Raw genomic sequence first — 72089 nt, forward strand, 5'->3', positions numbered from 1 at the left:
ATAAGCTAACTTATGAAAACGGAATCACACAGATACAGCCTATCCTGAGAGGAGGCTCTGGAGTCAGACTTTCTGGTTTCAGATTCTAGTCCCGCAGCCCAGAATTTGTGACCGTAGACAAGTGACTTAGCCTCTCTTACCCTGTTCTTTTTCTCATAAAGCAAGCGACTGCACCTACCTCCTGGTGCTGCTGTGAAGACATCGTCGTTGCACAGCCCTCGGCCCAGCTCCGCCGACGCCAGCTGTCACGAGACAGCGTCGTCGGTGCCTTACGGAGTTCCTCCCTTCTCCACAAATCATAATCTAATCCTCACCTCACAAAAGGAAACGTTTGGCGGGGGGGCAGGAAGAGATGGCAGAAACATTCACTTTAATTCACATTTTCTACTACATGGTGGGTACGATAGCACATTATTTGCAATTCTATTCGAAATCAAAGGTGCACCTGTAGCTACTGCTTAAAACAGAGCACACAGATGTGTGTCTGTTGTTTTATCAACTCCCAGCCTGCACCCGGCCTGCACGCGGCCTGCACGCGGCCTGCACCCAACCTGCACGCGGCCTGCACGCGGCCTGCACCCGGCCTGCACGCGGCCTGCACGCGGCCTGCACCCGGCCTGCACGCGGCCTGCACCCAACCTGCACGCGGCCTGCACGCGGCCTGCACGCGGCCTGCACCCGGCCTGCATGCGGCCTGCACCCGGCCTGCACCCGGCCTGTGTTTCAGTGAACTCAGTGAACGGCCACGGGGTCCGCAGGCGCCTCGGGCTGCAGGCTGCTGAGAGGCTCACGGTGAACGGCGGCCCCGCTGCCGGCCGAAGGCGGTGCTGCTGAAGATCAAGACGGCGTCCCCTCTCAGACACAGTGGCACCCAGGTAGCGCTGGAAAATTCACACTGGACTTACTGAGTATCAAAACTGAAAACTGTTACTAGTCTGTCCAATCCCCCTCACAACCTAAGAATCCACACAGGAGAAACACGCGGGCTTTACCGCCTTTAACGCACAGCCTTCTCGCTCACACAGATGCCACAGGAAACAGCGCGTGGCCGAAGGGGCCTTTCCGTCGCCTTCGTCTGCGTCACTTCGTCGGCTGGTGCCGTCGCTTGCCAGTTACATCACCTAGGGCTGGATTTTTTAAGCACGTGATGTGACACCTCACACCGAGAGGTCTGACCAGCCACGCATTGTCACAAGGCAACCCCAGCGTCGCTTCACAACAAAAACTACGTGAACTGGAGCAACGGCTTCTGTCGTGACCAGACTCACAAAGCAAAGGTTCCTGCGGCGTACACGGCCGTGTAAGAAACACACACACGCAAATGCAGGCTGCGACCTGCAATCTAATTTACGGTAAAATGAAGTTAAATTTTAGCTTAAGAATACTTCATTTGTTTATTTCCTTGGTAGTGAAAAACTCTGTTAAAACTTTGAAAAAAACTTTTAATCCTAACTGGACCTTTTAATTTTCTGGAACTCATTCTAACATTTTTTCCTAAGCTTAAAACAAATCACAGTAAAGATAAAAAAGCAATAAATGGAAATGGCCAAGGATTTTCTCCAGTAAATGGTTTAAATAATAGCCTTTATCTTTAACTGAGAGAACAGTGAAGTAACACTATGAGAAAGATTTTTAAACATAATAAAAATAGACAAAGTGCAATATTTTCATATTTTCTTCAACTCTAAATGAACACTAAGAAAAATTATTAATTTACCAGCAACATCACTTACTCACTTTTTAGACAAGTTGACCCTGAGCTTCCCCCTCCCACCATATAAAATTTGAAACCCTAAAAATGAAGCGGTGGAGGAGGGACGCTCGGGCCGGCCCGCCCGTCGCATTCAACAAAAACCACCACCACCTAAAAAACCAGCGACAATGAAAACCCGGTCTATAAAGGTTAGAAATTGGGTAAGAAAATAAGTAACCAGTGAGACCTCATTCCCTCCACCCACATCCCTCTCTCCCAGGGTGACTAATCGTTTTTAAAAGAGGGGTAAGCCAACTAAATAGGATTCAAAACACGGCACCGAGGCATCAGCGAGCACATTTCGGGCCTTGGCGGGAGAGGGCACGGGTTTAAGAGCACTTATTTACTTCGTGAAGGACTGAAGGGTCTAAGGAAAAACTAAGTTTTGGACCCACGTCACTTCTACACGGATGCAACCTTCCAAATTAACCACATTACACATATTAACACCTTTTTAGAGAATCAATATTTTAACTATTATGGATATGTAAGTCCCGGGTTTAGAAAATAGCCGTGTAGGACTGCGGCGTCTGTTGGTACAAGTCACACATTTATGCACCATGAACTAGAATGAGCGGGCAGGCCGAGGGTGACTTACAAGAGGCGTGAGCGAACCTGCCCGCTTCGACGGCCCGCCAGAGCGAACGAGAGGATGGCAGATATGGTATTCTAAAATAAAACCCTTTAAAAATGCTCGCTTTAATTTAAAATAGTAAATTTGGTGAATATGTTTTACATTGGCATTATAAATCCATAAAATCCTATTCAAATTTTATCAAGATGGAAACAAATATTTATGCATTTATTTTTTTAAGTAAATGAACATTTCTAAAATTGGAGTAGGAACAAAGAAACACAAAATCAAAGAAACCGCTTTTAGGCTCTAAGTAAAGAATGCTCTCGAGCCAGGCCCCCCACACACCCAGGCGACGAGGCCAGTGGCAGAGGGGTCAGGACTCGCTCGCTTTACCAAAGCAGGTCTTTTAGACCAAAACAAGACAGCAAAAACAACTAAAAACTTAAGTAAAAACAAATGAAGTCCTGGGGATTTAAGTAACTTCTGAAACTATACACTGAAAGGGCCATTCGTCACGCCCGCACTTCCGTATTCCAGAAGGTGACGTGCAGAGCTGGGCGAGGCTAAACCTAAATTATCGATAACTGTGCCACTGATACCAGCCCTAAGCGCCATCTGCCCTGTGCCCCGCAGACTGGCGACAGTGTTACCAGGGTGGAGACCGTCATCTAAGCTGGATGAGTGGAAGCAAAGCACAACTGAGTAAGAACAAAACCAATTCTAAACTGAATAGAATATTCGACAGATGGAAACATGAAATTAAACACAGAATTAGTATAACTTACAGGTTTTAAAAGCACATACTTCATTTATAAATACCTCTAATTGACAGTCCATTAAGAATCATAAATATTCAAGTGAACATTTGAATTTTCTCTTTAAGAGTTCAGAATTCTTGAAGTCTTTGAAGGTTAGTCTCCTTTTGCTGAATGTCCGAGAGTAAGTCTTCACACAATCACACTTTATGTCTCTAATCAGACATCTAAAAGCCTTTATTACCTACTGTGTTGTAATAAGACTTTAAAATTCTGTAATTCTCTTATGCTTGTAGAAAGCCTGTAAGAGAAAAAAAGCATATTAGTATATAGCTAATATGATGTATAGCAGTTTCAAATAATTGATGTTACATGGGCTATAATTTGAAAGCAAAATCCACACTAAGAGAATGTACATAACTCTGAACATTACTGAAGCTTCTAGGTTTAAATAAGTATCTGTAATTACTTATTAAAGATTAATAAAACACGGAGCTATGATTCTTTAGTCTTGCTTCACAAGGGACAAAGGAAGCCAGTTACTACTTCTTATAAGTAGATTCCAGACTAATGATGGGAACAGTGACATGAACACTTCATTGCTATAAAGAATCTCAATATGACGCCTAGTCTGCAAATCCATTTTGCGCATTCTTCTCTGGAGGTTCGCTGCATGCTGCTCCCCAAACATGAGTTTGTTTTGCACGGTCAACTCCTCAATCTGTTTATTTGCCTGCTGCCGAATCCCTGCGCCCTACGCCCATCAGTGTTTATGGCATTAAATAAAGAAAGAATGAATAAATACAATGCTTCTGGGTCCGAGTCCAGCAGTAAAACTCTGGAATAGAAATCTCCAAAAAATAATCCTACAAGCTAAATGATCCTCAATGATTCAGGGTGGATACAATAAAAATCCAACATTTTCTTTCTATAACTTAGGACAATATAGGATGCATTATTCAGGTTTCTTTACTTAATAAATAACTTTTCTTATACCAAGAGCTTAGGATGTGTCAGGCAATGTTCTGAGCACACACACACATAACCTAATTGCAAAAAAAAAAATCTACAAGGTAGATAAAATTAACCCTGATTTTACATTTTTGGAAAACTGAGGCTCAAATAGAGCAAGTAATTCTCCCAGGGCACCCAGCTAGTAGGTGCATTCTAACCAGTTAATCGGACCCCAAGACCACGTCACTGCTCAAAAAATCTACGCTCTCTATGGTCTCAAAACCATTTTCTTTACACTCTGACAAGTTGTGGGAGTCAGAAAATGAATTCTTACTCTTATCCTTGGAATATTAAAGGGTTGAAACAGTTTTTAATTATTAGGAAAAATAGGGTTATTAAACAAATGTGTAAAATCATACGCTATACTTCAAAGTAGCTGTTAAAAAAAAACAAAACTACCAGAATATATATGAAGATGCGGTAAAGAGACCAAGGCTGAACTAACTCAAGAAAAGAGCTTAGTACATAGCAGATGTGGTCAGGATGGGAACCCACACCCCTGTTGGACGTGGACACAAACGGAGAGGGTCAGGGAACGCAAAGGCACTGGTGACCGCTAACTCGGGTGTGTCCCCTTCCCGGGGCCCCAGCAGACCAGCGCCGCGTAGACCTGGAGTCCGTGGAGATGCAGCCCAGACCGCACGGTCTATCACCCAGGAGATGCTTCCCACGTTGTCAGCACCCCAGGTTGACACAGGAAGGCACACGGCAGACCTGTGGCTACCTACTGCTCTACCCTTTTAGAGGGGCACGAAAATACAATCTCCAACAGGTTTATTAATGCCATGTCATTGTTCCCTGGAAAATAAACCATTTGATGTAAATGTTGAAACTATCGAAAACTGGCTGTTAGTGTAGGAAAGATCCTGCAGAGTATTCAAGATAACGAAACCACATTTTCCACATTCCCAAAGTCAATGCTCATCGTACATCTCTGCCCACGAGCGTCACATGGCAAAGCAACGGCAGAACTGCGCTGAAGGGACGGTCAGCCAGGAAGCGGCCCATTCGCTTAAGAAAGGCTAATGCATAAGCTCCCCGAAGCGTGATGCAATCGTTTTGGGTGTTAGTGCGTCCACAATCATTTACTAGTTAAATGGCTGATAATCAGGTGGAACGTATAATGAAATGAACAGATTTCATTATATTTAAGAAAAACAATAATATTCTTTAAAGGAGAAATGTACAGAATTACATGAAGGAAACAAACTCAACTGAATGTAAAAACAGAAAGGCTAAATTGTGACATATTGGCAGGTACTAAAATGACGCCTACGCGGCCCCTCTCAGCGCTTCGCTCTGCCTCTCTGTCGCTCTCACCCACGGCCCCTGGGAGGAAACCACACTCTGGGGAGCGTTACCCCCTTTCTAATAAACCTTCCTTTTGATTCAAAAAATAATGCCTGTGAAAAAAATGATACTGGAAAATGATTATGATTCCAAGTAAAACTGAAGTATACAAAAAGTATGCTTTCAACTCTGTAAACACATATATACACATATAGTATATATTTATTTTTCTTATAAGCACTGGGGATATACACATTAAAAATAAATAAAATGTTGAAATAGTCCTGGGTGGTAGAGATATGAGTAATTTAAAATTTATTTTAAAATTATATTTTCATATGTTTTTCCAAGTTTTCTATAATGACCATGACTTTTATAATTGGGGGGGGGGGAGGATGAATTTTTTAAGGACATTTAAAATAGACACACATAAACTGCTATCTGTTTTCCCTTGGGGAGGAAAAAGGAAATTAGGCTGCACCTTATTTATGCCACTATCCCACCCTGAGTGTCATTGCCCTTAACAAAAGAAAGGTTTCTCACATCTAGTTTATTCAGAAAAAAAAAATTTTTTTCTAAAAACTAAGAGCAGTAAGCACGTCGCCTTCGCCACCGTGAGTCAGGCAGCATCTTGTGGCTTAAGCAGCGCGGTCACGTAGTCTCGTTTTATCTTCACAGTGACTCTGAGAAGGGCTCGTCTTACAGAGCAGGGGGACCGGCTGGCAGAGGGAAGGGACTGGCCAGAGCTGACACCGAGTAACCGGCCGGGCCCCACAGCCGGGCGCCTGGCCCCTGAGCCCAGCCGGCCTGAGCACGGGCAGGGTGATGATCCCAGGTTCTGGACACCGGCCAAGGCAGGAAGGTCGCAGTTAGGGGTATTCTCTGTGAGACTCCGAGAAAGTCTGAGGAAGTCAGCATCTGCCTCTTTCTCAATTTAATTTTATTCTAATTTAAAATGTTTGCTTAAAATCTTCACTTAAATTTCATCTTAATTAATTTAAATTTACTTGTTTCCTGTTTTATCTTACTATCGGCCTCATAAGAGGGTGCACTGGATTTTTCATAAAATACTAATCACCGATGGACGTTCTACCTCTATCCTGTTTGAAACCTTGGCCTACACAGTCATCTTCAAAAACGGGGAGCGACAGGTGAAATCTATGGTGTCAGGAAGGGGGAAGGGACGATTTACTTCATATTTAATTGCCTCTTTTTACCTTAAAAACGCATGTTAAGAAAACGTAAGAAATAATCTCTGTATCATTTGGTTCCCTATTTTAAAAAAAAATCCTCCCTTTTTTCCCTTTCCCCGCACAGTATTATCTTCGATGACTCTGTCCCTTCTGTCCCCTGTTCCTCGCTGGTACTGCACGTGTCCCTACAGGCGAATACACGTTATTTTTGAAACCACCTATGGTATAAATAAAAAGCAAAGTATACGTCTGTATACAGGAGAAACGGGGCAAGACTAAATGAAAGAGCAAGGCCTCCGGGGTTGAAGAAAGGAGGGCAGCTGAACGGCTCCATGTTTCTCTCAGCGCCTCTCGGCCAAGCTCCTCACCCCTGCTGCTGCTCTTGAACAAGCGACAGCAGCTAACGAGGATAATATTACGGGGAGAATATTCTCCCCACACAACTGAGAAGGCAAACAGAAATACGGACAAGCAGAAATACTGGGAGCTGCAGAGAAACTGACTTGTGAGCACAGGCATGACCACGTATGAGGAGAATTCTTCCTCTGTCGACAGAACAAAGCAAGACAAACTGCTCGGGCCGAGGCGAGCTGCGGCGCTGGCGGCACCGTGCGGGAGAATCCGTCCTCACCTTCCAAACGCGTTCAAAAGAGCAACTATTTCCTGTCGAGTGAGCTGGAAGCCTTTCGATGGGCTGTTTTCTGGAAGCTTCTGGATTTCTTTTTCAGAGAATAATATCTTCAGGGCAGTTCCTAAACCCTGGGTCTAGTGGAAATAGTGATAAACTTACAATTATATTCATATCGTAACTACCATAAAGGCTTGAAGGAACAGTCACTGTGAGGAGAGGGACGCACATAAACTCGACTTCGGCACACGCCAAACTACGCAAGCTACGGTTTCTACTTCCGCACATGAGTTTACCTAAGCTGTTAGAGAAACCTCAATAGTTTAAGAGTTTAAAACTTGTTGATGCACATGATATTCTGAATTACTAAAATGCCTCTTTTAACCTAGAAAATGTCACATTAGGATTACGATATCCAATACGTAACCTTAAAAGCCCCTAGCAACTCAAAACTTAGAAATTATCAGTGACACCTACATTTAATAATTTCTCAATTATTAACATTAGAAGAAAACTGATTTCAGTGTAGCTTCCATTAAAATAATGTCTCTTGATTTTCTATGACATTGTCATATTTGTAAAAAAAAAAAAAAAAAGAATGAAATATCAATCCTTTTTACATGAATATATAGAGAAACAGGCCTGGGTGGCAGAACTTTGCTATTTTGTGACTAGGTGGCCTTCTTTTGATCACTGAAACAAGTTCGGGAACCAAAATTTCATAATTAAGTCCTTTTATATAATTATATTTCATCTTTTATACAGCTATATACTAATATACTCTATAACCAACTTCAGAAATGAATCCGATTGTATCAATAGAAACATACAATAAAACCCAATCATTAACACAGAATAGGGAAAACATCCTTACATATACACATTAACGTAGAGCTTAATATTAATTTTTTTCATCGATAATACAAAAAAAAAAACACCCTTAGAATCTAGAATTCAATGAACAATGAGGACATCTTAATGAAAACTTTCAACTCTTCAGTGGAAAAATTTAAGGTTAGTACTGATTTCAAAATATAAGACAACACACACAAACCTGTAATTTCCCCCACAATCTGCACTTGTCACATCCAACGCAGTCCATTATACGGGAGATATTCTTGAAATGTAACCGGAACTCCTCCTAGCATGCAGAAGACATGCGCATTCTAATTAGATGTTTAAAATGAACCTGCACCCATTTGAATTATAAGAAATAAAAGTTCTGAAGTTTATTGACTAAATTGTGTTTTTCAACAGTGAAGAACATGATTTGAATTTGTACAGCATGCCACTGCACATAAAACAACTAACATTAATGGAAATTTATAAAATTCATTCCACACACTAAGTCAACAAACTTTTTACTGAGGGACAACTCTGTGCAAAGCACCAAAGTATACACTGTGAGGGACACGAAAACAAGTAATACATGGTATTTACTTCTAAGGAACTTAATGTCTGCCTCCATTTGATGTCTAGATACACCCTGTGGTAAACAAAGCTATACAGTGAGTTTCATTTATTTCTGCCGGATTGCTCTGTGAGTCTGAATGGGAAAGCTCAGCTCAGGATGGGGACAGTCCCCGCCCCTGTCCTCAGCACGGCGCTGTCTGTAATGGGCACCCCCAGCATGATGGAGCGGGGCTGTGTGAGGGGCCGGTCTTACGGCCCCACATCGCCGGTGTGGCTCCTATGGGCGCCGCCACCTGGACCCTGCGTTTCGCGAGCGCCATTTGCACAGGGAGACGCTGGCCTGTGCGCATGGGCCTCACCTTCCTCATCTACAGAAAGATGCACAATCACAGTTGTCCTACCTATCACGCAAGGGCGTTGGGAAGATCACGCTATATCTGTATACATACATAGAAAATAGGAAGCATTACGAAAATAAATTCACATTATATTAAACACTGTAACAGCAATATACCTCTAAAACAACTATAAAACAAAATAACCTTCCAAAACTAAAATATAGCTGTAGTTTAATCACTTCAGAATACCAAGCAACTCTTATTGATGGAGAACCACTTGATGCTAACTTTTTAGTTCTTGTAGTGTGTGCACATCTAAAACATCACGGGTCGAATGTGTTTCAGAATTCAGAACTTTTCAGATTTTAGAAACGCAGTACATACACCATTATGGAACACCCCACCAGAGTGTGTGGCGACACCTGTCATCAAATACGCTGTTCCTGCAGCAACATGTCAGAATAGTAGCAGCAGAATTTTTTTAAAAAACACTATAAATATTCTTATATTTCGTTCAGGTCAGGTTTTGCTAACAAATTAATTTGCACCCAACATAACAAAATGTTTCAGTTTTCAGATTTTGGAATTGCATGTACAAGATTGTGGAGCTGTGCTAGAAGACTATTTGCCAGCCAATTTCAAATACTTTTATAATGTTTTAAGGGTACAATGTACTTTGTGTAATGTACTTACTGTAACATAATAGTTTCATAAACTGTAACACTGTATCAAATAAACTTTAGAAAAATATACTACTTATCACCTTCAAAGTGAGTACAGGCTAATGATTTTTTGAAAGACACACTTGATACACACTGTGATTTTAAAGTGAGAAAACACTGTCAGAATAAAACCCTTTAAAAAGACATGTACGAACGTGCCACACACACTGGTCACAGTAATGACTGAGGACTCACTGAGCAGCTGGTCAAAAGGAAAAGGAGAAAGGCCTAGAGAAGGAAGTCGGGAGAAGAGGCTTTTTGTGTCACTCATAATAAAATCCAATCAACCAACTTCAACAAGAGGAACAACTGGGAAGAAAGGGTTTAGCGGGAAAGGTCTGAGATGCAGCCAGTGCCCTGCCCCCCGCCCCGTCCCCCAATCAAGAACTCTGTACCTTTAACGATTTGGCCCCCTTTTTGTCACCTGCGAACATGGATTTCTCATCGAAGTGCATGGGAAAGGACCTGATAAAACAACGATATTGTTAAGTTACGGACAAAAAACATCAAGTGCTATGTATTAGAGCTCTGATAGAACTTTCTATCCTTGATATTTAACATTCATAATTTACACATGCTTAAGGCTTAGTAACATAGGAAGGTGGCAAACAGTTCACCTTTAAACTATTCAGTAAAAGACTAAAGATAACGATGGCTTCGGAATGTATAAGCTAATGTTCCAAACAAATTACATAACAAAAATAATCTAAAAAATTAACTAAACATAATCTATGTGAAAAATGTGCAACACAACATTTTAAAGTATCATTTAAAATTTAATGCATAATTTACTTTAAACACTTCTTAATCCAACATTCCTCCATGCTCATTTTACAACCAGTAAATTCAAGTTTTATAGACTCAGCATTTTTTAGTAAGACAGTTATATTCTGGAAAGGCTGATGTTCCCTTCGCTGTCTATGCTAACATCCAATATCGTCTGAATTTAATTAGTAACTGAAAGAATACAATGTTGGTAGAAAGAATATGAAAGTCACATTAAATTTTGATACCACACAAAATTTAAAGTCATATTTTAAAATAGAGCCTGTTTGCGAATGTGAAAGTCTGCAACGATGCTTTATAGATGATTTTCAGTTAACATTTTTAGAAACAATTTTAAATACTGCTGTTCTATTAACCATTTCCTTCTCAGTCCTAATTCCCTTTTCCTAATTCTTAGCAGCCAGTTTCTGTTGTATTTCAAGTGCTACCTCTTTCAAATATGGAGCAGAGCATTTTAGAGCAATAATGATGTATGATTCTTACTTTGTATCTTGGAAAATATTCAGCAGAAGAGTTTTTGTGTCAGCATCATCCTCTACATTTCCAGTGTAAAGATCGACAATTGAGCGCTCAAAATACGGGGCCACCTTTGACAAAGCTCGAAGCTCAATCAAGTATAAAAAGTACAGGTTCTTCAGCCTCCTCGGCCCTTCTCCCTTGGTTTCCACGGGGTCAAAGCGGCGTTTAAACTCTTTGATATTAGGTCCCCAGCTAGGTTTACCCCAGGTTTCTAAAGAGAGAGAGAAATACATGGCATGCTTCTGACAGAATTTTTTTCTTTACAGAGAATATATGTTTCCCCTCAATTTGAACACGAAGAAGGAAAAATTTCTATGTAAAATTCTGATTACCTTCCAGAAGATAATTCGCGCACAGATGTAAATTGATACTAGCATGAAGTCCTGATATGAGCTTATAGAAGACTCTTTTCTCCAGACATAAACCTGCTCAGAAAAATAATGAAAAAGAAATCACATCCATTTAGATAAGAGGAATACTGAAGATTCAGTGCATAGGCTTATTTTTAAAGTTAAGATTCAAGGACATTAAAAATAAATCAAGAAATAATGTGAAATAATGAGATCAGGAGTTTCTCAGTAGAAGAGAAAATAAGATTGTGACTTCAGAATGAAGTGAACTGAATATATAACTTAACACAGAACGAGACAGGGGATGTTGGGCTACTGGAGGTCCCAACACTGTGGAGGCAGGTTCCCACATTACCCAGAAGGCAACGGTGTAGATTTTTCACGGTTTGGGCTACACTAAGGCAAAGGTGATCGTAAAGTCACTGCTTCGGCTTAATAATAGTTGTCTGTCCTTTTCCCGTTCCTGCAGAAGTCCTTTCTTTGGACCCACGTGGTGATCAAGGAAGGAGAGGCTGGGCCCCGCTCCTCTCCTGCCCCCGGCTCCCTTCGTGTGTCCGCTGACTCCTCCGCCCTGGAATTCTCCGATTCTGCTTTGCTACGTGTCCCTCTTGTAAGGAGCCCAAACTTGGAAAGCCACTTACTATGTGAGCAGAATCATGTCAGGTGGAGTTCAGGAATATGATGGAAAATTATTTTATGGAAGCTTCTTAAGTCACATAGGCTTTTGCTCAAAACAGAGGTCAAGAAAGTTCCACCATCCTATCCTACCCTTACCTCCATTTTAAAAGATGTTCTCTTATTATAAGAGTGATACGCATTGTGAATGTATGAAACTTAAAATGGTTAAGATGGTAAATTTGAAGTTATAGTTTACAAAAAGAAGTTTTTGAAAACATTCTTTATAATTTTTAAAATAAAAATGCAAAAAAGTAAGCTTTCAGGACCCACTGGATGCAAAGCAGTGGCCTCTTCCCTCCTTTACCACCCAGCGGGTTTTTCTGTTTTTGTCATATTTGCTTGTTTTTCACACGCCCTCAGTGGGGGGAAAATGGGCTTCAACAGTGAAAACGAAAAAGTAACCTCATTATATGCCGAGGGGTTTTTAAAACGTCAGACTATGCAAGTGGCTTGCTTTTTATGTTTTCAAGATCTTTTAGGTCCTCAATTATTCTCTATGTTCTACCATAGATGGCTCTGAGTAAGTAGCTTCTAACAGGAAAAAAGAATTCTGGATTCAAATTTACCTTCCCTCAATTTCATACATAAAAAAGTATTTCCTTCCAAAAAAAAAAAAAAGTCTCTACTTTAAAAAAAACAGGTTTCCATAATGGTTATTAGAAGAGTCGCTGAGATGAGCATCACATACAGAAGAAACTAAGACCTGGGAGCCGGTGAGGAAAGCCTGAGGAAGGGTCTGCCCTGCACGTTTCCGGGACGCGAGTGTCTGACTGACCGGCAGCCTCGGAAGTTTTAAAAAAACCGCATCCCAAGATATAATAACCTAAAACATGTTATTTTCTTTCAAATACTGTCAAAATTGTCAAGTTAATGAATCCTAGAACTTACAAAAATATATTGAATAAATACATTTTCTATAAGAATCCAAAAAAAGTTAAAAGGCCAACAGTTTACCTTCTAGCCATGTGTAGAATGATTCTCCTAAAAAAAACACACACACAGAGAACTGGGTTTAAAAACACAGTCATTTATATATTAGGATGAATTAAGTCTATATAATATTTTTGTGACAAATTAAGAAAGTTCTAGAAATGTCCACTGTTTCATGTAAAGTAGAGAAATAGGCATCTGGTTCTAGAAAATAAAATTCTAATTTAAGTATTGGGAGAATGTTCTTATGATTTTTTGGCTAAAAATTTTGAGGACACATTTCAGTCAAAACATTATGTAAATCTTATTCACTAGGAAGCTTAAACATCCATAAGTATGTGAGGAGAGTTTAATAGTCTTAAATTTGCTTTTGATGATTACAATAGCACTCTTAAAAATTCTAGAAAGAATAGTGAATATTTAAAAATCTCTTAATTTTCAAGATAATTCTTCAGAAAAATTAGTGACTAGCACACGGAGGGGCCTGACTTATCTGTGTGCTAATGCTAAAAGCGCTATTTCTAGACCAAATCGTTGTTTTGACTGAAAACAAAAATGGCAGTCAATAAAAATCAAAATAGTTAATGCGCTTCCTAAATTACATGTTCTTATTTTATTTTGAGACAAGCAAAGCATGATAAGAAAACTCAACCCACAGATGAGCTGAGCATGGAGTCTAGGGGATAAATCTGGTGGGGGTGGGAATTACTTGGCCTCCTGAGAGTCTACACACTTTGCAAAACGAGACAAACATCCTCCTACAGATTCATTCGTTCAGCATCCTCTAAGGATCACTTATCATTATCCCACTTGTTTATTCAACCCCAACTGCTAAGAGGAAAGTCTAGCTCCCCTATATAAATAAAATCTTTCCTACCTTACAGGGTCTCCCCAAACATGCTTCATTTTTCCTTTCTTAACTCCTTGGTCCATACTATTTCCTCCAAACAGCACATACTTTCCAATTCTACTGGCCTGAATCTGCTCCATTATTCATCTCAAATGCCACCTCCTCCAGCAAGCTTTCCCAGATTGCTCCAGTGAAACAGGATTTATTACACCTTTAAAGAGCCCTGGCACCTGTCTGTACTTTGCCATCACCTGCAAAGAGTGCTCACCATTCTTCCTACACACTGGCAGCTCCTAAAGGGAAGGCTTCATGTTTTATGTATCTTTCTATCCTGCATGCCGCAGTGCCCTTGAACACAGATATCCATTTGAAAAAATTATTTTGGCTGTTTTGGGGCACCTTATGAACAATATTCATTCAGTAACCTAGAATAACTACTTGTTGATAATTACTATTATTCACAAGATTAAGTATTTTAATGATAACTGAGGTTACAAATTTCAAAGTCAATAAGAAAAAAAAGAAGTCACAAGACAAGTTACCTGGTCAAACTACACTAACTTCTTTTCTTCGGAACATATTCAAGTAGAGTATAATAACCAGAAAATGGGGAAGTTGGTATGTAATCATGGTTGCTATACTAAACATTAAAAAAAAACAGTCTTTATACTTTTTTAATATAGGATATCTACATATTATTAAATATTCATTTTGTTCACCATTCACTGGTAGCCATTTTATGAAAAAATAAGATAAATTCTTTTGAATTAGAGGAAAGAACAAAGTTTGATCATTAAAAACATTTTCTCTATATTTGAAATAAATACAAACACGAGAGTTTTAACTCACCGTCATCTTCTCCTGAAAGAGAAATAGAAAAGATTTCAGAAAATGTTTAACATAGTTCAGATTCTAATCCTCTTTATTTTAATATGGGATTAAAACTTACTGTGTATTAAACTATTAAAAATACCATGAACTTTTTTCAGAGTGAGGTCATCCAGCAAATGAGCCTTAATATCAGCCAAAAAGTACAAGATTACTTCTAGTTGCTTTCTGATATTTATTGTATAAAAGACGTGCTAATCACAAAGACCATTAGTTTCAATAATTAAGAAACACACAAAGGCCTCCTTTAACCCTCACGGGACGAGCCACCCCAAACACCACACGGCCGTGCTGGAACACTTTTCTCCTAAATTGCTGCTCGGCGTGTACACGCACGCACACACACGCTCAACAAAAGTACTTCTCGAACTGAAGTCACAGAAACTTCCGCTGCATTTCATTTTTGGAAAAAGGTTCTATTTTTCCGAAGCTGCTGGCAAGCGGCTGTGGCAGCGCAGTGCTTGGCTTGGGACAGCGCGAGTCCGCCGGGCGGCGCTGCGGCTGCGCGGGAGCCGGCATCGCACCGACCCCCAGCACGAGCCGCCCCGCTGCCCGCCCCGCTGCCCGCCTGCCCCCCGCCCCCGCCGCCCGCGGGACTCCGCCTGCCCCTCCCGCAGCCGTCCGTCTCCCTCCTTTCCTCCTCTTCCCTCCGTCCGTCTTCACATAGCACACTCCTCCCCACCTGTCTCTCCAGCAGTCTCGCGGCTCTAGTTTGTCATAATATGGAATCGAGTGTTTCTTAGGACTTGATGGTTTTGTTAAGTGAACAATTATACTTCCTGCTTTAAAAGTGATACTATTATTCAGCTATAAAGAGTGAAATCTTGCTACTTGTGACAACATGGATGGACCGTGAGGGCATCATGCTTAGTGGAGTAAGTCAGACAGAGAAAGATACATACCATATAGTGGAATCTAAAAACAAAGCAAAAGAAAGCCAAAAAAACCAAACGCACAGATACGGAGAACAGATGGGTGGTTGCCAGAGGCAGGGGATGGGGAGGTGAGGGGCGGGGGGCGGAGAGGTGAAACAGGGGAAGGTGGTCAAAAGGTAAAAACTTCCAGTCATAAAATAAATCTGGGGATGTAATGTACTCATGGCCACTATAGTTAATAATACTTGACAGTTGCTAAGAGAGATCTTAAAAGTTCTCATCACAATAAAAACAAATTTATAACTATGTTTGATGATGGATGTTAACTACTTCACAATACATACATGCATCAAATCGTTATGTTGTATACCTGACATATAGTTATATCTATTATACCTCGATTAAAAATTTTTTTAATTCCAATCCTTAAAAAAAAGAAAGAGGAAGTAATCATAGGGAAGAACACCTTCCAAACTCCGGCCCGGGGAACAGAACGTGGAGGCAGGATGTGGGTGGGGGATCTTTTCTTGTTTCTGTAACCTCTGTATTGTTTCAATTTTTATAAAATCTTGTGTAACGAAAACATTTAAGTTGGAAATGAAAAGTTATAAAGTAAAGAGACAAAGGGTAAGAAGCAGGCACACCTTTCCCATGATCCAATGCCCTTCTCCAGGCAGTGTGAGAATGAATTTGGGGAAGAATATTTGTCATACTGTGAAAGAGTGAGCATCTAAGAGCAGTCCATTCATCCCACCTTTCTAAATCTCTCTGGTTCTCAGAAATGCATAAAGATGCAAACCTTGACCAGGACATTTAAGTTCTTATATCAGTCCTGGTCTAAAGAAAACATGGGAATGGCAAGTCAATTACAGGGTTGCCCCAGGGATCGGCTCCTCACTGAGATGGGTCCACGATGCACCTGATAGCTTTATACAATAATCTCCAACTGTCTACAGCAATGCTGCCCCTCAGAAATATAATGCCAGCCACACATGTAGTTTAAATTTTCCAGTACAAAATTCTAAGTATTTTCTAATATCCACATTTTAAGGTATATATGCACCACAATACATGTTACAGTCATCCTAACAAAACAATAAAATTCTGCTTAATGGTGAAAAAAAGTTTATGCTGCTTCCGTTTTTAAATTTAAATGAACTGAATTAAGTAAAATGTAACGTCTGGTTTTGCGCTAGCCACTTTTCAATGGCTCAGTGGCCTGATGTGGCAAGTGGCTGCGATCTTGCACAGTGAGGTTTGGAGCGGTCTGCAGGCACTTAACCTCCTAAAAGCACTCTATACCCTTGCGACTCAGAATGTGGGACACGGGTCAGCACCTGGGGCCCCACCTGGGGCCTGAGAAGAATCCTGGGCCTCACCCAGATCTACGGAATCGGACCTGCATTTTAACAAGGCGTGGTTTGTACGCACACCGAGTTTGAGAAGCACGCCCTGAACCATTCTCAAACTTGGCCTCGTACCGGAATCATCTTAGAGAGTTTAAAAACACTAACACCTGGGTGTAATCTCAGAGGTTCTGACTTAAATGGTATGGGATAAGGCCTGGGCATCCAGATTTTTAAGAGTTCCCCAGAAAACCTCTGATATAAATATATGGACTACTTATATATTCTAATTAATTTTACATAAAACTCTCTAGTTTAGGCTCTGGCATGTATCAGGCACTCAACAAACACGTAGAAATCACGAGATTTGACTATAATCTAATCTTATACTTTTGGTCATTCGAATAAAGCAAAATATAAAATAGTTGAAAATTTTCTCAAATTTAGTTACGACATTTTGTAAACAATCTCTAAAAGCATAAAAATGTATGAAAAACCCACCTCGGCTGGGTGCCAAAGGATTTAAAGGACGATAAACAGATCGAGGCCTGAAAAAAATAAAGCATGAAACTCAAATATAACATGGTTTGAGTTTGTTATGTAATGTTTTTTCCAACAGAAACAAATGGTCTCCTCCCTCCGCCCTCCAGTCACCCCCCACCCAGCCCCCGCCCCCAGTTACTTGAAACAGTTTTCTTCGTAGATGCTGTTCCACACTCTCCATGCGGAAGGCCCTTTGTAGCCAGTGTAACGCTCTGGGTTCAGCAACAGGTCTACGTACTGGGCAGCTGGAGACCTCTCATCTGCACAAGAAAACCCATAAAACCATCCCTGAGTCACCATTTACCCAGGGTTTAGCATTACGAAGCAGAGGACTACCGAAAGGTTACAGAAATGCTATGCTTTTCAAGTACTCTCCAACTGCAGTGGCGGAGTGGTGAGCACACTTGTGACTGTACTTGACCCGGGACTTGTACGAACTTGGACTTGATGGAAGAAAACCTTCCCCTCCCTGTCCTCTGGACACCCGGTGCTCTGAGGTCAGGCTACAGTTCTCACCTTATTAGAGGCATCCATTGTTTCTTCAGTCTTTCTGCCAGGACTAAAAAGACCTGACAGAATCACCACCTGTCTTAACATTTGATTTGTTCTCTTCCCATATATGGACCTAAACACATGCTTGGAAACGCTCGTTTTGTTAGCATGTCTTGTATTAAAAATAGACATTTTCCTGCTACTCTCTACTTTTGACTTATGAAGTAAATGGCTCAATGACTTTGATTCCAAATTGGTCATAGACTTACATAATGGTCTAGTTTAAAAAAGTTATTAATTTATTTTTACCTATGTTCACATACTAAAGTGCTAAGTGCTTTTTTCCCCTCTCCAATCAATACAGTAGGCGCATTTCAAGAACTTAAGACATTTAAAGTTAAATAACCACTTTCCACGTTGAAACCTACATGAGCATGTACTAGATCTCCACTCTCTGGATGACGTTTTAATAGCGAGCTCTACGGGACACGAAAGATAAAGAAAAATGGTCTGCGTCACTGAGGTGTGCATCCCACGTAGGAAGGGAAACACGTCACACCGAGGAAGATCACAGCGCCCGTGCCCACCAAGGCGCGGGCATGATGCATCTTAGCTGAAGGGCTACGTACGTCGGCACAGATGTGTCCTTTACTTATTCGCTTCCTGCCTTTTGGTGTCATGAGATTAAGTCAATAGGATACAGGCACCTGGCTTAAAATAGTGGCTAAATACGGCCCCTCTTCTTCTCATTACCTGATAGTATATCTTCCTGTCAGCCAACAATAGTCACTGGCCACGCAACGACCACAGCCTAGGACTACCCGTGATGTTAACGGGACGCGGCACGCTGACCCGTGCCTGCCATGTACTTGTACTTCTGTGACGCAGGCAGAGCGTGAGGGTCGTTACGACTCAGCATTACTAAATGAGCCGCGTCCATCACAGACAACGGGAACGTGAGTGTGGAAAACGCTGGCTCTATTTCTAGCATTCATGGAATATAGATACTCCACTCTACAAAAGTTAAATCACATAAAGCAGTTTATTCACAAATGCATAAATGGAAACTGTCCAATAGATTAATTTAAGACTTAAAAACAATTGTTTTTAAAATATTAATTTGAAAATAAAGATTCAAATTATTGAGTTCATGAAAGTATGGCTTTTATAGTAAAATTCCAACAAAAGTTCTACAATTCACTGGTTTCTTTTATATATTTTTAATTTCTTTGAGCTGTTCTTGATTAAATTCATTTGCCAAATTGGTTAAATTATGTATGTAAGCTTTACAAATATTAAGCACCCAAACATATATTTACTGACACCTACAGGTACACACGTATGAGAACGTGCGTGTGCATGTCAGCCTACACATCTGTAGGGTCGTCTATGAACACGCCAATTCGACTACTATCATCCTCTTCACCCAACAAAAGCAACTAAACCAATAAAGAAAAACAACTGGATTCAGATATTGAAGTATTCTGATTTAAAATATATTTTGAGGGAGTAGAAAATCACAGGAGTGAAATCAATTAAATCAATTTTTAATCACTTTCTTAAGTGAAACTTACATTCTCAATGTTCTCAATGCATAGTCCCTTAATTCATTCAAAAGTTGTTTAATAATTTTTAAATATTTTTTCAAATCCTGAAAAAGGCGGGCGCTGTTGACCTACAGACGGCGTCGGCTGCGGCCCGTGGGCCGGGCTGCGAGCGTTTCTGTGAGGAACGTGCTCACGCGCTGCTCTCGCATGGTCACCGCAGCTGCAGCAGTGACGACGTGGTTCATAAAGCCTCCAACGGGCACTACCTGTGCATCTACAGAGGGACAAGGGTTTCATCACACCCGGAGTGAGGAACGGTGTGGGGGAAAGCCACCTATGCGCACGCCAGGCTGGCGCCCGGCCTCACCTCTGGGGACACCTGTGACGTGATTCTAGCTGGTGTGTTCCTAGACTCTAACTCGCTTCCGGCAGTACAGCGACAGCATTCGTCCGGCACGTTCTCCTTGGATCCCCACTGCGTCCCCCTCGCAAAGCTTTCTCTCCCCCCCTACGAAGCTGCTGCGGAGCTGATCTTTCTGCTCGACCGTGCCAGCCATCACCCAGGGATTCAAGGAATGTGCACCGAATCGAAACACCTACCTCTGGGAATTCTCCAAACCTTGTCACGCATACCTTTTCCCCCCCACTGAGTTTTCTCGCCAGCCTCCTCACTTAGGATGGACGTCATGAGGCTGCATGGCATCTCATTTTCCAGGACGCCAGACGCTCCCTCCCGCCTCCTAACCCAAATCTCTTACATGGGAGCGCAGGCCGGCTTAGCGTGCGGGCTTTTTGCTTATGGACACAGGGACACAGATCAAAAGTACTGGGATACGGACTCAGGAGTGAGCCCACAACCCTCCACCACCAACTCTGTCCCCAGCTGCCACAGCCCGCTGTCAGAACACAAATCACTCGGTAGAGGAGCCCCCACCTGTAGGTTAGAACGCTCCCGCACAGCCTGAAGCACGGCTGGATTTAGAAACTACAGAGGTTGATTATGAACCAATGACTTCATTCGGCAATGATCTATGGTGCATGCACCACGTCCAGGCACTGTTGTAGGCGCTGGGGACACAGAAGGGAGCCAAAAGGACAAGGCCCTTGCCCTCAAGTGGCTCAGTCTAGTAGGGGGTGACAGATGACAACCGTAAAACGCAATCACACACGGGCGATGGCAGGGCGGCCCCGGGGCTCTGGGAGAGCAGGGTGCAGCGCAGAGCCATGCGGTCACTATTTTATACAGGGAGTGACAGCGAGCTTTGGTGAGGTGACATCTGAGCAGAAAGCTGAAGCAAAGGAAGAAGCCAGCCATGCATAAAGACAATAACAACAAAAAGCGAGAGGGGTAGCGAGGGCAGCCTACCTCAAACAGCTGTTATTTAAAAACTTACTAATTGAGCTTTAGGGATCTATAGGGATCCCCGGGCTGGATTAACAGCACAAATCTATAGGGATCATCTCCCTTTCAAATAACGACAGAACCAACAGCGAAACGGCAGAGAGCAGGCGTATGTAGCTAGATCCCAAGAAACTGGGGCATTCTTATAGGACATCTCTTCCATTTTTACAATTTAAGAAGCTACTGTTAAAAAATCAGTTAGCACGACTAATGACAGCGGAGCACATCCACTTAATCATAGCAAGTGACCCCTGAGAAGTATGAAACACCTATAGAGAAACACATTCACACTATTTACGATAAGAGAAATATATAGTCACAGAAATGATTTTTAATCTGAAAACCTATTAAACAAGTACTGAATTTTTTTTTTTAATCTACGAATAGGTAAAATGAGAAGTTGGGAAGAAATGACTACGAGTGTTAAACATGCAAATATAATTAGAACAATAACCGAAGGCAAATGAAAGCGTAAGCAGTGACATGCGTACTTCGCCTGGGTACGATGGCTCGTGCTGATTAAACCTTTGCCAATTCTCAGTATCATAACAGGGGTATTTTATGAATTGCCCATTACTATATCCAGATACCCAAAGAAACTTTGCTCAGATTTCTTAAAATTTTCCCGCTGAAACCACATCAACTGTGGTAGTAACATTCCACCCCGCGTCTGCTCTATTCACTAGACTTCCGTGGAAGCTCCCTGCCGATGGCTCCACCGTAGCCTGGACTAACAGCACAATTCTACAGGGGTCTTCCCAAAACCTTTAGAGAGCAGTACAACCACTCCGGATGCTTTGAAAGTTCAGAAGAACATCTGCTCTGTTTCCAACTATGCATGCTTGACCCCCAAATTCTCTTCCACCACCAAAAATATAACAACACCAAGGTACAATGTAAAAACAGAGGCTGAATGATTTACGCTACTCACACAATTCTTGGGAATATTCTACAGGTAAGAAAATTGTGAGTCGCCTAAATTACCTTCTGTTAAGAGAAGTAGCAGTTATTGCTGGACAGTGCCCTTTGTGCCATTGGGGATTCTTGGAAAGAGGGCCCTGGGAAAGTCAAATTAGAGTCTTCCCCAGTACTGGAAGGTGTCTGTGGCCATCTGTTGAGGCCTCCAACAAATGCTATTGTGAACATTTGTATGTTCACAGGTCTGCAACTGCGTGGCTTGAATTGGAGGACCGTAGGAGACAGTGTGTCATAATGGGAAGAACACAGATTTTAGATTCAGACAGATGAGATTGAATCCTGTCTCAGCCTCTTGCCCTTGTGTGACCTGACAAGGTATTTAGTCTTTCTGAGACTCATCTTCCTCAGGTATGAAATAATACACACTTAACGAGGTAGCTGTAAAGGTGAGAAATAAGGTACTTAAGGTACTTAGCACAGGGCTTAGAACACAGGCTCTCAATAAGATCCACACAGCAATATCCAGTGCATTCCAGCTATAACTCTGTGATATTTTCATTGATTTCACGTCTTATAAAAGAGTTAAAATTAGAATAATTTAATTACAATAGTTGATTTTATTACCGTCAAGTTCACAAAAGTGATCCTGTGAATCGTCATATCTCGCCCAGTCGATGAACGCTTCTTTGCTTTGATTACTATGGGAAGGAGGGATGCAAAAGAAAATGATTAAATTTGGAGTTGAAAATTTTAACACTTTATCCTCATGTAATTACAAAGAGATAATCTGAGGTCATTTCTTTATCAATTAGATGGTGTCACAAATTCAGTTAGAGGCTACATGAAGGAATGATGAAAATGGGAAATCTGAAAAATACAGATATTAACTTCCATGAGTGATTTATATTTCTTAACTATATTAAAACTATCATTAGCCCTAGTTCAATAATAATTACTTTGACAAGAATAGTAATATACAAATATACAGAAGATGTAGTTAAACACAAAATTCAAGCTGGCCTTTCTGAGTGACTTAGAAGCTAACAAATATTTATTATTTTTTCCTAAAGTAAGAATTAAATTTACTTTCATAATTCTTTTAATTTAAATTATTTCTGTGCTTATAGGACCCAAAATACCAAGAATTGCACTTCTAGAATCAACCATCCAATGTGGTGTTCACTGGCAACACCGGGGCCACTTTTGTCACGGTACATCATTCATTTTACCTCACATTTTATAAAATCTACGAGCGAGAAATCTGACTTGGAAAACTGATAAAGGAACTACGTTCATTTAAATAAACTGTGACCTACATTCACTTTAAACTACATTCTCTGTCTCGAGACCTTCTCTGTCTCAAACACGTGATGGCAGCATCTGTAAGAGAATTATTACTACGCTTCCTTATTCACTACACAAAAGGAAAAAAAAAGGTAAAAAAATTGTTTGTGCACCAAGTATAAATGAGTAATTCCTAAATGCAGTGCCATCACAGCCAAGAATTTATTTTGTATTTGAGAAACTTGCTGAATGACATAAGGTGGGCTGTACCACATCCACTTTATTAATAAATTTTTCCAATTCAATTTACTGTGGGATTTTTTTCTCTTATGGGAATATATAATAATAAAAGCTAATAGAAAAATCTCAGTTGAAATCTGTGGTGCCGGAAAACAAGAGTGCCTAACTTCTAATGATAGCTGCAATAAGGATAGTTACGTTCGATCAGACAATCTTCTGTTGAAATTAGTAAAGAACAAAGCAATACGAATATAATTTCTAATTCTTTGTTGGCAACATGACTTAGAGGAACATTTTTCTTTGAGCATCCTTATTTGATGCAATTTTGCTGACTGTTGCATCTAATCCCTGCCCGAAGCCATGGTAGTGGAAAAGATACGGAATGCTTATCTAAGACTAATAGAACTGGCCCAGTTTGGCTTGTAAATGAGTTAGAAGGAATCTAAGAGATCACCTAAACCAGTTTTTCCAAAAATCAGTCTGAGGATGGAGGCCAAGATCCTTACATAATTTCCTGGGCTTAACCCCAGGCTGCCTGTCAAGATGGTGCTGTAAGTAAAGAACAGTCTTTGAAATGGCAAGCACAGGGAGAGATGAGATGGAGGGATTAGAAAGGGGCACGAGAAAACTTTTGGGGGCAACAGATATGACAGCCATCCTGATCGTACCGACTCTCATTGAGTGTACACATCAAAACATTAAATTGCACATTTTGAATGGGTACAGTGTATTGCACGTCAATCATATGTCAACAAAGCTGTTTGTGAATTACAGCACCCACAGTGGAGAAGCTTGTACACTACTAGTGGCAACATCACCTGGAGTCGTTTTGGAAGAACACTTGGCAGTATTTAATTCCACTCCTAGGTATATTCTCCATAGAAATTTATACCAAATGCACCACCAAGTGTCCTCCGAAACGTTTCTCAAAATGGCCTCGAAGTGGAAAACAGAATGAGACGGTATGGTGCAGTCTGGCTCTGGAATGCTATACATCAATTAAAATTAATCAATGTTACTAGCTCAAGAACATGAATGAATTTCAGAGACATGACACTGAATGAAAGAGGCCAGGTACAGACCTCCCTCCGGTCAAGACGGCGGAGTAGGTAAACACTGTGCTGGCCCCTCTCGTGACCATGTCAAAATTACAACAAAACTACACAACAGCCATCACTGAGCAGCACCTGAAGGTTAGCTGAACAGAAGCCCTATAACTAAGGACATACAGAAGAGGCCACGTTGAGACTTAAAAAATAAAAAAATATATATTTTATAAAAGAAGTCAGATATAAAAGAATACATTCTGTACTATTCCATTTATATAAATAAGCAAAACGAATCCGTTAACATAACTGAAAATCAGGGTTAATTCTGGAGCATGGCAATGACTATGAAAGGAATTCTGGCCACCTTCTGGTCGGCAAGTATATTTTTCTGGACGGTGGCTACAGAGTTGTGTTTGCTTTGTAAAATCATATTGACCCTTACACTTAAGATTTGTGTACTTTATTGTATGTGTATTATACTTAAAATTTAAAGTTTAAAAAATTAATAACTTCTGTTAAACAACAAAGAAAACTGCAAGCAAAATTGAAAGATGAGCCCTAAGAACCCAGACAGCCAACACAGAACTATCAGATTATACGAAGAATGTCTACAAATTAACATAATTAAAAATGCAGCCCCCAATGGAGAAACAAGAGCAAAGAACATAAACAGGCAATTTACCCCCCAAATCCTGCAATGACTAAAGGCCCAGTCCCTGGATCATTTCTCTATTTACATCCTCTCCTTCATAATCTCATTCAGTTTACGGTTTCTAAATCTATATATTCATTGAATGACTCCCACGTTTTATCTCCAGCCCAGACCTCTCCCCCGACATTGAGACTTGTATATCTAACTGCCCGCTCACCTTCTCTAACTGGGTGTTTCACAGGCAGCTCAAACTTAAGTCCAAGGCTGAACTATAATTTTCTGTCAAACCTGCTCCTCCTACAGATGTCCCCAATTCAGTAAGGCAACTTGTTTTTCTAGATGCAAACCTTGTGGTCATTCACCGCTCCTATCTTTTTTATATCCCTTTTGGCAAGGATGCGGAGAACAAAACAAGTCCTCAGTGCTGGAGGCAGTATCATCCACACAAGTACTCTAAAAAGGCACTAGGCAATATCGAGAACAATTCTAAGTGGGGCGTCCTAAGGCTCAGCAATTTCACTTCTAGTGTACACCAAAAAACAAAATAAAATAAGAAAATAAAAAACGCTCAAGGTAGCACAATTTGTAGAAGTAAAAATCTGAAACAACCTAATTGTCCATCAATAGGAAAATAGATATGTAAAGAATGGCATATTTATAGGAAAAGTATTCATCAATTAAAAGAATGAGACACATTATATTTTAACATGGATAGATCTAGAAAACAAAATGTGCAGAGTAAAAAGAAAGTTGCATAATGTTAAATACAGTATTATATCACTTACATAAAAGAAAAATAAAATCATATACATAAATCTATACACATATATGTAATTTAAAAAGTGTAGACTGGACATACACCAAATTCATGACAGTAGTTAGCCCTAAGAAGGAAGGAAAGAAAGGATCGAGGAACAGAACATGGCAGATTTTAAAGTAATCTTTGATATTTCTCTTTTTTAAAAAACAATTGCCAAGAGGTAGAAAATGTTAACATTTATTCATTTAGAGTAGAGGATATATGGGTGTTCATAATATCCTTTTTACTTTTTTATATTAAAATGTTTCTTCAACAAGATAAATAAAACTGCTAACTTTATCAAGTCTATAACAATGATAGTACCGGAAAGAAATATAAATACAAATCTAAACAAACATGGAAAGTAAAAAGAACTTCTATAACATTCCATTCCCCACTCACAACTATAGATAAGTGCAGTCGCTTTATATTGCATAATGAGACCACTAACAAATTATTTATGTCGGTCTTCAAAAGCAGGTTTGTACTTAGAGCAAATCAGGAAATCTACAGAAAAAAATCTATGAATTTTAATTATTATGTTAATAGTAAAACTTTTATCATTCAAAATTTAACATATAGATTGATTTACTATTTATAAAGGACTTATAGGTTCAAGTTCCTTTTCCCATAAAAATCAGGAATAGATTCATAAGCTCTGCTAGCTGAGCGGTCTTCTAAATTTTTACTTTTTAATAGAGTCACTACTGATGATTTAGAAATTTAAGAATAAATTTAGCCAAGAAGAGGAAGAAAGCTATGATGAAATTCAGGATAAAGAGTCACTTCTTCTTTTTAAAAATTAGTTGAAACTTCAATGTTTTAAAATCACAAGAAAAAAACACATTTTGGAGATTTCTGATATAAACAAGAGAATATTTTTTAAATACTACTAAATGTAACTTACCTTAATGTGCTGTTAATTGCTCCCAGTTTATTAGCTTGCTCACAATCCTCTAATTCTTTGGTATTGTTTGCCACTTTCAAGTACTGAAAGGAAGTTCAAAATAAATAAGTTTAGTAATAATCACTACCTTCCTCTTTATTTCAGGCTTAACGAGCAGAACAGTAAATCTGTCAATGCTTATATACACTAAACAGAGATACATCCTGTTACCGAAGTCCCTAACATAAGTAAGAAATAGAAATAAAATGAGTCACAAGTTTCTACCTAATGAAGAAAGAAAGATATTAAAAACATAACAATCAGCATTGTGGGTGATGATGTAAACGCTCTTGGGAACGTAATGTGACATTTATCCAGAACTGCAGAAATGCATAAGCCAGCAGTCCCACTACTGACACCATACCCAGAGCGACGTTTAAAACGAAAATGAGGAACAACCGCTTGAGAAAGCACAATCTTGTGATGCTGAGATAGGCGTACCTATGGCCCAGGAATCTTATTTCTGACGACAGACCCAGAGAAACTCATGTGTGCACGATGAGACAAGGTGCTGCTGCGTCACTGTTTGTAACAGCAAACAGCTGAAACTAACTGGTACGTTGACCAACAGGGGAATGGCCATTTCACGATACAGTCATATAACTGAATATTACACAGCTGTTAGAACAAAATCTACGGAGATCAACAAAGACGAAATTCCAAAAGCATAATACTCAACAAAAATACAAACTGAAAAAATGTTTTTAACCTAAATAAAATATATATATTATTGAAAAGGTTTTGAATTTCATATAAAAGATTTATATATGCTTGTGGATAAATGGACGATAAAGTGTAAAATAAAAAGTATCACAGAAAGATACACAGACTTCAGAAAACTGGCTCTGGGGAAGGAGGAAACCGAACGGGATTGGGAAGAGGTCCAGAAGAGACTCTGACTGTCCTTGTACTGTTTACTTACGTACTTCAGATCTGAAACACACACACATAAAAGAGTGAGCACGAACAAAAGGCCACACTGGGGAGAGGACGCGTGCGGAAGCAGAGGGAAAAACTGCAAGTGTGCCTGCCGGTCTCTGAAACCGTACGAACGACAAAGTAAATCATGGCACGCTCAGGTGAGAAAAAGGATAATCTATGACAAAGGAATACATTAATTCCATTTACAAGTACTATGCTCAAAATGTCTTGATGATTGTTTACTCTACACAATATAGTTCTGAAAATGACAGGTTCACTAACTGAAGGACAAAAACACACGTGCATGACAGCACGCCAGCCGAGGAGGCCGTCTGACACCAGTTCTTCTGGAGGTTTCGAACAGAGAACTGGAGTGTTTCTAAACAAGCTATATAATTTAACCGTAAGACTATGCAGCCTCTCTGCTGGCTGCCAGAATTCGGAATTTGGGATGTGAAGGCAGACGTGTCCACTCCCAGCTAAGCACAGTCCAGAGGGGCGGTCTCGTCCACAACCAGTGTCTCAGCAAGTGGCGAGTCTGGGCACATGAAGCAGAGAGAGTCCAGGAGGAGAAGGGACTCACCTTATTAGACCTCCCGGCTTTAATTCCCACTGGAACTTTGCTCTTAAAAAAACAAACAACAATAACATTAAAAGTAATCTTCATTTTTTTTGAGATTTCTTCACAAATTATAATGCTATTACTCTAATACAAAGGCTGTTTTATTCAATGAGGAGAAAATATACATTGGTTCGAATTCTGTTTTCATATTACCTCTTTGAGGTAAAAGGTAGGTAGAATTGTACCAATGTAGAGATTTGTAAATCGTAGGATAGAAAACTGAATGATATACAAAATCGGAGCATCAAAGTCAGCTCTATTTGAAACTCTCTATGCAGTATTTAAGTTTATATAATTTTTAGGTTTTAAAAAATGGCAATCGCTTCTTCCATAAACTTTCTTACCACAGAGATAGAAACTTTAAAGTTTTCAAAATTATTTGAAATATGTCATGCTTGATTTTAATTTCTACTCTAAACTGACGTTTAAAGTTTAGGCAATTGTGGATTAATAGTAGAAGGTAAGAATATATTTAAGGTTTACCAGTAGAAGAACTGCATATAGGTGCAATTTTCTTTTCTACGAAGCTAATAATTACTTTTAGGCTTTAATAGACAAATTTATGAATTTCACCTGATTTATCAACAACAATTTTAAACAAAAATCATATCTGAAACCAATCACAGATTGATCCTCTGATCAACCCAGGGGACTGATTTCCAATGTTTGAATCTATGAGTTATCAAATCAATAGCCAGTTAACTATTGAAAATTTTTCATGTTTCAAAAATTTTAACCAAATACTCAGAATATTTTCCTTTCAGGTTAAAGAATGTAAATAATAATTATGATAAGAGATTTCTTCGTAATCAATAAAAAGGCCATATAGATAGAAATGTTACTTGAGGCCAGTATTTTATCTCAGTGTTTCCTAGTACCTCTTTAACACGGCCAGAAGACAGAAAACTATACAACTCAAGTCAAATCTAGCAGTCAGTCATAAGACCCTGAATTTAAAACATGGAATAAATACTCACCAAAAGCACTCTGACTCATGTAAGTCCTCTAATTAGTAGAGCATAATATGCTAAAATCAAAATCTTTAGCAGCTTTTTAAAAAATTTGATGCCAGATGCAATAACTTGTCTTAAACAAATCTTAACAGAGGCCATTCAGAAACATGGGGGTAGGTACCATAGATGATGGTCATGAATAATATATAAAACTCACAAAAAGAATTATTAAAATTAGAAAGTTAATAACTAAAATCAAGCACGAAATAAACCTGGTTGTTGCCACCAACACAAGCAATATAAAGCAGTCTGAAAATTACAGAATTAAGTGACCCCTCGTGATTACATTAGACTCCAAATTACAGAATGCAAACTTTAACTTGTATCATGACAAGTTTGAGTTCAATATGAAACGTCTACTGAATTTTCCCCCAAAGAGAGGAAAATAAAGATATCCTCAAATCACTTAAAAGGATCATTTTTATCTCTGGGGAAAAAGGAAGGGAATGGGGAATGGAAAGGGAATAGACAGGAATTTTTAATGCATATATATGTTATATTTCTTATGTTCACTATTCATATACAAATAAATACTTTCATTGTTCTTATTAGAAACTTGAAACAAGAAGATAATCCACTGTCAACAATAAAGAACATCATTTTAACATAAAAACAATTTAGAAATACATACTGTGCAAAGCAAAATAATTCTTAGAACTCAGCAATAAAAAGGCAACTCAATTTAAAAATCGGCAAAAGATTTGAACAGACTTTTCTCCAAAGAAGAAAAAATGGCAATGAAAAGATGCTCAGCGTTAGTGGCCATCAGGGAAATGCAAAGCAAAACCACAATAACATTCACAAGGACGGCTAAAATAAAAGACGACAACAAGTGTTGGCAAGTATGTACAGAAACTGGAGCTGTCACACGTGCGCGTGGGAACGTAAACTGTGCAGCCACACCGGAAACAGTCTGGCAGGTCCTCAAACAGCTGAAGTTACTACAGGACCCAGCAATTCCAGTCCAGGATATACACTCGAGAGAACTGAAAACAGATGTCCACACGAAAACTTATACCTGAGTGTCCACAGCAGGTATAAGGGTCCACAGCCACAGTGGCCCAAAAGAGGAAACATCCCAAACGCCCACCAAGTGGTGACTAACAAGCCGAGGCGTAACCACAGCGCAGTGTGATTCGGCAACGGGAATGAAGCACTGATACAGGGTACGATATGATGAACCCTGAGAAGGCTACGAGAAGCAAAAGAGGCCAGTCACAGGAGACCGCACGGGATAGGGTTTTATTTACGTGAAGCATCGTAATTGGCAAAGCCGTGAAGAAAAACGGGGGGTTCGTGCTTCCAGAAGGGGGAACGGGGAGTGACTGCCAATGGCAGGAGTGTCTCTTGGGGACGTGGGGTATGTGTGAAATGCTTTAAAATCACTGGCGATGGTTGCATAATTCTGTGAATGTACTAAAACCCACCGAATTGTACACTTCCGAAAGAGTGAATTTTAGAGTATATAAATGATGTCTCGGTAAAGCTGTTATAAAAAATATTGAAAATAATTCAAGTTCATACTGACAAACATACAATAAAGAAATAAAGAGAAGAAAAAGCTCCTGCTTACGGTAGAATGCCAACTAATACACGTAGAAGAAATGGAATCATAAAATCACTATTGGCAAACATTATAATAATTCAGGCAGGAATCATCAACGAATGCTAAAATTACGATGGTAAAAGTATGACGAAAAATGAGATATTTTCAGTCTCAAAGATTTTTCCTACTTTCCGGTGAAGAAATGTGGCAACCACGACCTTAACCAAGTGATGAAGATGACGCCACGTGCTTCCTACTACGGCGGGCTGAGGACACAAGGACACAACCGTCATCTCTGCGGTGTTTCCCTGCGCATGGCCTGAGCCTAACAGGAAACGTCAGAAAACACGCAAACTAGGGTATTCTACAAAATAACTGGCGTACTGGAAAGAAGAAAGGAGGGAGGGAGGGGAAAAAAGACCAGACATTAAAAGACAGGGACCTACTGGGGGACTATTCCAGATTAAAAAGATGAAGGAGATGTGGCGCCCAAACGCTACGAACAATTCGGAATCAGAAATTTTTTTTCTTTCTTTTTGTTGCTATAAACACATTATTAAGTCAGTTGGCAAAACATGGTTAAGGTCCACAGATAACACTGATGTTAACTTCCTGATTGTTAATTATGCTGCGGTCAGGTAAGAAAATAATCTTGTTTTTAAAGAAATACACACTGAAATATCTAGGGGTCAGGAATCATCATGTTGGTAACTTACACCTAAATGATTCAGGATATAATAATATTAATACACATATAGGATAATACATACACATAAAGGATAATAAAGCAAATGAGATTAACATTTAGGAAATCTGGATAAAAATATACGGGAATTATTTGTATTATTCTTCCAACTTTTCTATAGGTCTGACATTATTTCAAACTAAAAAATTAAACACACTACATTCTTAAAGGAAAATGATCAATTCTTTTCCCATTAGGAAGGACATTTGTTCAGATTTTTTTTTCATATCTTTAAGGACAGCAAACTAAACTAATTGGTTAGAAAAGAAAAGCAAAAAGTAAAATGAAAACATAGCTTAAAACTAATTACTGTTGAAGAATAAATTTAATTAGATCAGATATAAAAAAATAAAGTCTAAAATGTAGCATTCCCTTGTTAAAAAGTATAGCATTTTTTCATTGTGACGAACCCAAGTGAAGGCCTAATGCCAAGGCCTTTCCCACTTTACACACTTTAATTCCCACTTTAAATTTGAAATTTAAAGTCTAGCAGGTTTTTTTTTTTTTGGCCTACAAAACAAGATGCAGATTTGATCAAGCATGAAATAAGAGTCAGCCAACTGCAGAAACGCTTCCAGAACAGGCCTCTGGTTTTCAACGTGCCTTACCTCGGGACAGGGCTCCACATGACAGTCCTTTATTGAACAATGGCCGTCTTCTGCCCAGAAAGGACACGGTCGCTTCAGGTTAACCTTGAGGGAAAGAATGAATCAACACGAGCAAATGCGTGTCACGGCTCTGCCGTGCTGTCCTCGGGGTCACTGTACTGGGCACAGGGACGTGGTGGTGAATGAGGAGGAGAAGCTCCTGTCGGTTCGGAATTTCAAATGACTGCACTTTTCAGACAATTGGAGAGAATATTAATTTTTTAAAATAGATGATGCTATGAGTCCTCTGACACTTCAAAAGTGAAGTGGAGTCAAGTGCGCGGCTCATCTGATGGAGCCAGAAAGCGTTTTCCCACGCGCTTCACGGGCTTCCAGACCCCGCTCCCGGCCCCTCCACCACCCATCCACCCACCGGCCCATTCACCTGCGGGCCCCTTCGCCCACCCGACGGCCCGGCTGGAGCCCAGGCAGGGCTGGGTGCCCCCCGCCTGGGAAGAGGCAGAAGTAGCACTTGCCCCTGGAACTCAGCCTACTGCAGGGAACGGAAATGGTGGAAATGATACTCTCGTATGTTTATTTAATAACAAGTGTGGTTGCCTGCCAACTACCGAGGAAAATCCCGGGTTTTGTGATGGAAAACGAGGGGGCTGGTGGCTAGAGGCCTCAGAGGAGGCATCACATTTGGGTAAGGCAACAGCGCTTAGATAGTTCTGGGAACTGGATAACGGCAGTTTTGCTGACTTTTAGTGGGGAAGGGAAGAGTGGCAGGGAACAAGGGTAGGGACAGGCAGGGGACAGACTGTGCAGGACATTTTAGGCACTGTAAAAATTCTGAATGCCATATTCTAAACATGACGGGAAGACAGGACTTCAACAGGACTTCCGGACGGGGCGCCCAAGCGATCAGTTTTATTCTCATTGCACCCCCTTCTAACAGTTCGGTACCCACATCTCACAGCGCTGTCGTTTCTTGCCTGGATGAGAGCGAGTCTCCTGCTGCCAGTGCCATCTACTTTCAGCCATAACCATCTCGGTGAAACATGTTCGGATTATATCATCCCCTGCTCGAAACCTCCCCCTGACTTCCCATCACCTTCGAGTGAACCGGAACTCTGCAGCCAGCTCCACCTGACCCTCCGTCACCCGGCTCCTGCCCACCTCTCCGACCTCGTCCCCTGCCACGCGTGTCCTGCCACGCGGCCTTCCCCCTGGGCACACGCCTCACTCCTTTCTGTCCCGGCCTTCACAGAGGCTGCTCTCTGCCTGCACCGTGGCTCCTCCAGGTCTTTCTACGTTCATTCCCTTCAGCCCCTCCCGTCCCAGGGGACATTCGGAGGCACCTCAGACTTATCGACATACCCCAAACTGAGCTCTTCCCGCTAGGGATTTCTGACATCCCAGTGAACAGCAACTCCATTATTCCAGATCCTCAGGCCAACATGTTGGCTTCATCGCTGATTCTTCTTTCTCACTCCGTAGATAACACCTCTGAAAATCAGGTCAGTTCACACTCCCAGAGAAGGGCTCCTCAAATACCCAGGCACCCTGTGGCCTCAGGGCTTTTGCTCTTGCTGTTCCCTCCCCCTGAATGCTCTCTCGGGATATCCACAAGGCTTGCTTTCTCACTCCCTTGAGGTTTTCCCCAGATGCCACCTTCTCAGTCTGCTGATTTAAGTTGCTAAATTTCAGGCTAATCTGTCAGGCCAATCTGTCAGGCCAATCTGTCGTGCAACGAACAGACGGAGAAGGACACGACACACGAATACACGGTGGAGGACACTACACGTAGCTTGCATCCCCCTCACGACTAAAGGGCTTCTGGAAGTGCTACAGGCAGCCGACCCCGGCTGATGAGAGACAGTTTGTCCGAAGTCACCTCACCCCTTCCTGTGACGGCCTTTGTCCAATGACTGGTGTAAGGATATAACGGCTTAGACCTCTGACTCAAGTGGGGACAGCTCTGGAGGGTCATCCGATCTTAAGAACACCCCAAAGGGTGACCGAGGTCTGCTCTGCGGCCATGTCACAGCTTTACTTCACAGCTTTACCTGTCTCCCCATTCTGACTTCTCCCTTCTTTTCCCTTCCCTAACTCGTTGGTCCGAAGAGGCCCTAACTGACCTCTTGCACATGACTATCTCAGAGTTGGCTTCCCAGGGGACTTAACCTATGACAACTTGTCCAGCTCCAGAAAAAAAAGACTGGTATTTTTATTAGGATCACACTAAATTTATATACTAGCTTGGGAAGAATTAACATCTTTATACTACAAAGACATCTGTCCATTGTTCAAGCCTGTTTTTGTGTTTTTTAGGAGTGTTCTGAAGTTTTCTTCCTTTGGACATTTCTTGATATATTTATTCCTATATATTTTATCTTTTTTCATTGCTAGTGTAAATATGGACTTGTCATCCATTACACCTTCTAACTTGCTATGGCTTATAATTATGAAGATATTGATTTTATTAAGTTTATAGCCTTCTATCTTAATGCATTTTTTTATTGTTTGTGTTCATTTTATTATCTTCTCTGAATTTTCCAGGTATACTTTTGTCATTTATAAGTGGAGATACTTTTACTCACTCTAAAATTTTTTGTCTCTAGTTGGTTTTTCTTGTCTGATGATCTGGCTAATACCACCACCAGGGACGGCGACAGTGTGTCCCTTCGTCTCGGTCCCCAGCCTAAGCGAGGACTCCTGCAGCACTTCCCCACAAGACGCTGGCAAGGCCAGTGTTAAGACTGAAATTATCAAGGCAAGGAAGTACCTGTCATTTTTATTTTGTTGACTTTTTAAAAAATCAGGAATGAGTTGAATTTTGTTAAAAACCTCATCCTTGCATTCTTAGAATAAAATCCACTTGATCACGGTCCATTTTTCGGTAACTTGCTCAACACGTCGGCGCCGTCCTCGGTTTCACTCTGCCCTCACGCCTGCACGCAGTCCACGAGGAACGCTGGCAGGTGTTGCTTTGTACGTACGGCGCTGTGTTGGTCATTTTCCAACGCTACTGTCCTAGTCCAAGTCCATAGCCTCCCACCTGGACCACCGTGACAGCCTCCCAAATGGTTTCCCTATTTTCTGTCTCACCTTTACAGTCTGTTTATACAGACACTTAGAATAGAAGCCAAGTCCTTGCGTGTGTAACGTGGCCTCTCACTTGATTCTCTGGCCCCCCTCTGCCTCTCCAGCTCTCCCTCCCCTCGCCGTCCTCCATTACACCATTGTCTGCGTCCTCAAACGCTCTGAATCCTTCTACTTGCAATGGAGACCTTTACGCCTGCTGTTCTACTCCCCTTCCCTGGAGCGTTCTTCCCCCAGATAGAGTCATGACTTACTCTTTCACACTAGGAACGTCTTAGCTCAGATGGCACGGCGTGAATACCTTCCTTTCCCGATCGACTTCTCTAAAACAGGGCCGGCCGCCTGCCTTCCACACCCCATTACACTCTATCTCCTACTTTTTCGTATGGGTATAGCAATTACAACCATATGAAATTATATTTTATTGTTTATTGTTTGTCTCCCTAATCAGATAAAAGCTTTATGAGGTCAGAGTCTTTGTTTTATTCAGTACTGTATCTACGGCACCCAGAATATAGTCCGCTACACAGTATTCATTCAATAAATATTTGGTGAATAAAGGAATGAAATGGATAGTATAAGAGAGAAATTATAAACACTAGCTTCGGTAGCCAACTGACCAGTTGATTGAGGCATGCTGTTGTCTCTGCCTGGATTCCCTTGCTTGCTGAATCACACATGTGTGTTTAAAATTAACTTCTCTTAGCTTTCCTCTTCTGCCACTGTTATACGTAGAGTATACTGGTTAAATTTCCTTTTTGTTTAATTCGCAGGTTGACAGAACTAGAAGAGGAGCAGATATCACCCAAATCCCCTACACGTGGTGCTATCCAAAGCTACATGCATTAACGAGACCACTGCCTTACTCTCGTTGGTGGGGAAGAGTATGAGTGTGCTCTGGTTACATAGGGAACTGCATTATGTTGGTTAGAACATTTTTTAAATTACATATATAAAGATAAATTGTATGTTGGCTACAAGGACCACATTGTAATTTTTGCCTTTCCAACTTTCATCTTTCCTTCTTAACATCCTCTAATTTCCCTCTGAGAAACAATGACTCCCCCTATATTTATGCAAATAGGACTGTTAACCAAACTGTCCTTCCCTCTTTTGGTCAAGGGGTCGCATGACCCAACATAGACAATAAGACCATTTCTCCCAGGAATCTGACTCCTGCATAAAGTGTTGTGAAAATATGGGTAAATGGTGACTCTGACCCAAAATTTTGGTGGCACCATAAAGAGAATGGTCATCAAATCCTGCTCTAATCTCTATCTTTTCTGAAATATGCTCCTTCAGATTATCTTTCAATTTTGTGAGCTGTTCTCACACCTTTTCCTAACAAAACTTTTACCTAGGACACCCAAACCATTGTTTCTCCATTTGTAAAATGTGGCTAACACTGACTTGACAGCGTTCGGTATAAAAGTTAAAAGAGATATTAACTCGTTTATTCAAATATTTGAGTGCCTACCACGGACCCAGCCTCTGGGGGCACAGAAACAGGAGCTACAATCCCAAAAGAGAGGAGTGAAAGAGTGAGGGCCGCGACATGCTGAGTGGAGGTGTCATCTGGATGTCTTGCGATGGAATGACCTCTGACACCAGGGACACTTCCTCCACTCTACTAGACTGAACCATATGAAGCTGGCGATATTCAACCATTCTGACCTATAACAGCAACCACACGACTAAAGCTAGTAGGAGAGAGGAGGCAGGAGAGGGCAGCTCCGAACACATGGACATATGGAGTTGGGGTGGGAATTAGAAGAAGCTACTGTAACCTGTCTTATTTGCATGTCAAATGCCTAGAATACCGGACATGCAATAGTTTCTTTAGGCATAGATCACGCTTTGAGGTAAGTCTGTGGAATCTGCATCCTGAAGGCTTTTGTATGTAGGAGAAACATTCCTTTTTGGATACTGTTGGTGCTGATGGGAGGAAAATACTGGGCCCAAATCTTTAATTCTCTGACTTGTTACCTTTCTGCACAACTTAAAACTATGAAAATACTGGATTTTTTTAGCCTCAAAAATAGCTAAAGGACTAAGGTAGCCTATGTGGAATCAGGATAAGAGAAAATCATGCTCAATTTTTAAAATGAAAAATGAAATCAAAGAAATGATAAACCCACTTGACCGCTGAGGGGAGGCCCACAGGTTAAGCACAATGGCAGCCTTCAAAATGCTGCTGTGGAATTTAAGATCCCGCCCTTTCCAATGCCGCGGCGCTGCTGCCGCCTGTACCTACCAGCGGCCGCTCTGCAAAGGTCTAGGGCGGACGGCGGTGAGATTTCAGAGCCGATTCTGCAGCACCGCTGCGGCCGGCGTTCTGCTCGCGTCCTCGGCCCGGCTGGCGAGCCCTCCGAGTGGGCTGCCCGCCGCTGCGGCACTCACCACCGCTAACGACGCTGGCACGTGACGCTGCCATCGGCTCGGCCCGAAACCTGGGCAGGGGTGTCTAAATGGCAGAACCTAAGTTACCAGAGAGGCCGACAAAACAGGGCCTCTATGGGGGGAGGAGTCTCTGCCTCAAACCAAAACCGAAAGATGAATCCCCCAAACACAGGAAGAGCGTTCAGACTCTCGGTGTTCCAGTGATAAAAGATACACGGAGGGTACTAAAGAAGAGTCAAAATGGGGTTTCAAAAGGGTGATGAAAGTCGCATCTGTAGACAGCAATATACAACTCTCTGGTACCAACAGAATGAAAAATTATATGCATACCTTGTAATAACGGAAGTAGTCTCGCTCTTGCAATTTTTTGATTTTGGGGAAGATTTTAAATGTGTTGAAGTTATCGATGCTATCAATATCACACAAGCAATCATCCAGGACTCCAGTGACCTAGGCGAAAAACATGTGTGTGTATACATATATATGCACAAAATTTAAAATGTGTTTCAACCTAACAAATCTGTACTATTATATAAAAGATAATTTATACATTCAAATCAGCTAGTATTTGCTAATTAGGGTACATAACACTAAAGCAGTCACTTTTTACTACAACCAATTCAGTAAAAATAACAGAAGGATCAAATATTCCTGTTCTGAAGAATTAAACATTCTTGTTTAGTGGTCAAAAAGAAAAATACTGAATGCTCCTTCCCTTGCCTAAACATATGTAAAATCCAAGTAGTCGTTGGAATGCTGAAGCAATCCCTTCCCAGACTGACCTCGAAGTCTCGGACTGAAGTAACATTGCTGCGGTAACCCTGTCTCTCCTTTAGATGGCCCTGTACGGAGCGCTTAGCGTAACGGGAATGGTGCTAAGAGCTTTATGTGTGTTATCTCATTTACTCCCTAAATACCCGATGAAATAGGCATTAATCCTCATTTTACATGGAAGGAAATTAAGGATTAGCACGGTTAAAATAATTTTTTCCAACATAGACAAGACTTAGTCCCAAGTCTGTCACACTTTAAAATACATGCTCTTATCCAGTACTCAAAGAAAATATACATTAATCAAAGAAAAACTGATATTTAAGAAATGAGTTCAGAGTCCAAAAATTCCATAAAACATTCTTCATGACATAAAGAGCTAGGGTTTTATTACCTGGAGATAAAGAATGGGAGTCAGTATCAAGAATTGGCCTGGAATTCTATATGCTTTGCAATGCCACTCGCTAAGATCCTGTCACTAGCTGCCACATGTCATTCCACTGTTCTACTTACGAAACTTCAAAATCTAGACCCCCAAATAATAATAAATATAACTGTCTAGGTTTTAAAATATTTTCTCTAATGACTGCTCCTTTTTATGAATTTTTATTAAATTGTTTATTTTTTAGTTAGTAAATCATACTTTTAAAAATTATTTTAATTGTGGTAGGGGCTGGGGTGGGGTATATGAAATTAGCATGTACATATTTCTTACTCTTAAAGACGACTTCTAAGACAAAAACCTGCGATCACCAAACTTCAAAAATAAATAAACATGGAATACTGCCAGTATCTTTTAAGTCCCTCCTTAATCACAGCCCCCTCCCCTAGAGGTAAAAAATCTTATTTTTGTTATTTTCTTTACTCTTTGTAATTTCATCGCAAATGATGTACCCCCGAACAACATATTTAAAGGGTTTTTTTTTTTTTCTGTTTTTGAACTTTGAGATTAATAGAACCTAATGTGTGGATTTGTCTGTGATATGCTTCTTTTCATAACATTTTACTGACATCTATCCGAGATGTTGCACTGTTCTAAGTGCTAGAAATATAGAATTAGAAGAAGACAAAAAAGAACAGACCAAAATCTCTGCCCTCCAGGACCTTACACTCTCAGAGGAGGAAAGAAAATAAAGAGAATGAGCACAGATAGAGTCTGTCGGATGGTAATAAAGTGACATGGAAGAAGACTTCAGGATGGAGACCGGTATTGCTGAGTTCGGGCTGCTACGATTTAAAAAGAAATAGTTATGGAAGGCCTGACTGAAATTTTGGTAAAACTTGGAGAAAGGAGTAAGCCGTGCTTTTTGGGGGGTTTGGGGGGCATTCCAGGCATTGGGAATACTGAACATAAAGGCCCTGAGGCAGTCAGCTGGCCGAAGGGTTTTGAGGAACAAAAAGGACTATGTACAAGGTTTACAAAAAGAAAAAGAATTAGGAGATCATTATAATATTTTGACTTTTACCAAGGTTTGGTGTTTTCTCAGACCGACCAACTCTCCAACACCAAGGGTGCCAGTTCGGCCCTGATTCTATGAGTTCCGGCACAGCCCACGGGCTGAGGGCTCGGTCATCAGGACTTCTCCCACTTCAGACCCCAGTCCCAAGCCCCAGGGCGCCTGCTCTTGACTATAAATCGGGGGTTCCCCTGACTCCCTCCTCAGGTTTGGGAATTTGATGGAAGTCAGGAAAACACTGTGCTGAGGTTCGCAGGTTCACTGTGAAGGAACAACTCGGGGTGGGGCAGGTGAGGAGCAGGGTAGGGCCAGGTCCTGGGAGGAGCAAGTGCAGGCTCCTGTGCCCCCCGGCCACCCTCCAGCCACCCTCCCGCAAGTCCGGTGCTCACTGCGGGTGCTCGCTGCCTGGAGCTCAGCAAACCTGCTAGTCTCAGGAGCTTTCTCTCGCTCCATCTCCAGGTACTCGCCCCATCCTGCAGGTCAGTGTTTGGGGCTCACAGTCCCAGGCCTCTAATCACTAGGTCCTTCCAGGGACCAGGCCCGTCCTGAGGCCATCCAGGGTTCCCGCCCACCTAAGTCACAACCTGAGCATACACTCCCGTGGGACTGGAGGGGCTGTTATGAATAACAGGCACTCCTATGACTCAGGAAGTTTAAGAGTTTTAGGAGCTGTACCAGGAAGAGGTGACACAGATCAAATCTGCTGTGGGATCACGCCAGCTATGTGAGGCAGGGGGCCGCTGGAGAGTTTTAATCAGGCAGTAAAAGGACCATGGAGGGTGTCCCTTTGTCTCTCTTCTATTGTACGATCAGGGAAGGTAACAATTCAGATAAGTGGACAAGTCAGATAAGGCGACACTTGAGCAGAAGCCTGAGAAAGTGAGCCACCCGGATATGTGAGCTGAGTGTACTAGGTGTCCAAAGGCCTCGAGGCAAGAACATACTTGCCCTGTTTCAGGAACAACAGGGAGGTCAGTGTGGGTGCAAGACACGCCTAAGGGGGAGAAGACGGGCTGGAGCAGATTTGAGGGGAAAAGATCAGGAATTTGGTTCCCGGTACAACCAGCTGGAGATACCGAGCAACCATCCAAGTGGTGATGGAAAGAGGTAGCTGGAGGTAAGCGTCTGGGGCTGACACTCCTGGCCTGGAGATGCTGCGGCAGTTATACAGGTGCCGTTTAAAGCCAAGAGGATAAACATGACAACCAAGACAGGGAGAGGGAAGAGCACAGGATTTGAACCCTAAAGTTCAAATGACCAGCGGTCAGAGGCAGAGGAGGAATATATTCATCTCCTTAATGACTTCTTGTGAATAGAGGTATTTTTCAAAAACCTTCCCTTTATGCTTTAATGTTTTGCTTCCAATTTAGGATATGGAAGAGGAGTGAAAGCACTTAGTCCTCCGTTTTCATTTTCCTGGGTCTCCTGGTGCTTTATTTCTACACGACAAAGAAGCAAGCACACTGAAATATACTGTTCAGGCCGAAAAGGGCCCCACGGGGGTTCCAGCTTCATCTTGTTCACTGACTTAACAAGTGTGGTTCTAGTCACGTAAGCTCTGAACTTCTGTTACCTCAAGAGCCCCACTTCTGAGAGATGTGTCAGCTGAGATAAATGTATATGGAAACTGGTTAAAGTACTGTCAAAGATGTGATCAAACGCTGTATTAGAAAGTACCACTGGAAACAAAAACCAAATCTATTCGCTTTGGAGGATTATTTGGCACAAAGCCACTTTAAATATACACAAATCTTTAACTGCTGAACTATATATTTGCATCCGGACAAAATGAAATTAAACTTTCATATGTTCACTTGGCTGTAATAAAATTTAAAGTACAGATGCAATTATAAAACATTAATACACATAATTAGTGGTAGGTGAAGAAACCAAAAAAGTTAATATTCTAGATTGGTTACAGAGTATATACAACTAATATATGCTATATAAAAAGAAATGACCTCAATTTAGAAAAGTATCTAAATGTAAATTCCACTCAAAAATAGACATCCAACTGGTAACTAGGAAATAATTTTGCCAAAATTTCCTTTTTGTAGGTCTGGTAGGGACGCCCAGATTTCCCAGTGGGGATGAAAAGGTGGCGGGCAGGCTAACCACACTCCGGTTACTTGCAAGTCTTGTTCCTGCGTCACATCCAGATCCATTAAATCAGGACATGTGGCAGTGGGGCCAGGGAATCTGCATTTTTAACATGCTCCTCAAAACCAGAACCAAAATTTCCCCCTTTTATTTTTATCAGATCATTAAATTAAAAAAAAAAAACATTTAAATGTGGACACAAATAGAATATTCAGACATTCTGGGATTTGGTGCAGAACACCGTAACACCATGAAAAAAGTGAACAAAATCAGATAAACATGTTTACAAGATTACACTCATAGTCCTAGTTACCTATTTTTCTTAGCAATGAACGTTAATTGCTTCAAATCATCTCTCCCCTGGCTATGGGGCAACCTGAGACACCTTTTTCCTCCCTCAGCAGGTCCCGCCACTTTGCAGCAGGTGCACACAAACAGCAGCACCTGGCAGCAGCCCATTCAAATTCGACTGTGTAACAAATAAACACGGCTATTCAGGGCAAAGATCCGGTCACCAACCCTCGGATTTCCAGCACATTGACAGCACTTGTGCAATACCAGCTTCTCAAAGGCAAATCCCGAAATCTGCTCGCGGGCCGTCACCTCCCTGCGGAGACCCGCAGGCCCACCCCGCACCGACCCCGGCCTTGCACGTGGGCGCACCCGAACCACTTGGCAACAGGACAAGTTAGTAAAGCGCAGCGGTCCCGAGCGAGGGTGACAACCAAGGGACCATCTAGTCCAAAAGTTCAGGAAGTGAAGTCCGCCCGCTCCCGACCCGCGCTGCTCCCGCAGGCCGTGGGTCTGTCTCGTGGTAACCCCGCCTCAACTCCCCAAGGAGGGCTCCCGTCTCCGGGCCCGTTCCTGGCGAACGGTGGCGATGTTTTCGCTCCCGCCCCTGCGGCCGCACTCCCAGCAGCTTAAGAAATCAGCTCAGAACGGAACACCTCCGGGCCCGCGCCCTCTTCCTCTCCCTGCCGTCACCCCGAGTGTCGCCACCCGGCGCACGGGCGGCTCGCCGGCGCTTCCCGGACGCCTGTCAGATCGCCCCGCGGCCACCCTCGGGCCGCCCGGCCTCCCCGCCATCGCCGACTCACCTGGGCCTCGACGACGCCGGGGAGGAGGCTCAGGGTGACCAGCAGCCGCACCGCGGCCGTCCCCCGCCCCGTGCCGGCCCGCCGGGCCCCCCGGCTCATGCTGCCCGCTCCCTGCGCCGCGGCCAGCCGGGCCCCTCGGGGTCGGGGAAGGGCGGGCGGCCCGGGCGACGACCCACAGGGACGGCTCCTGGCGACGGCGAGACTCCAGGTCAGAGGTCCGCGCGCCCGGCAGCTGCGAGTGAGGGAGGCGAAGCGCCGCGCGCCCCCAGCTCATCCCCGAGGCCCCGCCCCTCGCCAGGCCCCGCCCCGAGCGCGGGGCCTTGTGGGAGTTGTGGTTCCGCGCGGTGGGCGGGGCCGCGGCGGAGCGAACCCGGTGCTGCCGCCGCTCCGCCTCTTGGGCACCGGCTCCAGCGCCGCCAATGAGGAGGAACCACGCGGGCCCCAAAACAAGGGAGGCGCGAGTGGGGGGGCGGGGACGACCTGTCTCCTCGCAGCTCCTGGAAACACGGCCTGGCCTCCTGTGTCTTCGTCACTGATCCACGCGCTCCAAGGGCGCCCAGTACCTACAGTATATTAGGATCTTCGACTTTGAGTCGGAGGCGCTTTCTTCGTCTCACTGTCCTGTGGCTTCGTCCACTGCGGGGGCCTAGTAAGCCACTTGCCACCTGTAGACGTGGCTTCGGCCCCTCCATCTCAGTCGCGGATGACATCCTCTGCCCTATCCCACTCCCACTCCAAGGAAAGGGAACAAACCCAAAAGTTTATACTGAAATGGGACTACAGTTAAACAGAAAAACTTGGAGTTCAGGTCCCACCTCTAAACATTCTAGTTTGTTATGTGGTTTTAGACAAGTTACTTAACCTCTGGGCTCCTCTGTTTGTCCATCTGTAAGTGAATACAATAATGCCCCCAACAAACATTGTTACATGAGATTATAGATACAGAGGAAGTATTCAGTAAGTGATAGCTGCTATTTTATTAATAGCCTCGATGTCTAGAAAACTAGAAATACGTCCCCTTACATTTATGTAGTGCATATTAGCCATCTCTTCTATAACAAATAACCTCAAATTAATGCTTTAAATCAAAACAAATTTATTACTTTACAGTTCTGTAAGTCAGAAGTCCAAAGTGGCTCAGCTGAACACCTTCCTTCCAGAAGTGTTAGGGGACAATATGTTTCCTCGCCTTTTCCAGCTGCCAGAGGCCACCTGCATTTCTCAGCTCATGACTGCGCATTACGTTGTCACACCTTCACTCCCTTTGCCTCCATTGTCAAATGGCTTTTCTTTCTGAACCTAAGTCTACTACCTCCCTCTTATAAAGACCCTATGATTACATAGGGTCTACCCAGGCCGTCCAGGATCATCTCCCCATCTCAAAATCCTTAATCGCATCTGCAAAGTCCTTTTTGCCACATAGAGTTACATACACACAAGTTCTGGGAATTAGAGTGTGGGCGTCTTTGGAAAGGCATTAATCTACCTATACACAGTGCTTTATACCTTTCAGAGCACTTTCATAATTCACAGGGCCTAGTGCAAAATGAAAATGCAGGGTCCTGGTTCTGAAAATACAAAGAATTTCAAGACGGTAACAGCAGAGTGTGAAAGCGAGCACAGGGCGCTGCCAAGCACAGAGCCCTGCGGTACGGACCTCACAGACCACGGGCTCTGTCAGGCCTTTACCTCTTCAACTCTCTCTCCCACCTCCGGCCTCCCTAGCTTAAAAACAGAAAGAATTTTGTTTGATTCTTTCAACTACTTTTCCATCTTCCCTTCTTTTTCTATTCTTTTCTCTATTTTCTATCCTTTCCATCCCGTTTCCCTCATAGGAATGCGCTCTGTCCCCGTTGTTCTACTAAAGATTTTCTCTTATCAAATCCAGTGGCCTTTTCTCAAGATTCCTTGTCACCATACTGCATTTGATATTGATAACACGTACTTCCTGGAATTATGTTGTAAAAAAGCCTGGGCATATTTTGTTATTTAAAAAGTAGATTATAATTTTTCTTATCATAAAATCTCAGGTCCTCTAAAGGACCCTTCATCTCAAGTTATCTAGCGCTTGTAATGTCAAGTGCAGCATCTACGGTCTGCAGGAAGGGCCCTTTTAGATTTGCCGCTGAGTGGTCAGCTCGCATGGTCGGTTGGTAGAAAGAGGACGGCAGGCACAGAACTCCAGGGCAGGGGTCGAATAGCTTTTGTCTTCCCAGTTACCTGGCCCAGGAAGTAACAGCAACAAGAATACCCCCTATTTGTTTTTAGCTCAGAAGCCTGACACACAGCTTCTGGGGATGAATGTTTTTCTCTTGGTGAGTGCAATTAGGAATCACAGGTGTTTGTCATCTTATACTGTGTACCTAAATTCATTTATAATGACGTCTGTGGCGCTCTGTTTTAACTGTTAATTGTTACGAGTGTTTCGAAGAGATGGTTCCTTTGTGAACAGACTCCCAACCTCCTGGTTCTCTCCCTGTGGTCTCTTTGTTCACGGTTGTTTTTCCTAAAATCAGCCGCAGGAAAACCAGCAAGGTGAGAGGCACTGGTGATGTCACCCCGCTTCCTGCCGGTTCCTCACGATGCACAGTCTGAACCTTTCCATCCCCAACGCTGTGCTGTAACGGAGGAAGGAAAGTGCAGGTACTAAATCTTGGGTTGCAAGCCACAAAAATCACCTCTGGCTATGTTCTTTAAAAAAGAATAACAAATGAAAAAAAAATGTGGAGGCGCTTACTGCACCAAGGCGGAGATCACCACTCGCGCTTCTGGAAAGGCAAGTCCTGTCAGAACGGCACCCGGGGACTCTAAGCAGCCTTGCAGGGCGCTGCCATTGGACTGATCAATCCCAAACCCTTTCAGTCCTTTGTCCCTCCTATCAAAATTCAAATTCCTTCTAGAGCTCAGCTTGGAGAGGGCAAGCTCAACCCCACAAGAATGAGTGGAATGAGCGAAAGTTTAGACAGATGAGCAGTGCTCACTCGCAGTGATTGACAGCCGGGGGCGGATGCTGGTCAGACCAAAGCAGCACACGTGCCTTCGGGAAGCGTGTTTGCATTCGGTACTCCATCCGCACCTGCTTTTTCTCAGCCTCAGCTTGCAGTCACGTGTTCATTAAATCATCGCAGATGCCCTCAGGGTGGAACACCACAAAGCACACATTAGGATGCCGGTGGCCCAGAAGGAGCTGCAGTATGCCTATGGTGGTTTATGTCATTTGTGATTTACCGACGCCATCTGGATTAGACGCACCTAATCATCTGGAACTAAGGTGTAGAAAAATTGACCACAGGTTCCAAACGGAAAAATGTCTGGGCCTCTCAGGGCTATTGATCTGAGAAGGGTCAGGGCCAGCTCTGTAGTCAATCAGCATAACCCCCTCCTTGCAAGCAATGGTAACTTCGAACCGATTTGGTTGGGACGGTTGACGGGAGGGGGCTGACCGGAAGGAACGCTCTCAGCACAGGTGCACGGGCTGCCGGGCCAGCCCTCCCTCTTCTCTGAGGGGATGGCCTCGCTGTCTCGTCCCCACGTCCAGAGTGAGTCTGATGGCAGGTCCTACCCGCGACCTTCATTTGGCCTGACAGTCTGCTGCTCTGTTGGGGGTCGACGTCCCCTTGTGTTTATGTGTTGGACAGACATCTAGAGTGTGAAGAGTTAGAGGACTCCATCTTCTTATACCAAATTCTCTTTAGTGGCTCTTCACTCCTATGAACAATAGTCAATAAATATTGGTTAATTGACTGGTTAATGTTTTTTAGGATCTCAATTTACCTTAGAAGACATCCCTCTCAGAACTGGTCCTGAGCGCGGTGCCCCTGAAAGTTTGCTGCAGGCAGCTGGGAGGCGACCGCACTGCACAGGAACATTCCAGAGAAGGCAGTGAGATGAAGCTGGCCACCTTTCATTAAGGCAAGATGTCATAGCTCTTTAAACAGGGAGGCGTTTGGGGACCATCAAGACTGGGAGTAGCAGACTCATCATACAACTGGTGAAGACCAAATACCAGAAATCCATTACTTCGGGAGTCAGTTTTTTGTTTTGTTTTGTTTCCCTCAAGCACAAAGTAAAATGTCAAAGGCTTGAGAATTGTCTTGAACAGATTACTGTACTGCTTAAGAGACTTTGCGAAATAACAAAATTACATTAAGTATTTACATTTCCAAGATATCATCAAATGTATTGTGTTTCTGTGATGATTTTCTGGCTTAGTTAACTCTGACTTCTAATGAAGGAGGAACTCACTGATGAACGGTTCTAAGTACAAGTCAAGGTAATGGGGTGGAAATTTAATAACACCAGTAACTTTCAAGCCGGATTGTGTTTAGTGAAGCCGCTGAGTACTGGCAACCTGCTACGCTTAAACAGCCGTGTTGGTAGATAGCACTGGTGTGGTAACAGCGGGCCATGGCAACGACCCCCCTGTGCTGCACCTCACGTCCCCGGGACTACTTCGTAACTACCAATTTGCACTTCATCCCGTCACCTTTCCCACCCAGCCCCACGGTCCCCACTCCTGTCTGGCAATCACCAGTTTGCTCCCTGTAGCTATGAGTCTGTTTTCATTGTGTTTATTTTGTTCCTTACATTCTACAAAAAAGTGAATTCGTGTGGCCTTTGTCTTTCTCAGTCTGACTTATTTCACCTAGCATAATACCCACTAAGTCCATCCATGTTGTTGCAAATGGTAAGATTTTATTTTTTATGGCTGAGTCATATTCCATTGTGTATAATGCCATGACTTCTTTACCAGTCGTCAGTTGATGGGCACCTAGGTTGCTTCCGTATCTTGACTATTGTGAATAGCGCTGCATGGTACACAGGGGTGCACATTTCTTTTCAAATTAGTGTTTTTATTTTCTTTGGATGAATACCCAGGAGTGGACCACAGCGATTTTTTTAAAAGTAGATTTCCACCTGTAATTGGTTATAAAAAGAACTTTTTTTCTTAGGTGAGCCAACCCTTGGTTGACCTCGCAGAATGCTTATCAGCTTACAATCCCTTATTTTTTTATTTTTTACACCTACAGCACCTGGTCTTCCTAGGTGGTCTCCCATCCAAGTACTAACCAGGCCCAATCCTGCTTAGTTTCTAAGATCAGACAGGATTGGGCTTGTTCAGGGTTACATGGCCATAGGCTCATAAAAGGAGCTTTTACTTGATGATAGGATTTCTGAATTTTTCTGAGGGAATTTCTTCCCCTATTCTTTTGCCAAATAATAGAGATTAAAAGCAATAAAGCAAATGAACTTGGCTGACCTGTGGCTCGTTATTAAGTACCTTCCTAAAGTATTTGCTGGGTGTTTTTTTTTTTTTTAAATATTTACTCAGCTGTGACAGTCTTAAGCATTTTCACTTAACAGCATTAACGCTGATAAACTTGAGTGATTAAGACTTATTTCCATTTCTAAAGGAGCTTACACAGTGACATATGCAGTTTGGATTAAACTTTGTATAACAAACATTATGGCGTTATGCTAGAAGTTAACATATAATGTGATCGGGGATCTTAAATCTAAGTAATTGGGAAAACTGGAATAATAATTCTGCTAACTTCTGTCTCCCTCCTAATTTCTATAATGCAAAAGATTTCACACCATCACAGAGCTCTCTGTAACCCCTGCGCGCTGGGACCATCTGACTCGACCCATTCGTCTCCTAGTCCAGGCCACCGCACAGGGTCCAGGGCGTGTCTCGGCAAGGGCGACACCCAGAGCGTTTGTGCGATGGGAGAAGCAGACGTCGTCGCGGGGAGTAGAGAGGGACGAGGTTGTGGACACGGCGACTGCCGATAGGGGAAGGAGATCGCGGGCGGTTAGCAGTGGCTGCCGGAAGTGTCCTGTGTCGGCGCTGACCGAGTCCTCCCCTCCTGTCAGCCCACACCTGCCTGTCGGTCACTAGAAACCTCAAAAGGTTGAGTTTCTCCAAATTCAGTTGCTTTTTCCTGAGTTCAATCACACGTACTTTTTATTCAGGCAGTTGCTTTATCCTTGCTTTGTGCAGCTGCTGCTTCTCCAAGGGTCACGCCCATACCTCCTCCCCAACTCCTGTCCCCTCTGACGCACCCCCATTCCCAGTGGAGTCTGGTTTTTCCTGTGCAGCCACAGTTGGGTGGGATCCCGACCTTCTGCGCATCATTCTCTCGCTTGCCAACCTCTTGACTCAGATTCAGACTCCAATTGGCCTTAACAGAATTACACACTTGCTAGTTTCCATCTTGTATTATTTCCTTTGCTCTTTTTAGGGGATTTTAGTGATCTCTCATTGATAAACATCTTGCAATGATCTCTTCTAATTGAGTAGGGCGGCCATCTTGCATTTCGAACATTACATGAAGACCCTGTGCTCTTTTCTCGAAAAAGTGAGCCCAGCACACACTTCCAGGCACATAAGGCGTCTCACCTGACACTTCTTAGGGTTGGGATCCTGGTGAAATTCTCATTGTCCATGACCGTCCACAGTCATCCACAGAGAGAAGACCAGCCACCATACTAAACAACATGCTGGGGACCCTTCTAGTCCCCCAGAATGAAACAGGTTATATACACCTTTGCTCTCTTCCAAGATCCCAGGGATTCACTTTCTATTTCGCAAAACAATGAAATCGACTTGCTGTTTCTTTGAAAATACTACGTATTTTCACCAGTCTGCAATTGCTACCGGGTTATAAAACATTCAGAAAACCCAGAGAAACTATCCAGTTATTTAAGATTACTTTACAATTACTTCAGAGAATCTTTTCCCCAAATTTTCAGCTTATGTTTAAAAAATGTCTTAAAATCTGATACTCTTCGTCTGTGGCACTTTTTTCAGATTTCCCTAGATTTATCAAACAACTAAATTAGAGTGCTTTGTCATATACAAAATAATTTACCAAAGATGTACCTTATCAAATGCCTTCATTGTCATTTTTAAGTGTATGTGTAAAAATTTACTAATTTATTAAAAAATGGCTCTAAGTTTGTTACAGAAGAACATTTTGGAAGTTAGTGGGCATGCTTATTCAAAAACTTACATTTATACCCAATAGCTTTGTGAAGTTGTCTTTTAAGAGACTATTTTTTAGAGAAGTTTTAGGTTCACAGGAAAATCGAACAGAAAATACAGTTTCCACATACCCGCTGCCACCAACACGCACGGTCTCCCCCACGGGCGACATCCCCCACCAGAGTGGTTGTTACATGTGCTACGGTCAGCGAACATACATTGACACGACACATCGTCGTCACCCGAAGCCTCGCATTTACATTAGAGTTCACTCTTTGTGTCGTACGTTCTATGAGTTTTGACAAATGTACAGTGATATGTATCCACCATGATACTATCATGTAGAATAGTTTCACTGCCTTTAAAATGTCCTGTGCTCCACCTTTTTATTCCTCCCTCCCCAGTGAAATTATTTTTTTAGTAAACTTCCTACCCTGAGTTTATGTCACAAATGGATAGATCCATATCAGCCGGGATTAATTCCAACCGTGTAGCTTAAAACTTGAAATTTATTCACCTAAAATGGTTTCCCTTCATTCGGTGTGCATGATGTGCTTTCAGGAGAAAAAAATTAACAAGTATTTGTATCCAGTTCTCTTGTTAAACAGGAATCGACTTAATCCTCCAATCAAAAACACGAACCAGGAGGACACGATTTGAAGCTGCAGCAAGTGAGCTAAGTCAGACGCGAGAACTGTGTCTGCAGCACGGTCAAGGTTGGGAGACCGTGGAGGGAGGGTGACCTTCTTCGGCAGCCTTGGGACACCGGGTGGCACGCCGACTTCCCGCGTCACTCCACGCCCTCGCCTGTGCAGTGAGTTCGGGCCCTGCTGCCCCTCGGCCTGCTGCATGGGCATTTGTGGCACCTGCATGTCCTCATTGGCATTTATATTTGTTGAGCAACAACCGGAAAGTCTCTTCACTGTCCTAACACGTTACGTACAACGTATCATAATTTTAAGTAGAAACCGACTCGTGGTCTTGTTGGATCATTTCCATGCTGCGGAGGAATGAAGCGGCATGTCTCTGGCACCGGGGCCAAGTGAGGAGAGGGCGCCGCTGAGCAGGGCTGCGAGGGGCGGGCGGGCATCGGAGGAATGGTCGGGCCGGGTGGTTTTCATGAGTTTTTCAATCCTGACTTTCAGTGACTCCACCCAAAAAGCAGAGAGCTGTGTACCAAGCCCTTTCTCCACCAATCAACGAACAGAAAGCCTTAAAAAAAAAAAAAAATGTGTTTTAAACATTTAGAGTTACTCCTTCCCATTTTCAGGATGAGCACTAATGTCAACAGCTCAATAAATGTCTTCTTATCCTGTTCCCACAGTTAATAGTTTAAATTGGAAAGTAGTTATAGATGGCAAAGGAATGAAGCACTCAGCAGGCATATTTTACTGATTTTTTTTTAAATAAGACTATAACATAGTCTATTAATAATGTATATAATATAGTCATATAATAATGTCAGGAAATGGGAACGTAGTATACGTTGGGAAAAAAACAGCAAAAAGAACTTTCTGACTCAAAGATCCAAACAAACAGCTGGTGTCTAGGTGACGAGAACCGATAATCGTGGGTTGTTTTAATAGAGGGCGTTATTAAGGGGACACATCCAGATAGCAGTGTCGGGAAGAACCATTTAGGATAGGAGTTACCGGACTGTCTTGGAATACCATATTCCACTTCTCTCAATGTCACAGCAGCAGCTTAGCGACACTGGGAATTTTCAGATTTTAAAGATAACTTTTTCATCCCAAAGTGAGTATCTCAGCCATCACTGTCGTTATATTTAAAATATAAGCGTTAAACAAAAATTTTATTTCACTCGTCCAAAGCACACACAAACCAGAACGTAGCCCTGTGTCTCCCGCTGTCACATCAACCCACCGACTGGCATCTGTGCCCACGTCTGCCGTCCTTCCCCTGCCGTCCCCGCCCTCACACGCCAGCCCTACTTCCTTTGCCGACCTAAGAGCATCGTTCTCAAACAAACGAACAAAACAGATGAGCAGAGCTCATTGACACAGACCACAGTGCGGGTACCAGAGGGGCAGGGGGAAGGCCGACGAGGGGAAAGGCAGACGGGGATGCAAGGAGACTAAGCTCTGAGTGGTGAGCACGCAGCGCAGCATACAGGCGATGCATTAGAGAGTCATGCGCTTGAAACCTATGTAATCTTATTAACCAAAGTCACCCCAATAAACTTAATTTTAAAAATATTATATTTGCAATACTACCTTTTCCCCATAACCCTCGATTCCGAGTCAGTCTTTGATTTACCAAGGAAGGCAGTATTGTACAGTAGGATTGGGGCAACCGTTTTTACCTTACGTGCCCCAGTGAGGTTAAACGAGAGAGCGGGCTTATTGAAAAGAGAGGACATTAAGCTCAATGAGGATAGGGAAGGACCGTGCCCGACTCAGTGACCGATAACTCCCCATTCCCAGGGGCAGGCAAGGGGGCTGAGCGTGTTCGCGGCTGCTGGCACCGTGAGGACCGAGGACTCCTGCTGGGGTGGACGGGGGCGGGGCTAGAAGGACGGGCTGCACAGCGCCCCCGGTAAAAGCCTAAACGGCACAGGACTTTCAGTTTCTCAGAACTTGTTCCAGAACCAAAACACGTTGGGGTGGTAGCGACTGACAATACCCAGGAGGATTTAATATTATTAGGGTCACTGCAGCAGAATAAGAGAAATTCAGACAAACAAACAAATAGTCAAATAAAGAGGACCTGTATTACATAAACCATGACGTATTTCAACAATCTTAAATAAACTTGTCAATTCCCTGTCCCTTGCGTCTATTGAATCAGCACCTCCAGAGATGGCCGGGGCGTCAGGCCCCCTCAATTCTCTCAGCTGGCGACTGTGCCCTGGGTAGAGCTTTCACGGTGGTAACCCGGTACGCACCCTTATCACTACACACAGGTATCTGAAACCAAAGATCCAATGTCACTAGCGGCTCGATTTCCCTCTCCTGTCTGGCACATCGACAGAAACAGTAGCAAAACCAGGCACTTGGACCAGGAACCAGTGCACAGATCCGCTGATGCAGACTCGCCAGGCCACCCTCCTGGAACCGGCTTCTGACGCTCACAAGGAGGCGCCCCCAACGGAGGTGCTTTGGCCTCGGCCGCTTTGAGATTTTCCATTGATATACTCCCTCCACACATCTACTTTCCAGGCCCCGATTAACCTTTCCTCAACACTCTCATCTACCCTCCGTGTGTCCCCACACCGTTGCCATGATGGAGTACAACCCTGCTCCACTTAGCCAGGGACCGAGATGCTGAGAAATGCATCGTTAGGTGATTTTGTCTTTGTGTGAATGTCGCGGAGGCACTTACACAATCTGGGATAGTACAGCCTACTGTTCCTCTGCTACAAATCCATGCAGCATGTTACTGAATCCCGAAGAGATGATGATTACTGAAGGCAACTGTAACACAGTGGTAAGTATCTGCATGGCTAAACAGATTTAAACATAAAAAGGCACAGCAAACCTTCAATATACTCTTACAGAACCACTATTATATATGTGGTCAGCCATTGAGAAAAGAAAAGAAAAATGCCTGCATCTGGACAGTTTAAAATAGGTTCTATCGAAGTTGAAAGATAATCATTCCAAACTTATAAAACCGCCTCTAGAGACTAAAGACGGGAGAAATGGTCTCCAATTCATTCTGTAAGGTAACTATAACGTTAATAGTGAAACCAGACAAGGATAGTCTGAGAAAGAAACATGCAGGCCAGTCTCACTTGTTAATACGATGCCAAAAATCTCAAACCAGATATTAGCAAACTGAATCAAGCAGCATATAAAAAGATAACGAAGTTGAGTTTATTCCAGGGATGTAAGAGCGGAATAACATTAAACAATCAATACGATTCAATGTATTAGAAGAGAAAACCCACATAATTATCAATAGATGTGGAAAAAATTAAAACTCAATAGCTGTTTACAATCAAGGGAGAAAACTCTTACCAAATTAAGAATAGAAGGGAATATGCTTTATTCAATAAAATTTACATACCCAAAACACTGCAGACATTGTACTTAACAGAAAATCGTTAAGGTCCCCTTAAAATAGCAACAAGATAAGTGACTCCCAACATCATTGTTACTGTTCAACACAGTATTTCGAGGTGCTGACCAGTGCTCAAAGAGGGAACGGATGCGTACTAAAACAGAAGATGGTCTGAAGAAAAATAAGGGAAGACATCCCATGATTTTGGATGAAATACTTTTATATCACAAAAATATCAGTTAGCTCCAAATTAATCTCTAAATCTAGTGCCGTCCTGGTTGAATTTTTCTTTAGAAACTTGACAAACTTGTTCTAAACTTTACATATATAAATAGGGGGTCCATAAATAATTAAGTCAATCTTCAAAAAGAAGAAAAAGAGGGAGAACTTGCCCTCGAGACATTGACATACTTCAAAGCCATTTAATACATTTTTAAATGGTAACAGTGGCCAAAGAACAGATAAATACCCAATGGAACAGAAGAGAAAGCTTTGAGATAAACTTGTGTGTAGGTGGGTACTGAATATACCATAAAAAGCGGTTCCACAGATCAATGGAGAGCAAAGGGGGCGCTTACTATGTGATGCTGGAGAAACTTGTTTTCCAGATGGAGAACAATTAAATTATTCCTCTGCAACACCATACAGAAAGGCTCGAGACTGCGGTGAAGGACTGAGTCACAGGTAAAAAGTCAGCACAGAATCAACATGTCAAGCAGTCTTTTCCACTTCCTCACCTCACGAGATGTTTTATGCAGAAGTTTTGGGTTGGACTCTGAAGGGTCAGGATAAATGCCTTGCCAGAGCCAAGCTGACTATACTGACCTCTTTTTTTCCTTTAAAAAATAATTTTTGTAACTGAGGTATAATTGGCTTATGTTAGTTTCAGGTGTACAACATAAAGATTCAATATTTGTATATATTATGAACTGATCTCCATGATAAGGTTAGTTAACATCCAGCTCTTGAATTTACATCTTATCTAAGCTCCTTGAAGGAATAAATGGTCAACTGAAACTAGAGATTGTGAAGATATCACTAACACCCCATGTTCTGGCGTCTTTTCGTGCTAAATGTGACTTTTTCTGTTAAAATGTCTATTTTCCATCATGGAATAAATTACATAGGTAATTTATTACAAGAGAACAAATGTCCAAAAGTATATATCTGATGAAAATAGCTCCACTGTACTTTCCATTTTTATAAGATTATCCATGTTGTAAGAGAGCATTTAAATCAATCTTTTTTTAAATTGTTATTCACTTTAGACTCATTTTAATGGGTCATTTGTTCCCTCTCTTCCCCGAGGGTCCACTGCGAGGTACTCCCCTGTATGTGCAGGACCCGGCGGGCCTCTCTGCGACACCCTCTGACCCACGAAGGCAGGGGTTTCTGAGGAAGACTTCGTTATCCAGTCTGGGGTTCAAGTACAGAGCGATGGCCTTGCATTTCCCTTCCTTTAGATCAATCCTAAATCTCAAGTGAATAAAGTGAGTGTTTACGTCAGCTCCGATATTGCTTACATGCACTTTAAAAGATAAAGGTCGGACTATTGTAAAGAAGGACCTACAGCATTTGCCCACGGCTAAGATCTGGACGGTAAACATAGATAACGAAAGCAGCCTGGTCAAGAATGTGGGTGCATTAACAATTTTTTATTCACATTTATGCTACTGTGGCTGCCTTACATATAAAATAAACTGGTAGGAACGTTAGAGTTAGTGCTGACACCGAAGATCTGCGGGGTGGGGAGGGCAGGTCGGCGGAGGGCAGACACGCCCCCTACTGGCAGGCGGGCGTCTCCGCGCCCTGCCGGTCCCCTCCGAGGGCCCAGGTCTCAGATCGGACGGCGGGATCAGGGTTCCGATCATTTAAAGGGCCCAGAAACACCTCCGTCCGGCTTCCAGAAGCCCCAGTGAAAGCCGGAAGTCGGTGTCCCCCCTTGTCCCTCGGCCAAGCCGCTCCAAGGTCGCTGCACTGCGGCAGTCGGAGACTTTCCTGAGGGTCCCCGGGTCCCCAGCAGTGCAGGTGGCAGGGAGCAGCCTTGGGGGTCGGCGAGGGCGCCAGGGGCCTGCGACCCGGAGGGAGGGCGGGCTGCCGCCGTCTCTGTCTCCGAAAAGAGGCGCGGCAGTAGGCCCAGTGCGCCCCGAGGTCCCTGTCCCCAGAGGCAGACCACGCGCTGGAGCCCTCTGTGCCGCCCGCTCGCCAGGGACGCGGGGCCGCTGCGCGGGCCCGGGCCGGGGAAGCCGCGACCCGGCCGGGCGAAAGGTCGCGCGCGCGCCGGGGCTTCCGCGCTTTGGGTGGGACGGTCTGGCAGCCCCTTTCTTTCCGTATCAGCTCCATAAAACAGCCCATTTGCATCGTTTCCATAGTAAATGGCTGACATGACCGTGCAGTTCAGAGGTCGCCGGGCTCACAGCCAACGGTGCCCGTGACAGCGGCATTTGCCACATTCCCACGTTCTGGAGGCGACAGGCTTCCAGGGCCACGTCCTGGGAACGACCGCGGGGGGCGAGTGCTGCTCTTCCTCCCGTTTTTGAAATGAGGAAAGTAAAGCTCCCAAACGGTCCGCAACTCCGCAAAGTCACAGAGGGAACAAGAGGTGTCGCAGGCTTCTGTACCGGCCACCTGACCCACCCCGGCCCCACGTGGCCCTGGCGCCCAGTCGTGCCTGACGCAGGCGCTGTGCGACCTGGTGCCAGCTGTCCAACTGTGCGGATCTTGCTTTCCTTATCTGCTTTGAAAGGTGTTTGGCACCGGCATGTGATGACTGTTACCTGAGCACTTGCTGTGGGGGACATGGCAGTTAGGGGCTTTCTGAGCGACTTTCTGATAGACCTTAAGTTTTCGAGGCCATTCAGCTTCGGGGGGGGGGGGTCTCTTCTGCTCTCTGGGATTTACTGCCTCATTTACCCCTCAAACCGAATTGACCCACCCAGCCCCCAACAAGCACCAGTGAGTAGCCTTTTTTAGTTTTCTCAACTTTTGGACAAACTGTTTTATTTGTAGCCCACTGTTTCTGGGGAGGCTTTTTCTCCTCTGAGAGTTATGCGACCCACATGAGCTCCACCTTGTGAATCTTTCCTCATTGCCTTGAACCTTTTCCTCTTTGAAGAACTCAGACTTAGTCACTTGGGGGTCCACTAGCTCACAAGTACCGACGCCCACTCCCAGAACAAACTGAATTCCAGGGCACTCGGGATTTGTAGCAAAACTTGCTTATGTACAAATCACTTACACTAAGGAATCAAACAAACCCACATCATTATGAAAAAAATTGGGGGTGAGGTAAGTAGACCAGAATACTGCATTTGGAATTGGAGACACTGGAGTTAAAATTTAGTAGCTATCCTTTTTTAAAAACAATGACTTCAAACAAGTAAGTTTCTTCTCTGAGCCCCCGTTTCCTATATTTCCAAAATAACATTTTTGTGTGATTTTGTAACTGTATGGCACACTAAGTATTCATTATCTAATTACTTAATTATTTAACCCTGACGGATAGGCATGTTAGCATCCCTATTTTAATCTCAGACAGTTGCTAAGGAAGTGGTGGAGTGTGAACTTGAACCAGGTTCTTGGCTCCAGAGCCTTGGCCATAGCAGAACCTTTTCCGCCTTAGCAGTGAGTATAACGACGCCAGCTGCCAGCTCCTGCGCCCGACAGTCACTCTCCACGCCCCCAGCGATCTGTCACTGAGGAAGCCAGCTGTGGGAGGAAAGTAGAGTACATGTCGAATAACTCGCATGCTCTTCCAACCCTGGCAGAAGTCACAGCAGCGCCCCCAGGATTTTATTCAACTGCAAGATTGACCTGTGACTCCAGGAAAGAGCAGGCCTCCGCTTGTCCTAAAAACCTGGAGAGAGCTGAGTGTTGCCTTTGAGCTCGGCGTGCAGGGAGGAAGCCGCCAAGCCTACAGACCTATAGAGCCGCTTACTGTGCAAAGCGCAGCTGTGGCAAGTCCGGGGAGTCCGGCAAGTCCGGCGAGTCCGGCAAGTCCAGCCAGGAGCAGAGAACCGGGGCGGGCAGTGCTGCGCTCAGCTGAGAGGACCCGTGTCCTCAAGACGCTTCAGCTTTGAGAAAGGGTCTATCGTGAGGGTTTCAAACTGGTGGCCCGTGGCCTCATGTGGCCACAGAACTAACCTGTTTGGCTTGCAAATGATTGACCTACAGATTTTCTTTAAATATAATTAGTCTATGGCCATGCCACCCTGCACAAGCCCGATCCCGTCTGATCTCAGAAGCTAAGCAGGGTGGGGCCTAGTTAGTACTTGGATGGGAGGTGTTGTAGGCATAAAAATTTAAAAAATAAGGGATCGTAAGCTGACAAGGTCCTTGCAATCTGTGAGGTCAACCAAAGGTTGCCTCGCCTAAAAAAAAAATGTACTTAGTTGTCAACATTTAGCAATAAGAAGAGTTTAGCAAATTGCTGACCTATTGAAAACTCTGAAGGTCTGACAGCGTCTCACGTGTCAGCTGGAGCTGAGCAGATGTTGGTGCCCTCGGAACAAGCATGTGTACCACTTTCCTGCAGCGCCCCCACCCCCGGCCCCCCTCAACCCCGCCTGGAGCAGCCCATCTCACTGACATCCATGCCTCCCGGCCCCCTCGGGGCAGCTGAAGCACAATCCCGATTCTAGCCTCTGTGGGCTTTTCCCTGACATCAGCCCTTTTACCGGATGCCTGGCACCTTTGTGGTTGAAGGCTGCCCACTTCAGTCCATTAGGGACCACTTCCAGGTTAAAAAATAACTTAGCCTTGCTAAAATGCAAACATCTCCTCAGAAGCCATTAAGAGAATGGCTTAATAATAAGGATTTCAGGCATCCAGAAAATCCATTTTATCAAACGGCCTTTTGGCAGGGCTTGCTTCATAATAAATCATCTTTGGAACATAAAATATATACATTTTAAGACTATGGTTTTGTTTTGTTTTGTTTGATGTTTTCATTTCATTACAAGTGAACCTTTTGAAAAATGAGTAAGTCAAAATGTCAGAATTGCATAGTTAATATGTTCCGAGTGTCATGCCTGCAGAAAACTGTAATGATGACCAGCTCACAGCTAACTTATCAAGGGGCCATTTCTTGAAAACTCATGAAATTGTATGTACATAAGAGAATAAGACAGACTCTTCTTATTCATAGAGAGAATTTTTGTCATAATTCTTCATGAGAAAATTTTTGAACCTCTAAATTAAGATACGTGGTCTGAGATGTTTTTATGATTTAATGGTTTCTATGAGACTATTCTTTTCCAGATTGCTTTTAGACATATTTTCAACTCATTATTTTTGGTAATAGTTGAACTCGGTAAATTAATATTTATCGGAGATTTGATTATGTTTGATAAATTGTCAAAGCATGATCTTAGGAAAATCTAGAACGTCAGTCCCATACATGAGAAAAGTCTGTTCAGAAGCGAGTGTACATGAATCGACATAGCCGTGTCATCGACACCATCGTTAGGAATACTGCTCCTCCCATAATCGATCAGCGATTTTGAATTTATGTCGTGTTTAGCATCTCTCAGAGCACGCGGTACACAGCACGAGAAGCATCTCCACTTACCGTTCCTCGAGGAGGGAGACAGCACTGCCGACAAGAAAGGACTGGAGTGTGCGTGGCAGTTCGAAGTCTTCCATGTGCTACCCTAGTCCTGTTGTATCATATTCGACACAATTAAAATAATTTCCTGTCCTCTGAAACATCTATAAAGCAACTCGTGGTCTTTGTCTACCTTTAATTTCACAAAATACTCTAACTATAGTACATCATAAAGAAAGAGGGCGGTCGTCTACTAATATTTTGTAGGACACACAAAGCTCTCCACCATGGAACGTTGCTAGGCTTTGAGAGTCCCTGAAATCACTGTTGGGGACACAGTGGCACCAGCCAGAGGAGACACACAATGCCACCTCGCTTACCTTGGTGTCATTTCGATGCATAATATCACATCTGCAAAAACACAATATCCATTTATTACAAAAACTCTCAATGAAGCGGGAATAGAGGGAACATATCTCAACATAATAGTGGCCGTATATGACAAATTCTCAGCCAACATAATTCTCAACGGCGATAAGCTGAAAGTTCTCCCTCTAGGATCAGGAACAAGACAAAGATGCCCGCTCACCACTTCTATTCAACATAACATTGGAAGTCCCAGCCAGAGCACTCGGAGAAGAAAAAGAAATTAAAGGCATCCAAACTGAAAAGAAAGTAGTAAAACTCTCTCTATTTACAGATGATTTGATACTATATGTAAGGAACCATAAAGACTCTACCAAAATCTTTGAGAACTAATAAATGAATTCAGTAAAGTTGCAGAATGTAAATTAATATACCGAAATCAATGGTGTTTCTATACACTTACAGCAAACTGTCAGAAAGAGAAATTAATAAAACAATTAAATTTACAATTGCATTAAAAAACCACCATGGAATAAATGTAACTAAGCAGATAAAAGACGCATTTGTACTATGAAAACCATTGCATTGATGAAAGAAATTGAAAAAGATACAAATAAATGGAAGGCTATATCGTGCTCACGGATATGAAGAATTAATATTGTCAAAATGCCCCTATTCCCCAAAGCAATGTACACATTCAGTGCAATCCCTACCAAAATTCTGATGGCATTTTTCACAGAACTAGACCAAATGATTCTAAAATTTATATGAAACCACAAAAGACCCCGAATAACCAAAGCAATCTTGAGAAAAAAGAACAAAGCTAGAGGTATCATGATCCCTGATTTCAAACTATACTATAAGCCTATAATAATCAAAATGGCATAGGACTGGCACAGAAGCAGACACACAGGATCAGCAGAACAGACCGAGAGCCCAGAAATAAACCCGTGGCTATATGGTCAACTAATCTATGACAAAGGAGGCGAGAATAAAGATGGCCTTTAAAATAAATGATGTTCAAAAAACTAGACAGATAACTGCAAAAAAAAAAAAATGAAGCTGAACCACTTTCTTACCCCATGTATAAAAATAAACTCAAAATAAATTTAAAAATTAAATTTCAAAAGCGTAAAACTTCAAAGCATAAAACCAGAAGAAAACATAGACCTTAGTCTTACCAAATTTTTTGTTCAATATGTCTCCTCAGGCAAGGTTAACAAAAAGCAAAAATAAACAAAAAAGACTATGTCAAACTAAAAAGTTTTGCACAATGAAGGAAACCATCAACAAAACGAAAAGACAGCCTACCGAAAGGGAGAAGATATTTGCAAATAATATACCTGATAAAGGATTAATATCAAAAATATATAAACGACTCATATAACTTAACACCAGAAAAACAAGCAATTTGATTTAAAAAAAGGGCAGAGGACCCGAATAGATGTTTCTCCAGAGAAGACATACAGATGGCTAATATGAAAAGATGCTCGACATCACTAATCATCAGGGAAATGCAAATCAAAACCACACTATCTCACACCTGTCAGAATGGCTGTCATCAATAAATCAACAAGTGTTGGTGAGGATGTGGAAGAAAAGGAACCCTCGGGCCCATTGGTGGGAGCGTAAACGTGCAGCCACTATGGACGACAGTATGCAGGGTCCTCAAAAATTAAAAGTAGACCCACCATATGACCCAGCAATTCCAATTCTGGGTATTTATCCAAATAAAACAAAAACACTAATTCAAAAAGTTATATGCAACCCAATGTTCATTGCAGCACAGTTCAAAAGAGCCAATACATGGAAGTAACCTATGTGTCCATCGGTAGGTGAATCAATAAAGTGGTACATATATACAAGGGACTATTACTTAGACATTAAAAAGAATGAAATTTGCCATTTGTAACAACATGGATGAACCTAGAAGGTATTATTCTAAGTGAAATAAGTCAGACTGAGAAAGACAAATACCATATGATTTCACTTATCTGTGAAATCTAAAAAACAAACAAACAAAGCCTGAACAAACAAAACAAAATAGAAGCAGACTCAAGATACAGAGAACTGACTGACAGTTTCTCAGCAGGGGTGTAAGGCGTTGGGTGAAAAGGTGAAGGGGATTAAGGCGTACGAACCTCCAGTTGTAAAGTAAATGAGTCACGGGGATGTAATGTACTATCTATCACACAGCTAGTGCGGGTTAAACCATGCTGTCCTATTCCATGGTGGCATAGGGAAAACAGTCAATAATAGCCTAATAACTTTGCATACCGACAGATGGTGACTTACCGTCGTGATCACATCGTAAGGCAGGTATACAGGTGTCAAATCATTATGTTGTACACCTGCAACTAATGTAATATTATGTGTTGACTATACTTTAATAACTTTAAAACATCTGTAGATACTGCCAAATTGTCTGAGAATCACTGCTCTATCGTGCCAATGGACTTCCGTTTATATAATTTAACATGGGCGCCGTTAGGTCCAAGCTCGCGATAGCTCACCCAGAAAACTGTCGAAATGTAACCGGCTTTTAGACTTAGCACACTGGACACAGACTGCAGCGATCACACTGACAGCCAGACAATTATCTGGACTCAAAATTATGATCCTTGTGGTCAAGCCCCTTCAAAATTCGAGTCCCAGGAATAGTTCCCCAGTTTCTGAGAAAGAAAGTAGTGAGTTCTTACACTTTCTTTTTTCCTATTCCTAGTCTGCAATTCTGCTAACCATGCCCAGGCTACACAAAGCTGGAACCTGGGTTGCATGGCAAATGCTAGAACATGCCAGGTGCCGTTCTCCTCACTAATTATTAACTTATTTAATTCTCCCAACAATCCCACAGGGTTACCAAGATACCAAGCAGCTAAGCAAGTTGCCCCAAATCACATTGCAAATCAGTGGCAATGGCGTGGGTGGCATGATTTGCCTGTCCAGTGAAGAAGGTGACTCTGGCTCACAGCGGGGTGGGTGAGAGGGAGGCGTCCTCTTCCTCCTGAGCCCTCCACGAAGAGAAGTGGGCGTGTTTGTGGACAGGAAGACGTGTGTAATGCTTTCCCGAATCTTTTATTTTGATTGTTTTATTTCCGGAGACCTATTACTCTTTGTTCCAATCCTGATGAATAAAATTGTGGCTCAAGTCTGAGACTGCAAATTTTTAATTAGCAATTGTTAAGGAAATTTTCTAAAGTAAAAATGATCATTGATCCAGGCACTGTTAGAAGACAAAATTCTGGGCAGTGCCACAATTTTAAAAGATTGTTAAGTAGAAAAGCCAGGAATTATCTTTAAGACTCGGCAATAGTAAAATTATAAACCCTGACGCACACCGAGGCAAAGCACTGGGCATGGACATCCAGGACCGGGAGGACATGGGGGTTCAGGAAGTTCTGGACTAGGGTGGCTTGCCCTGTGGCTCCGGATGGGGCCAAGAGACCAACCATATACATTTCACTTTTTCAAAGAAATATTGTGAAAATATGCACAGAACAATAGATTTGAATTCATTCAAATCTAATTTCCAACCTACTAAAGCATACTCCAATTCATTGCAGATCCTTTCTCTGGAAATACCTCCCTTTCTCCCCCTTCAACATTTGCTGTTCCCTTCCCTCCATCCTACCCTGATCCTTTTATATATCCTTAACTCCTCTGGTCCTGCAAAGCCCGGCTCCAACGCCACCTTTACCCCGAGGTGTAGCCAGCCTCGCAAACACAGGCCGAGCCATCGCTCTCCTCCTTTGAAGGCAGGCGGCGAGGGCAGTGCACGGCGCTCACGCGGCCCTCGTCAGCTGTGCTCTGTGCTGTGTGCATGTGCATCGCGGCCCATCCAGACTGGGGCATCCTCCAGAGACAGTGTCTCGCTCCTGTAATAGCTCCCCGATTTATCACGGAACCTACATACCGTGGCCAGTAAACATCTCTTGACCGAATCATTGATATTGTTTGAATGTTCCATCTGATCCCAAAAGATATGCCAAATGGCCAGCCTAGAATTAGTGCCTCTTCTGGAAAGAGAAAACTGTAAACCCTAAAGACTTTGATTTCACTCTTACTAACTTTAAAGCCATAGGGGAAAACATCATGATAATATTTCCTGAGAGATAAGGTCGATGACTCAAGTACTTTTGAGAAAGTAGCACTAAACTTTGCATTCCCCTGGGACAGAGGAAAAGAGGAAGGCTGAAAAATGTTTCCTAACCCAGTCACCCTAACAACGCAAAGAAGAGCATTAGTGAGTGGGATGAAGGGCTGAACACATTCGGATTTTTAGCATTCTGGAGTTGAGTTCCTGGCAAATTTTTCTCTATGAAGGAAATGCTCTTGTAATAATCTCGTTTTAAGAGCACATTTGTTTGCCTCTGTCTAAGGAATTTAACCTTGAACCTTGAACCTAGGGTTATAAGTTTAAGATACTCTATTTATTGTGTTTATTATAAGAAAATATAATTTAAAATTCATTTGCCGTAGACATTTAATTAACTCACCCACGCTTAATGTACACACCATCTCTATGATGGTTAGTTTGCCATCTGTGACCTTACATCCTTGTCCTGTAATTTCAGCAGCACATATGTTGGATAAATTCACTTTCTAAGCAGAAAGCACTCTTGACATTCTTTCTCAGGCCCAGTTTAGAAAAATACATTTTATGGTTTTAACAGACTTACTGAAGTAAAACGTGAATGTTGTTTCTCCAAAATCCTGAAAATTTCTGTTAGATGGCTTAAATGGCATTTCTTGAAAAGACAGTAAGGTGGAAAGCGATCTTCCATTAACGAAGGATATTTACAGGTTCTTCCCAAAAGGTCGTCAGAGTCAAAATGTCTAAAGGACCATCCTACATGCCGGTACCAATGCACAGAATCCTGTCAGCTTGATGTTTTCTCTGAAGCACTGTTTTAAATGGCAAATGGTGTTTTTTAACAGGGAGGGGGTGTTTCGGAGCTCCTTGCAGGATTGCCGCAGTGCTAAGAGATGGCGTGAATTACACTGCACTGTCTGCATTTCCGTGACACTAGCTCTGCCCTTCTACCACGACTGTTTTGGTCGACTTGCCGTTTTAATGAATGAGGAAACAGTTAAAGGACAATTCTATGCCGGCCTAAGATGGACTGAAGCACTTCATGTTTTTAAACAGCAAGATCGACCTGTATTAACGGGCTAGCTGGATATCGGTGCCCTTCACTGTAAAGGGAACACCGTGGTTCATTTCTTAGATGCGTATCTGTGACTTATACAAGTAACTTTTTGCTTCGCTTTAGGTTTTCTGGTCTTTTCTGAAGACATTTCTCTTTCTTTTGAAAACTAATAGGAAGAAAAAGTTACGAGAAGTGAAAGAGACCATTTTCCTCCTGAAAATTTTCTTGAGTATAAAACTTTCTTCTCTTTACCATACAGCATAGAAAAACACGAAATAATTCCGAATCGCTGGTCACGCTAAGTGAGCCTACGTCAGAAATGCCACGTGGAGAAAGATCTTTTTGAAATAACCGACATAACGGGCTCGGCTGGAGCTTCAAGCGCTGGCGACGTTCAGAGGCTCAGATCCAAGACCCCGGCGAAGCTCAGGCCGTGACTCCGCCCCATTTAAAAGGCACAGAGGCGTCAGGCGACAGCGCCGCGTGCGAGGACCGCGACCTCAGCTCCCGCGCCCTCCCCGACGCGCGTCGACGCCGCTCGGGGTCCCGGGGAGGCCGCCCGCGGACCGCCACCCTAGGGTCCAGACAGGGCCACGCGCGGCCCGGGCGCGAGGCCGCGGGGGGCTGGCGGCGGTCCCGTGCGCCCCGTGCGCCCCCGTGCGGCCCCGTGCGCCCCCGTGCGCCCCGTGCGTCCCCGTGCGCCCCGTGCGCCCCCGTGCGGCCCCGTGCGCCCCCGTGCGCCCCGTGCGTCCCCGTGCGCCCCGTGCGGCCCCGTGCGCCCCCGTGCGCCCCGTGCGTCCCCGTGCGCCCCGTGCGCCCCCGTGCGTCCCCGTGCGTCCCGTGCGTCCCGTGAGTCGAGCCTGAGCGAGCCCCTCCCGCCCGTCACTCTGCAGCCGGGCCCCGGGGACTTCAGGACGCTGGGTTTCCGCCTGGGCCTGCAACTCCGAGTCCGGAGCCTTTTCCCTTGGTCCGGTCACAGCCACGTTCGTTGACCCCAGGCCGTGCTCCCTTCCGCTGGGCGCCGGGCGCCGCGGCGTGTCCCAGGGTCAGGCCCGCTGCGCCCCGGCGTGTCCGGCGCCTCCCGCGCGGGGCCGGTCTCCGCTGCCGGCCACCTGCGCCTCACGCCCCGCAGGGCGAGCGGCGCCCCGGGGCCGCGGGCTTCTGTCCGTCCACCTTCCGCCACGCGGACTGTGGCACCGCCCCGCGCTCGCGTGTGGGGCGGAGACGCCAGCGTGCGAGCTCTCCGCGCGTTTACTACAGTCCTTTCCGCGTGGTCCCCGACACCGCGCTGGGGACGCTGACCCTCGGTGTCATCGCGGGAGTGGCACCCAGGCCGAGCCGCGGGCCGGGCCGTGCGTGGCCCCCAGGGCGGGAATCGTCGTTCATGCCACCCCTCTCCTCCCCGGCTGTCACCAAACCGGCTGTCCGGCACAATCCATGGACCATTTCTAACCCTACTATGTGGCTCCTTCGCATATTTAAAGTAAGAATTTTTAAAACAATAATTTTAGTTCATTTTAAAATTTTCACAGAAGGTACCACCGTAAAACACGGATTATGCCATTAGATAAATTATATATAACACAGCTACATCTTATATATAGTTCTATATACTGCATGCAAATTAAAGTGAATGCGCCGTGACGCTCTGTGGCAAAAACAGCCTCCGGGACAGTCCCTGTCGGACGAGCGGCCAGCGAGGAGGAGCGGTTTTCGAGGGATTTCTCCCCGCGCTGGTTCTGATTGCACGAGCTCGCGTGCAGATCCGGTCAGTGGCCGAGAAGCCCCCGGGATGGGACGGGACGCGCCGCCCCCACCGGCGCGGAGGAACTGGCGGGAACCGAGCGGCCCGCACTGGCCGCGTGAGAACCAGGCCGGGGCAGCGGGGGCTGCGGCCATCGCCGTTCTCGGCGCGTCGGGCACTGTTCTCCGTGCCGCGCACGTACTGAGCGTGCCGAACGTTTTAAGTCATCCTCGCAGTCGCAGGAGGTCTCCCTCCTGGAAAGGTTAAGGACGTCGCCCGAGGCCACACTCCCAGCAAGCGGTGGGCCCGGGGCTCATGCCAGCGAGCTGCGCCAGGTCCGCGCGGTCACCTTTCCGCAGGCGTACCTGTCGTCGCTCCTGACCTTCCTGGTCAGGGAGCAGTGCAGTGGCGAAGAAGCTACTCAGCTCCCCAGCGCTAAGGACTCAGAATGTACCAATGCTGATTTAGACACAAATACTCCTTATTTTTGTTTCTCTTCAGCTTTGAGCAAACAGGAAAGTATTCTTTTTGAAATACATGAATTTTGTCTTATGTCTTTAGTGTCCTGCTCGCTTAAGTTGGCTTATGCAAATGGGCTATGGGGGTGTCTACTTCTAGAAGCAGACTGGAAGCAGAGTGGGGCCTCCCACCGCCAAGATTCTCACTCTCTCTCTCTCAGCTCTCTTCCTCTGTAAACATGCTTTCCTTCCCTCCTGGTTGCAGACCAGGCCCCTCTGCTTCCCAGTCGTGGTGACACACAGACACTCCCAGGCGCCTTTCAAAGCCCTCGGTCTTTGAGAGGAAGCTCTTGGCACTCATTCCAAATTCTCAGCAAAGGGACTTCGAAGGGCTCCACGTGGTCGGGTGTTAGCTGTGATACCAGAGCAAGGCCACGTCATCCAAACCTGGCCGCTCCCTCAGGTCACCTGAGTTTCTGAAAAGGGACACAGGTTGGGGGTGGCAGTAGCGAAGGACGAACAGACTCTGGAGCAGGTAGGCATCTACCACATGTAGATTTCACTGAAACTCAAGTGAGGGCTGATTTTCACACCCCCACGTTTTCCTGAGCCCATCGGCCTCGAAGCTGGGTTCAGAGCGAGCAATGGTTCTTTGATAGTTATTTAAATCCGAGGGCTGGAGTGGCATTAACTAACGCCTGTGAGAAGTAAAAAAGAAACACCAGAGGGAACAGTGGGCTTTCTAAGCGCTCCTTGAATGGGAATATTAGTCTCGTTATATTAGAAACGCAGATCCTAGGGCTTTCCCGGACACATAGAGGACACTCAGGAAAGATCATTTTCATTTTAGCAAAAGGCACAAAATATTAAATGCTGAAGTGGGAGCCCTGAAGTGGATCCTGGTGTCGCGAATCTCCCCAGCCCTAGGCCAAGGCCCGTCACAGAGCTGACAGCTGATAATACCCAGTGAAACTGAGTATTACAGGGAACTATTTTATCAGAATAAAAAAATGAACACAAGGAGACAAGCATTTTGCAGGCCAAGATTACATAAACCATGCTGTGTATTAACAAAAGTTATCGTAGCCTCCAACTCCTGGGTGTTTCCTTTGAATAATTTGACGTCTCTGTTAATATCTAGTATGTCAACCTTTTTAGTATCTCATAATCTGTTTACATGAATTTCATAAAATGCTTATTTGCTGTGACCTTGAAAATTACTGCCTAAAATTTAAAAGTAAATATTAGTTTAAGATATTTTGTGTCTTTTTGCATATTAATTCAAATAAGTCACAAACATTTTTCAGTGAAGTTCTATTATGTAGAGCAAGATGAGGGTCCACAGGAGAATTTCGTCCTTCACGCTTATTGCCGTCACACTGTGCTTACCTTCACCCACCCCCGCTCTGTGGCTGGTATGGATTCTAACCAAAGTCTGGGCTAGAGTGAATGGTGGCGCCTCTGCCCCGTGCCTCTCGGGGATAACGGCTTCATCCGTCTTGGAACCAGGCCTCGCCCCACGCCTACTCCAGGTGAAAGAGCACAGCTCTTCCTCAGCCGGGAGCTCTGCCTAGGTGAAAGGCTGCTGAGCTCCTGTCTTTCACATGCGGACGGACGAAGCCACACCAACGAATCAATGTGCAACCAAGGGATGCGGATATGGGGTATGGGGTGCGGCCACCTCAAATCATACAGTTATAGAAACCAAGAATTATGGACAGAGCAAGGTCGCAAAACCAGTTACAGGGCGAGACAGAACTCCTTAATGATCATCACAGCGCAGAACTTCTCAGGATGCAGTCCGCTCCAAACGTCCACGTTGGCCCAACCTTCTGTAATGTCCTTTTGACCCTCGGCCTTCTGGTAACTATACACGTAAGAATCACTATACCTTGCCAATAATTATTTGGGCTTCCTATAGCAGAGGTCTCACCAACTTCTCTACCCTGTGCACAGCCTTCCAAGTTGTCCTTGCCTAAAATGAAAATTTTCAAAACCAACTGACAGGAAGATAGGTATATTCTTTCTCTGGTGGGTAAAAGTGGCACAGCTCAGATCTCAGGCAGGAAAAGGCCCTGGAGTGCAGGGGTGGGCACCACGTGTGTGAGAGCTGCAGGGGGACTGCAGACCTGCGGCGCGGGGGGGGGGGGGGGGGGGGGGGGGGGGGGGGGGGGGGGGGGGGGGCGGGGGGGGGCGGGGCAAGAGCCTGGGGCAGAGGAATCCAGTCAAACATCACAGGCCCTGAGAAGAAGCTGGGGTGAGACTCTCTGGGAAATTAAAACATTTAAAAGCAACTACACATACAGGGGAAATTTCAAAAGAGCAAACACAGGTGGATGCATGTCCCCAAAAGACCTGAGAAGTCTTCGAGCTTTCTTCCCCCTGGGTGGGTCCTGAAGTTCAGAGCTCGCCCCGCTCACTCCTAAACCCCCCCCCCCCCCACAGAGCCAGTCTGCACAGACTGGGAGGGGAGGATGTTTTTACAAATGCCCAATTTTCAACAGAAAAATATAAAGAAACAGAAAACTATGGCCCGTTCAAATGAAAAAAAGCCTCCAGAATCTGCCATTGAAGAAGCACAGGCATTGGAATTATTAGATAACGACTTCAAACCAGCTGTCTTAAATACGCTCAAAAAAGCTAAAAGAAAACATGGATAAAGACTAAAAGGAATCAGAAAACAACTACACATGAGCAAAATGAGAATAGCAACGAAGAAATGGAAATTATTTTATTAAAGGCCCAAACAAGACAAATTCTAGAATCGAAAGATGCGATAACCGATTTAAGAAATTCACCAGAGGGGTCAAACGGTAATCCCGAACACGCGCAAGAAAGAATCAGCACATATGAAGATAAGTCAGTCGAATGTAGTCTGAGGAGCAAAAGAAGAAAAAGAACGAAGAAAAGCGACCGGCGCCCAGGGCACTGGTGAAGGGGTCGTCCCGCGTCCCCTGCCCTCGGGGACGGAACTTGTGTTGCTTTTGCACAGGCCTTGGGAACGACTGGCTCATATGTTCTGTCTAGTGTTACAGGATTTACTCTTGGTGGAAGAAAAGAGAAAAATGAGAATTTCATTTAAAAAATGAATTTTCTGAATCTTGGTGAAGCCTAACCCTGTCATACATAGTCCATTCTTGAAATAAGCCCGCTACAACTCTGCGGTATTGTAAAAGAAAACATTAATCTGTTTGAAGTACAGTAACACGAGATAGAAAAGGAATATTCCAATCTCGTTAGTTCAGGCCTCATACACCATGGGCTGTCTACCCGAAGAAGCTCTGCTTAAGGGGCACGAGCAGACTGAAGAATTCTGACTTCACCTGAAAAGGTATTTCAATTTTATGTGGATTCAGACATTCATGATACTGACAGGATTTAGACCAATAATTGCATTTCATCAGTGTTCAGAGATTTTTAGTTTAAGTGTTGATGTTACAAAAGCTTTGAGGAAAACCTGGTAAGATGGATGATTCTCTCAGCGTATGTACTTTATGTATCAGTTTAAAAATAGGAAAGAATATTCTGTATGATTATCTGAAGCCTGTTCTCATATCAAAAGATGATTTATGAGAAAGCAATTCTTTATATATTCGACAAAACAATCTTTTTTGCACAGTTTCTGTAAAAAAAAAAACAAAACAAAACGTAATGCTGATTATTTTCTTGTTCTTCTTTGACATTTCCAGCATATATGCCCATTTATTTCTCAGGAAAAAGAAACAGTTGTCCTATTATCAAGATGTCCTATTATCGCCACGACGCCGCAGGAATGCTCCAGGCCCCGCTGTGAACCAGGCAGCAGCAGGACAGTCTTCCTGCAGGCAGAGGGGTCCCACACGCCTCCCTCGGCGACATGGAGTGTAAGATGTCAAGTTGCTGGGGGCCCTCAAGCTCAGACTTGTTAATAACTAACAAGCACAAACATCTGAGGAAACCCAACATCGCGAAAGACAGACAACAATCTCTGTAAATGAAGAGCCTTTTCCAGAAAGCAGAAGGGGGTCCGAAATGACTACAGTTAATATTTTTAGAGGCCTCAGAGGCAACGGCACCCGCAGAAAGTAGACTGGTGTTGAGGAAAGATCTTGCAAGAGAAAAGTAGTTTTTAAAGTTAAAGAACTCGCTGGATGGGCTACGTAACAAAAGACACAGCTCTGGGAACACACACGGCCCTGGGATTTGGCCCTGACTTCCAAGAAGGCAGGGAGGGAAGCGGATTCCTTCTCTCTCTCTCTCTCTCTCTCTCTTTCTCTCTCTCTCTCTCTCTCCTCATACCAAGAGGAGTTCTCAGAAGCTCCTAGGTGTAGCTTCTGTACCACTGTCACTGAAAGCCCAGCAAAGGGCTTTTGCGACCACCACTCAGACACACATATAAGCAATTAAAATTTTAAGATAGACAAGCCGGTGCCCATGAACCTTTGGCAGCAGCATGGGGCATGAGCAAGGCTGGAGCTCCTGCCTTGTAAAATGCCGGCAGAGGCTGGGGTCAGAAGCCCCGGACCCGGGACCGTTGGCAGTTTCCATGGTTACAAATACAACATGCCAAACTCTGAGGGATGACATAGCAACTCTGAAAGAGTAAAACTTTGTCAGGACTGAAAGGGAACAGGAGCCCTGCCCGGATCGGGCGGCAAGGACAGGTCACGGCCACTGCATGGGCCACAGGAGTCG

At 43.5% G+C, this 72089-nt stretch overlaps 1 protein-coding gene and 1 pseudogene across 1 annotated transcript; both read right to left on the reverse strand.

Moving 5' to 3' along the window:
* Positions 1-1567: 1567 nt before the first annotated feature.
* On the reverse strand, positions 1568-43407 carry ERO1B (endoplasmic reticulum oxidoreductase 1 beta). The gene is made up of 16 exons (XM_016163404.2): positions 43142-43407; positions 38047-38166; positions 32233-32316; positions 28282-28323; positions 26739-26821; positions 22432-22505; positions 17588-17708; positions 17407-17453; positions 14646-14657; positions 12971-12997; positions 11321-11413; positions 10953-11199; positions 10079-10148; positions 8265-8351; positions 7214-7347; positions 1568-3386 (listed from the first exon to the last, which is right to left on the reverse strand). Exons 1-16 carry the CDS (start codon positions 43238-43240, stop codon positions 3326-3328), a joined length of 1401 nt encoding a protein of 466 aa, XP_016018890.1. The 5' UTR covers positions 43241-43407; the 3' UTR covers positions 1568-3325.
* Positions 43408-48162: 4755 nt separating this feature from the next.
* Positions 48163-48281, reverse strand: LOC118613438 (annotated as a pseudogene).
* Between the last annotated feature and the right edge of the window lie 23808 nt (positions 48282-72089).

Source organism: Rousettus aegyptiacus, unplaced genomic scaffold, assembly GCF_014176215.1.
Source record: "Rousettus aegyptiacus isolate mRouAeg1 unplaced genomic scaffold, mRouAeg1.p scaffold_m13_p_18, whole genome shotgun sequence".
NCBI classification, from domain to species: Eukaryota; Metazoa; Chordata; class Mammalia; order Chiroptera; family Pteropodidae; genus Rousettus; species Rousettus aegyptiacus.

Excerpts from the sequence above, each read along its gene's own strand:
- ERO1B (XM_016163404.2), bottom strand. The coding sequence starts at position 43,240 with ATGAGCCGGGGGGCCCGGCGGGCCGGCACGGGGCGGGGGACGGCCGCG. Across the intron at positions 26,822-28,281 it reads AAGCCGGGAGGTCTAATAAG|TACTTGAAAGTGGCAAACAA; the intron begins GTGAGTCCCTTC and ends ACTTCCTTTCAG. Across the intron at positions 22,506-26,738 it reads GCAATTAACAGCACATTAAG|TAATCAAAGCAAAGAAGCGT; the intron begins GTAAGTTACATT and ends TCCTTCCCATAG.